The following is a 72,089-nucleotide window of genomic DNA, read 5'->3' as shown; positions in this document are numbered from 1 at the left end:
AAAAAAAATGTATTTAACAAGCTTGTTAGCTCAAGTAGTCTCCCATGCAGTTACGAGGCACGCCCTATTGATCTTAACTTTTGTGACATGTCCATCACATTATCACTCGACTGCTGGGATCATTTGAATTTTATTCGAATTGGCGGCCATTTAATCTTTGGAAGTGTTTCGAATTGCCATTCGTTTCACGTGTGTCTTTCGTAAGTTGACCTCTGACCTATCTATGCTTCGAAAGTCAGAACGTTAGTAAACGGCCATTTACGACATATTAATTCACTTTTCCTAACATTTAACTATGGGTGTCGACAATATAACAACATAGGTCACATTTCCATGTAATTTTGCTAACTTTACAACTACTTTTCACTACTTTGTAATCAGTTTGTTTATCATTTCACGGTTTCATAGTGGTATAATCTGCTAATGTATAAGACTTTTCCAACACCTTTGCTCATTTTTTCTATATTTTTAACCGTGTTGTCGATATTACAATGACTTAGGTAAAATGTATTAGCAAAACCACCTACTTTTCTAATGCTTTTCCTATCGTTTTAGGATGTTTTAGAACATGCTACGGTAAGCTCATATGGCACTATTCTAATATACGAGACGTTCACTTGCATTTTATTCACTTTCCGTACTTTATAATTTTAAGGTTAGATATGACAACTTAGTTCAAACATACACGCTATTCTACCAACTTTGCACTCACTTTGTAAAGCTTTGTACGCAATTTTTGTAGCTGACATCCACTATAGCCGACCGCAAGAGGGAGTTGTGCATTGAAAATACGTGCAAATTTTTAAACATTCTATAAACTTAAATTATCAAAATAACCAGCACGACTTTCTGCTATAAACTAAGGTGTTACATTTCAATAATAAAAATACAAAAAAATACTTTATGTCTTTTCCATGTTTGTTTCGGAGCCAAAAAATGTATTTAACAAGCTTGTTAGCTCAAGTAGTCTCCCATGCAATTACGAGACACGCCCTATTGATCTTAACTTTTGTGACATGTCCATCACATGATCACTCGACTACTGGGATCATTTGAATTTTATCCGAATTGGCGGCCATTTAATCTTTGGAAGTGTTTCGAATTGCCATTCGTTTCACGTGTGCCTTTCGTAAGTTGACCTCTGACCTATCTATGCTTCGAAAGTCAGTACGTTTGTAAACGGCCATTTACGACATATTAATTCACTTTTCCTAACATTTAACTATGGGTGTCGATAATATAACAACATAGGTCACATTTCCATGTAATTTTGCTAACTTTACAACTACTTTTCACTACTTTGTAATCAGTTTGTTTATCATTTCACGGTTTCATAGTGGTATAATCTGCTAATGTATAAGACTTTTCCAACACCTTTGCTCATTTTTTCTATATTTTTAACCGTGTTGTCGATATTACAATGACTTAGGTAAAATGTATTAGCAAAACCACCTACTTTTCTAATGCTTTTCCTATCGTTTTAGGATGTTTTAGAACATGCTACGGTAAGCTCATAGGGCACTATTCTAATATACGAGATGTTCACTTGCATTTTATTCACTTTCCGTACTTTATAATTTTACGGTTAGATATGACAACAACTTAGTTCAAACATACACGCTATTCTACCAACTTTGCACTCACTTTGTACAGCTTTGTACGCAATTTTTGTAGCTGACATCCACTATAGCCGACCGCAAGAAGGAGTTGTGCATTGAAAATACGTGCAAATTTTAAAACATTCTATAAACTTAAATTATCAAAATAACCAGCACAACTTTCTGCTATAAACTAAGGTGTTACATTTCAATAATAAAAATACAAAAAAATACTTTATGTCTTTTCCATGTTTGTTTCGGAGCCAAAAAAATGTATTTAACAAGCTTGTTAGCTCAAGTAGTCTCCCATGCAATTACGAGGCACGCCCTATTGATCTTAACTTTTGTGACATGTCCATCACATGATCACTCGACTACTGGGATCATTTGAATTTTATCCGAATTGGCGGCCATTTAATCTTTGGAAGTGTTTCGAATTGCCATTCGTTTCACGTGTGCCTTTCGTAAGTTGACCTCTGACCTATCTATGCTTCGAAAGTCAGTACGTTTGTAAACGGCCATTTACGACATATTAATTCACTTTTCCTAACATTTAACTATGGGTGTCGATAATATAACAACATAGGTCACATTTCCATGTAATTTTGCTAACTTTACAACTACTTTTCACTACTTTGTAATCAGTTTGTTTATCATTTCACGGTTTCATAGTGGTATAATCTGCTAATGTATAAGACTTTTCCAACACCTTTGCTCATTTTTTCTATATTTTTAACCGTGTTGTCGATATTACAATGACTTAGGTAAAATGTATTAGCAAAACCACCTACTTTTCTAATGCTTTTCCTATCGTTTTAGGATGTTTTAGAACATGCTACGGTAAGCTCATAGGGCACTATTCTAATATACGAGACGTTCACTTGCATTTTATTCACTTTCCGTACTTTATAATTTTACGGTTAGATATGACAACAACTTAGTTCAAACATACACGCTATTCTACCAACTTTGCACTCACTTTGTACAGCTTTGTACGCAATTTTTGTAGCTGACATCCACTATAGCCGACCGCAAGAGGGAGTTGTGCATTAAAAATACGTGCAAATTTTTAAACATTCTATAAACTTAAATTATCAAAATAACCAGCACGACTTTCTGCTATAAAGGTGTTACATTTCAATAATAAAAATACAAAAAAATACTTTATGTCTTTTCCATGTTTGTTTCGGAGCCAAAAAAAAATGTATTTAACAAGCTTGTTAGCTCAAGTAGTCTCCCATGCAATTACGAGGCACGCCCTATTGATCTTAACTTTCGTGACATGTCCATAACATGATCACTCGACTACTGGGATCATTTGAATTTTATTCGAATTGGCGGCCATTTAATCCTTGGAAGTGTTTCGAATTGTCATTCGTTTCACGTGTGTCTTTCGTAAGTTGACCTCTGACCTATCTATGCTTCGAAAGTCAGTACGTTAGTAAACGGCTATTTACGACATATTAATTCACGTTTCCTAACATTTAACTATGGGTATCAATAATATAACAACATAGGTCACATTTCTATGTAATTTTGCTAACTTTGCAACCACTTTTCACTACTTTGTAATCAGTTTGTTTGTCATTTCACGGATTCATAGTGGTATAATCTGCTAATATATGAGGCTTTTCCAGCACATTTGCTCATTTTTTCTATATTTTTAATTGTGGGGTCGATATTACAATGACTTAGGTAATATGTATTAGCAAACCCACCTACTTTTCCAATGCTTTTCCTATCGTTTTAGGATGCTTTAGAACATGCTACGGTAAGCTCATAGGGCACTATTCTAATATACGAGACGTTCACTTGCATTTTATTCACTTTCCGTACTTTATAATTTTACGGTTAGATATGACAACAACTTAGTTCAAACATACACGCTATTCTACTAACTTTGCATTCACTTTGTACAGCTTTGTACGCAATTTTTATAGCTGACATCCACTATAGCCGGCCGCAAGAGGGAGTTGTGCATTGACAATACGAGCAAATTTTTAAACATTCTATAAACTTAAATTATCAAAATAACCAGCACGACTTTCTGCTATAAAGGCGTTACATTTCAATAATAAAAATACAAAAAAATAGTTTATGTCTTTTCCATGTTTGTTTCGGAACCCCCAAAAAATGTATTTAACAACCTTGTTAGCTCAAGTAGTCTCCCATGCAATTACGAGGCACGCCCTATTGATCTTAACTATTGTGACAGGTCCATCACATGATCACTCGACTACTGGGATCATTTGAATTGTATTCGAATTGGCGGCCATTTAATGTTTGAAAGTGTTTTGAATTGTCATTCGTACCACGTGTGTCTTTCATAAGTTGAACTATGACCTATCCATGCTTCGAAAGTCAGTATGTTAATAAACGGCCATTTACGACATATTAATTCACTTTTCCTAACATTTAACTATGGGTGTCGATAATATAACAACATAGGTCACATTTCCATGTAATTTTGCTAACTTTACAACCACTTTTCACTACTTTGTAAGCAGTTTGTTTATCATTTCACGGATTCATAGTGGTATAATCTGCTAATATATAAGACTTTTCCAACACATTTGCTCATTTTTTCTATATTTTTAACAGTTGGGTCGATATTACAATGACTTAGGTAAAATGTATTAGCAAACCCACCTAATTTTCTAATGCTTTTCCTATCGTTTTAGGATGTTTTAGAACATGCTACGGTAAGCTCATAGGGCACTATTCTAATATACGAGACGTTCACTTGCATTTTATTCACTTTCCGTACTTTATAATTTTACGGTTAGATATGACAACAACTTAGTTCAAACATACACGCTCTTCTACCAACTTTGCACTCACTTTGTACAGCTTTGTACGCAATTTTAATAGCTGACATCCACTATAGCCGACCGCAAGAGGGAGTTGTGCATTGAAAATACGTGCAAATTTTTAAACATTCTATAAACTTAAGTTATCAAAATAACCAGCACGACTTTCTGCTATAAAGGTGTTACATTTCAATAATAAAAATACAAAAAAATACTTTATGTCTTTTCCATATTTGTTTCGGAACCCCCAAAAATGTATTTAACAACCTTGTTAGCTCAAGTAGTCTCCCATGCAATTGCGAGGCACGTCCTATTGATCGTAACTTTTGTGACAGGTCCATCACATGATCACACGACTACTGGGATCATTTGATTTCAATTCGAATTGGCGGCCATTTAATGTTTGGAAGTATTTCGAATTGTCATTCGTTTTACGTGTGTCTTTCGTAAGTTGACCAATGACCTATCCATGCTTCGAAAGTCAGTACGTTAGTAAACGGCTATTTACGACATATTAATTCACGTTTCCTAACATTTAACTATGGGTATCAATAATATAACAACATAGGTCACATTTCTATGTAATTTTGCTAACTTTGCAACCACTTTTCACTACTTTGTAATCAGTTTGTTTGTCATTTCACGGATTCATAGTGGTATAATCTGCTAATATATGAGGCTTTTCCAGCACATTTGCTCATTTTTTCTATATTTTTAATTGTGGGGTCGATATTACAATGACTTAGGTAATATGTATTAGCAAACCCACCTACTTTTCCAATGCTTTTCCTATCGTTTTAGGATGCTTTAGAACATGCTACGGTAAGCTCATAGGGCACTATTCTAATATACGAGACGTTCACTTGCATTTTATTCACTTTCCGTACTTTATAATTTTACGGTTAGATATGACAACAACTTAGTTCAAACATACACGCTATTCTACCAACTTTGCACTCACTTTGTACAGCTTTGTACGCAATTTTAATAGCTGACATCCACTATAGCCGACCGCAAGTGGGAGTTGTGCATTGAAACTACGTGCACATTTTTAAACATTCTATAAACTTAAATTATCAAAATAACCAGCACGACTTTCTGCTATAATGGTGTTACATTTCAATAATAAAAATACAAAAAAATACTTTATGTATTCCATGTTTGTTTCGGAACCAAAAAAAATGTATTTAACAAGCTTGTTTGCTCAAGTAGTCTCCCATGCAATTACGAGGCACGCCCTATTGATCTTAACTTTTGTGCCAGGTCCATCACATGATCACACGACTACTGGGATCATTTGAATTTTATTCGAATTGGCGGCCATTTAATGTCTGAAAGTGTTTCGAATTGTCATTCGTATCACGTGTGTCTTTCGTATGTTGACCTATGACCTATCCATGCTTCGAAAGTCAGTACGTTAGTAAACGGCCATTTACGATATATTAATTCACTTTTCCTAACATTTAACTATGGGTCTCAATAATATAACAAAATAGGTCACATTTCCATGTAATTTTGCTAACTTTACAACTACTTGTCACTAGTTTGTAAGCAGTTTGTTTATCATTTCACGGTTTCATAGTGGTATAATCTGCTAATGTATAAGACTTTTCCAACACATTTGCCCATTTTACTATATTTTTAACAGTGTTGTCGATATTACAATGACTTAGGTAAAATGTATTAGCAAACCCACCTACTTTTCCAATGCTTTTCCTATCGTTTTAGGATGCTTTAGAACATGCTACGGTAAGCTTATAGGGCACTATTCTAATATACGAGACGTTCACTTGCATTTTATTCACTTTCCGTACTTTATAATTTTACGGTTAAATATGACAACAACTTAGTTCAAACATACACGCTATTCTACCAACTTTGCACTCACTTTGTACAGCTTTGTACGCAATTTTAATAGCTGACATCAACTATAGCCGACCGCAAGAGGGAGTTGTGTATTGAAACTACGTGCACATTTTTAAACATTCTATAAACTTAAATTATCAAAATAACCAGCACGACTTTCTGCTATAAAGGTGTTACATTTCAATAATAAAAATACAAAAAAATACTTTATGTATTCCATGTTTGTTTCGGAACCAAAAAAAATGTATTTAACAACCTTGTTAGCTCAAGTAGTCTCCCATGCAATTACGAGGCACGCCCTATTGATCTTAACTTTTGTGTCAGGTCCATCACATGATCACTCGACTACTGGGATCATTTGAATTTTATTCGAATTGGCGGCCATTTAATGTTTGAAAGTGTTTCGAATTGTCATTCGTATCAAGTGTGTCTTTCGTAAGTTGACCTATGACCTATCCATGCTTCGAAAGTCAGTATGTTAGTAAGCGGCCATTTACGACATATTAATTCACGTTTCCTAACATTTAACTATGGGCGTCGATAATATAACAACATAGGTCTCATTTCCATGTAATTTTGCTAACTTTGCAACCACTTTTCACTACTTTGTAATCAGTTTGTTAATCATTTCACGGATTCATAGTGGTATAATCTGCTAATATATGAGGCTTTTCCAACACATTTGCTCATTTTTACTATATTTTTAACTGTGGGGTCGATATTACAATGACTTAGGTAAAATGTATTAGCAAACCCACCTACTTTTCCAATGCTTTTCCTATCGTTTTAGGATGCTTTAGAACATGCTACGGTAAGCTCATAGGGCACTATTCTAATATACGAGACGTTCACTTGCATTTTATTCACTTTCCGTACTTTATAATTTTACGGTTAGATATGACAACAACTTAGTTCAAACATACACGCTATTCTACCAACTTTGCACTCACTTTGTACAGCTTTGTACGCAATTTTAATAGCTGACATCAACTATAGCCGACCGCAAGAGGGAGTTGTGTATTGAAACTACGTGCACATTTTTAAACATTCTATAAACTTAAATTATCAAAATAACCAGCACGACTTTCTGCTATAAAGGTGTTACATTTCAATAATAAAAATACAAAAAAATACTTTATGTATTCCATGTTTGTTTCGGAACCAAAAAAAATGTATTTAACAACCTTGTTAGCTCAAGTAGTCTCCCATGCAATTACGAGGCACGCCCTATTGATCTTAACTTTTGTGTCAGGTCCATCACATGATCACTCGACTACTGGGATCATTTGAATTTTATTCGAATTGGCGGCCATTTAATGTTTGAAAGTGTTTCGAATTGTCATTCGTATCAAGTGTGTCTTTCGTAAGTTGACCTATGACCTATCCATGCTTCGAAAGTCAGTATGTTAGTAAGCGGCCATTTACGACATATTAATTCACGTTTCCTAACATTTAACTATGGGCGTCGATAATATAACAACATAGGTCTCATTTCCATGTAATTTTGCTAACTTTGCAACCACTTTTCACTACTTTGTAATCAGTTTGTTAATCATTTCACGGATTCATAGTGGTATAATCTGCTAATATATGAGGCTTTTCCAACACATTTGCTCATTTTTACTATATTTTTAACTGTGGGGTCGATATTACAATGACTTAGGTAAAATGTATTAGCAAACCCACCTACTTTTCCAATGCTTTTCCTATCGTTTTAGGATGCTTTAGAACATGCTACGGTAAGCTCATAGGGCACTATTCTAATATACGAGACGTTCACTTGCATTTAATTCACTTTCCGTACTTTATAATTTTACGGTTAGATATGACAACAACTTAGTCCTAACATACACGCTATTCTACCAACTTTGCACTCACTTTGTACAGCTTTGTACGCAATTTTTATAGGTGACATCCAATATAGCCGACCGCAAGAGGGAGTTGTGCATTGAAACTACGTGCACATTTTTAAACATTCTATAAACTTAAATTATCAAAATAACCAGCACGACTTTCTGCTATAAAGGTGTTACATTTCAATAATAAAAATACAAAAAAATACTTTATGTATTCCATGTTTGTTTCGGAACCAAAAAAAAATGTATTTAACAACCTTGTTAGCTCAAGTTGTCTCCCATGCAATTACGAGGCACGCCCTATTGATCTTAACTTTTGTGTCAGGTCCATCACATGATCACTCGACTACTGGGATCATTTGAATTTTATTCGAATTGGCGGCCATTTAATGTTTGAAAGTGTTTCGAATTGTCATTCGTATCACGTGTGTCTTTCGTAAGTTGACCTATGACCTATCCATGCTTCGAAAGTCAGTATGTTAGTAAGCGGCCATTTACGACATATTAATTCACTTTTCCTAACATTTAACTATGGGCGTCGATAATATAACAACATAGGTCACATTTCCATGTAATTTTGCTAACTTTGCAAACACTTTTCACTACTTTGTAATCAGTTTGTTAATCATTTCACGGATTCATAGTGGTATAATCTGCTAATATATGAGGCTTTTCCAACACATTTGCTCATTTTTTCTATATTTTTAACTGTGGGGTCGATATTACAATGACTTAGGTAAAATGTATTAGCAAACCCACCTAATTTTCTAACGCTTTTCCTATCGTTTTAGGATGTTTTAGAACATGCTACGGTAAGCTCATAGGGCACTATTCTAATATACGAGACGTTCACTTGCATTTTATTCACTTTCCGTACTTTATAATTTTACGGTTAGATATGACAACAACTTAGTTCAAACATACACGCTATTCTACCAACTTTGCACTCACTTTGTACAGCTTTGTACGCAATTTTAATAGCTGGCATTCACTATAGCTGACCGCAAGAGGGAGTTGTGCATTGAAAATACGTGCAAATTTTTAAACATTCTATAAACTTAAATTATCAAAATAACCAGCACGACTTTCTGCTATGAAGGTGTTACATTTCAATAATAAAAATACAAAAAAATACTTTATGTCTTTTCCATGTTTGTTTCGGAACCCCCAAAAAATGTATTTAACAACCTTGTTAGCTCAAGTAGTCTCCCATGCAACTGCGAGGCACGCCCAATTGATCGTAACTTTTGTGACAGGTCCATCACGTGATCACACGACTACTGGGATCATTTGATTTCAATTCGAATTGGAGGCCATTTAATGTTTGAAAGTGTTTCGAATTGTCATTCGTTTAACGTGTGTCTTTCGTAAGTTGACCTATGACCTATCCATGCTTCGAAAGTCAGTACGTTAGTAAACGGCTATTTACGACATATTAATTCACGTTTCCTAACATTTAACTATGGGTATCAATAATATAACAACATAGGTCACATTTCCATGTAATTTTGCTAACTTTGCAACCACTTTTCACTACTTTGTAATTAGTTTGTTTGTCATTTCACGGATTCATAGTGGTATAATCTGCTAATATATGAGGCTTTTCCAGCACATTTGCTCATTTTTTCTATATTTTTAACTGTTGGGTCGATATTACAATGACTTAGGTAAAATGTATTAGCAAACACACCTAATTTTCTAACTCTTTTCCTATCGTTTTAGGATGCTTTAGAACATGCTACGGTAAGCTCATAGGGCACTATTCTAATATACGAGACGTTCACTTGCATTTTATTCACTTTCCGTACTTTATAATTTTACGGTTAGATATGACAACAACTTAGTTCAAACATACACGCTATTCTACCAACTTTGCACTCACTTTGTACAGCTTTGTACGCAATTTTTATAGCTGATATCCACTATAGCCGACCGCAAGAGGGAGTTGTGCATTGAAAATACGTGCAAATTTTTAAACATTCTATAAACTTAAATTATCAAAATAACCAGTACGACTTTCTGCTATAAAGGTGTTACATATCAATAATAAAAATACAAAAAAATACTTCATGTCTTTTCCATGTTTGTTTCGGAACCAAAACAAATGTATTTAACAAGCTTGTTAGCTCAAGTAGTCTCCCATGCAATTACGAGGCACGCCCTATTGATCGTAACTTTTGTGACAGGTCCATCACGTGATCACACGACTACTGGGATCATTTGATTTCAATTCGAATTGGAGGCCATTTAATGTTTGAAAGTGTTTCGAATTGTCATTCGTTTAACGTGTGTCTTTCGTAAGTTGACCTATGACCTATCCATGCTTCGAAAGTCAGTACGTTAGTAAACGGCTATTTACGACATATTAATTCACGTTTCCTAACATTTAACTATGGGTATCAATAATATAACAACATAGGTCACATTTCCATGTAATTTTGCTAACTTTGCAACCACTTTTCACTACTTTGTAATTAGTTTGTTTGTCATTTCACGGATTCATAGTGGTATAATCTGCTAATATATGAGGCTTTTCCAGCACATTTGCTCATTTTTTCTATATTTTTAACTGTTGGGTCGATATTACAATGACTTAGGTAAAATGTATTAGCAAACACACCTAATTTTCTAACTCTTTTCCTATCGTTTTAGGATGCTTTAGAACATGCTACGGTAAGCTCATAGGGCACTATTCTAATATACGAGACGTTCACTTGCATTTTATTCACTTTCCGTACTTTATAATTTTACGGTTAGATATGACAACAACTTAGTTCAAACATACACGCTATTCTACCAACTTTGCACTCACTTTGTACAGCTTTGTACGCAATTTTAATAGCTGACATCCACTATAGCCGACCGCAAGAGGGAGTTGTGCATTGAAACTACGTGCACTTTTTTAAACATTCTATAAACTTAAATTATCAAAATAACCAGCACGACTTTCTGCTATAAAGGTGTTACATATCAATAATAAAAATACAAAAAAATACTTCATGTCTTTTCCATGTTTGTTTCGGAACCAAAACAAATGTATTTAACAAGCTTGTTAGCTCAAGTAGTCTCCCATGCAATTACGAGGCACGCCCTATTGATCGTAACTTTTGTGACAGGTCCATCACGTGATCACACGACTACTGGGATCATTTGATTTCAATTCGAATTGGAGGCCATTTAATGTTTGAAAGTGTTTCGAATTGTCATTCGTTTAACGTGTGTCTTTCGTAAGTTGACCTATGACCTATCCATGCTTCGAAAGTCAGTACGTTAGTAAACGGCTATTTACGACATATTAATTCACGTTTCCTAACATTTAACTATGGTTATCAATAATATAACAACATAGGTCACATTTCCATGTAATTTTGCTAACTTTGCAACCACTTTTCACTACTTTGTAATTAGTTTGTTTGTCATTTCACGGATTCATAGTGGTATAATCTGCTAATATATGAGGCTTTTCCAGCACATTTGCTCATTTTTTCTATATTTTTAACTGTTGGGTCGATATTACAATGACTTAGGTAAAATGTATTAGCAAACACACCTAATTTTCTAACTCTTTTCCTATCGTTTTAGGATGCTTTAGAACATGCTACGGTAAGCTCATAGGGCACTATTCTAATATACGAGACGTTCACTTGCATTTTATTCACTTTCCGTACTTTATAATTTTACGGTTAGATATGACAACAACTTAGTTCAAACATACACGCTATTCTACCAACTTTGCACTCACTTTGTACAGCTTTGTACGCAATTTTTATAGCTGATATCCACTATAGCCGACCGCAAGAGGGAGTTGTGCATTGAAAATACGTGCAAATTTTTAAACATTCTATAAACTTAAATTATCAAAATAACCAGTACGACTTTCTGCTATAAAGGTGTTACATTTCAATAATAAAAATACAAAAAAATACTTCATGTATTTTCCATGTTTGTTTCGGAACCAAAACAAATGTATTTAACAAGCTTGTTAGCTCAAGTAGTCTCCCATGCAATTACGAGGCACGCCCTATTGATCTTAACTTTTGTGCTAGGTCCATCACATGATCACACGACTACTGGGATCATTTGAATTTTATTCGAATTGGCGGCCATTTAATGTTTGAAAGTGTTTCGAATTGTCATTCGTTTCACGTGTGTCTTTCGTAAGTTGACCTATGACCTATCCATGCTTCGAAAGTCAGTACGTTAGTAAACGGCCATTTACGATATATTAATTCACTTTTCCTAACATTTAACTATGGGTATCAATAATATAACAACATAGGTCACATTTCCATGTAATTTTGCTAACTTTGCAACCACTTTTCACTACTTTGTAATTAGTTTGTTTGTCATTTCACGGATTCATAGTGGTATAATCTGCTAATATATGAGGCTTTTCCAGCACATTTGCTCATTTTTACTATATTTTTAACTGTGGGGTCGATATTACAATGACTTAGGTAAAATGTATTAGCAAACCCACCTACTTTTCCAATGCTTTTCCTATCGTTTTAGGATGCTTTAGAACATGCTACGGTAAGCTCATAGGGCACTATTCTAATATACGAGACGTTCACTTGCATTTTATTCACTTTCCGTACTTTATAATTTTACGGTTAGATATGACAACAACTTAGTTCAAACATACACGCTATTCTACCAACTTTGCACTCACTTTGTACAGCTCTGTACGCAATTTTAATAGCTGACATCCACTATAGCCGACCGCAAGAGGGAGTTGTGCATTGAAACTACGTGCACATTTTTAAACATTCTATAAACTTAAATTATCAAAATAACCAGCACGACTTTCTGCTATAAAGGTGTTACATTTCAATAATAAAAATACAAAAAAATACTTTATGTATTCCATGTTTGTTTCGGAACCAAAAAAAATGTATTTAACAAGCTTGTTAGCTCAAGTAGTCTCCCATGCAATTACGCGGCACGCCCTATTGATCTTAACTTTTGTGCCAGGTCCATCACATGATCACTCGACTACTGGGATCATTTGAATTTTATTCGAATTGGCGGCCATTTAATGTCTGAAAGTGTTTCGAATTGTCATTCGTATCACGTGTGTCTTTCGTATGTTGACATATGACCTATCCATGCTTCGAAAGTCAGTACGTTAGTAAACGGCCATTTACGATATATTAATTCACTTTTCCTAACATTTAACTATGGGTCTCAATAATATAACAACATAGGTCACATTTCCATGTAATTTTGCTAACTTTACAACTACTTGTCACTACTTTGTAAGCAGTTTGTTTATCATTTCACGGTTTCATAGTGGTATAATCTGCTAATGTATAAGACTTTTCCAACACATTTGCCCATTTTACTATATTTTTAACCGTGTTGTCGATATTACAATGACTTAGGTAAAATGTATTAGCAAACCCACCTACTTTTCCAATGCTTTTCCTATCGTTTTAGGATGCTTTAGAACATGCTACGGTAAGCTCATAGGGCACTATTCTAATATACGAGACGTTCACTTGCATTTTATTCACTTTCCGTACTTTATAATTTTACGGTTAAATATGACAACAACTTAGTTCAAACATACACGCTATTCTACCAACTTTGCACTCACTTTGTACAGCTTTGTACGCAATTTTAATAGCTGACATCAACTATAGCCGACCGCAAGAGGGAGTTGTGTATTGAAACTACGTGCACATTTTTAAACATTCTATAAACTTAAATTATCAAAATAACCAGCACGACTTTCTGCTATAAAGGTGTTACATTTCAATAATAAAAATACAAAAAAATACTTTATGTATTCCATGTTTGTCTCGGAACCAAAAAAAATGTATTTAACAAGCTTGTTAGCTCAAGTAGTCTCCCATGCAATTACGAGGCACGCCCTATTGAACTTAACTTTTGGGCCAGGTCCATCACATGATCACTCGACTACTGGGATCATTTGAATTTTATTCGAATTGGCGGCCATTTAATGTTTGAAAGTGTTTCGAATTGTCATTCGTATCACGTGTGTCTTTCGTAAGTTGACCTATGACCTCTCCATGCTTCGAAAGTCAGTATGTTAGTAAACGGCCATTTACGATATATTAATTCACTTTTCCTAACATTTAACTATGGGTATCAATAATATAACAACATAGGTCACATTTCCATGTAATTTTGCTAACTTTACAACTACTTGTCACTACTTTGTAAGCAGTTTGTTTATCATTTCACGGTTTCATAGTGGTATAATCTGCTAATGTATAAGACTTTTCCAACACATTTGCCCATTTTACTATATTTTTAACCGTGTTGTCGATATTACAATGACTTAGGTAAAATGTATTAGCAAACCCACCTACTTTTCCAATGCTTTTCCTATCGTTTTAGGATGCTTTAGAACATGCTACGGTAAGCTCATAGGGCACTATTCTAATATACGAGACGTTCACTTGCATTTTATTCACTTTCCGTACTTTATAATTTTACGGTTAGATATGACAACAACTTAGTTCAAACATACACGCTATTCTACCAACTTTGCACTCACTTTGTACAGCTTTGTACGCAATTTTTATAGCTGATATCCACTATAGCCGACCGCAAGAGGGAGTTGTGCATTGAAAATACGTGCAAATTTTTAAACATTCTATAAACTTAAATTATCAAAATAACCAGTACGACTTTCTGCTATAAAGGTGTTACATATCAATAATAAAAATACAAAAAAAAACTTCATGTCTTTTCCATGTTTGTTTCGGAACCAAAACAAATGTATTTAACAAGCTTGTTAGCTCAAGTAGTCTCCCATGCAATTACGAGGCACGCCCTATTGATCGTAACTTTTGTGACAGGTCCATCACGTGATCACACGACTACTGGGATCATTTGATTTCAATTCGAATTGGAGGCCATTTAATGTTTGAAAGTGTTTCGAATTGTCATTCGTTTAACGTGTGTCTTTCGTAAGTTGACCTATGACCTATCCATGCTTCGAAAGTCAGTACGTTAGTAAACGGCTATTTACGACATATTAATTCACGTTTCCTAACATTTAACTATGGGTATCAATAATATAACAACATAGGTCACATTTCCATGTAATTTTGCTAACTTTGCAACCACTTTTCACTACTTTGTAATTAGTTTGTTTGTCATTTCACGGATTCATAGTGGTATAATCTGCTAATATATGAGGCTTTTCCAGCACAATTGCTCATTTTTTCTATATTTTTAACTGTTGGGTCGATATTACAATGACTTAGGTAAAATGTATTAGCAAACACACCTAATTTTCTAACTCTTTTCCTATCGTTTTAGGATGCTTTAGAACATGCTACGGTAAGCTCATAGGGCACTATTCTAATATACGAGACGTTCACTTGCATTTTATTTACTTTCCGTACTTTATAATTTTACGGTTAGATATGACAACAACTTAGTTCAAACATACACGCTATTCTACCAACTTTGCACTCACTTTGTACAGCTTTGTACGCAATTTTAATAGCTGACATCCACTATAGCCGACCGCAAGAGGGAGTTGTGCATTGAAACTACGTGCACATTTTTAAACATTCTATAAACTTAAATTATCAAAATAACCAGCACGACTTTCTGCTATAAAGGTGTTACATATCAATAATAAAAATACAAAAAAATACTTCATGTCTTTTCCATGTTTGTTTCGGAACCAAAACAAATGTATTTAACAAGCTTGTTAGCTCAAGTAGTCTCCCATGCAATTACGAGGCACGCCCTATTGATCGTAACTTTTGTGACAGGTCCATCACGTGATCACACGACTACTGGGATCATTTGATTTCAATTCGAATTGGAGGCCATTTAATGTTTGAAAGTGTTTCGAATTGTCATTCGTTTAACGTGTGTCTTTCGTAAGTTGACCTATGACCTATCCATGCTTCGAAAGTCAGTACGTTAGTAAACGGCCATTTACGATATATTAATTCACTTTTCCTAACATTTAACTATGGGTATCAATAATATAACAACATAGGTCACATTTCCATGTAATTTTGCTAACTTTGCAACCACTTTTCACTACTTTGTAATCAGTTTGTTTATCATTTCACGGATTCATAGTGGTATAATCTGCTAATATATGAGGCTTTTCCAACACATTTGCTCATTTTTTCTATATTTTTAACTGTGGGGTCGATATTACAATGACTTAGGTAAAATGTATTAGCAAACCCACCTAATTTTCTAACGCTTTTCCTATCGTTTTAGGATGTTTTAGAACATGCTACGTTAAGCTCATAGGGCACTATTCTAATATACGAGACGTTCACTTGCATTGTATTCACTTTCCGTACTTTATAATTTTACGGTTAGATATGACAACAACTTAGTTCAAACATACACGCTCTTCTACCAACTTTGCACTCACTTTGTACAGCTTTGTACGCAATTTTAATAGCTGACATCCACTATAGCCGACCGCAAGAGGGAGTTGTGCATTGAAAATACGTGCTAATTTTTAAACATTCTATAAACTTAAATTATCAAAATAACCAGCACGACTTTCTGCTATAAAGATGTTACATTTCAATAATAAAAATACAAAAAAATACTTTATGTCTTTTCCATATTTGTTTCGGAACCCCCAAAAAATGTATTTAACAACCTTGTTAGCTCAAGTAGTCTCCCATGCAATTGCGAGGCACGCCCTATTGATCGTAACTTTTGTGACAGGTCCATCACATGATCACACGACTACCGGGATCATTTGATTTCAATTCGAATTGGCGGCCATTTAATGTTTGAAAGTGTTTCGAATTGTCATTCGTTTCACGTGTGTCTTTCGTAAGTTGACCTATGACCTATCCATGCTTCGAAAGTCAGTACGTTAGTAAACGGCTATTTACGACATATTAATTCACGTTTCCTAACATTTAACTATGGGTATCAATAATATAAACAACATAGGTCACATTTCCATGTAATTATGCTAACTTTGCAACCACTTTTCACTACTTTGTATTAATTAGTTTGTTTGTCATTTCACGGATTCATAGTGGTATAATCTGCTAATATATGAGGCTTTTCCAGCACATTTGCTCATTTTTTCTATATTTTTAACTGTGGGGTCGATATTACAATGACTTAGGTAAAATGTATTAGCAAACCCACCTACTTTTCCAATGCTTTTCCTCTCGTTTTAGGATGCTTTAGAACATGCTACGGTAAGCTCATAGGGCACTATTCTAATATACGAGACGTTCACTTGCATTTTATTCACTTTCCGTACTTTATAATTTTACGGTTAGATATGACAACAACTTAGTTCAAACATACACGCTATTCTACCAACTTTGCACTCACTTTGTACAGCTTTGTACGCAATTTTAATAGCTGACATCCACTATAGCCGACCGCAAGAGGGAGTTGTGCATTGAAACTACGTGCACATTTTTAAACATTCTATAAACTTAAATTATCAAAATAACCAACACGACTTTCTGCTATAAAGGTGTTACATTTCAATAATAAAAATACAAAAAAATACTTTATGTATTCCATGTTTGTCTCGGAACCAAAAAAAATGTATTTAACAAGCTTGTTAGCTCAAGTAGTCTCCCATGCAATTACGAGGCACGCCCTATTGAACTTAACTTTTGGGCCAGGTCCATCACATGATCACTCGACTACTGGGATCATTTGAATTTTATTCGAATTGGCGGCCATTTAATGTTTGAAAGTGTTTCGAATTGTCATTCGTATCACGTGTGTCTTTCGTAAGTTGACCTATGACCTATCCATGCTTCGAAAGTCAGTACGTTAGTAAACGGCTATTTACGACATATTAATTCACGTTTCCTAACATTTAACTATGGGTATCAATAATATAACAACATATGTAGGTCACATTTCCATGTAATTATGCTAACTTTGCAACCACTTTTCACTACTTTGTAATTAGTTTGTTTGTCATTTCACGGATTCATAGTGGTATAATCTGCTAATATATGAGGCTTTTCCAGCATATTTTCTCATTTTTTCTATATTTTTAACTGTGGGGTCGATATTACAATGACTTAGGTAAAATGTATTAGCAAACCCACCTAATTTTCTAACGCTTTTCCTATCGTTTTAGGATGTTTTAGAACATGCTACGGTAAGCTCATAGGGCACTATTCTAATATACGAGACGTTCACTTGCATTGTATTCACTTTCCGTACTTTATAATTTTACGGTTAAATATGACAACAACTTAGTTCAAACATACACGCTATTCTACCAACTTTGCACTCATTTTGTACAGCTTTGTACGCAATTTTAATAGCTGACATCCACTATAGCCGACCGCAAGAGGGAGTTGTGTATTGAAACTACGTGCACATTTTTAAACATTCTATAAACTTAAATTATCAAAATAACCAGCACGACTTTCTGCTATAAAGGTGTTACATTTCAATAATAAAAATACAAAAAAATACTTTATGTATTCCATGTTTGTTTCGGAACCAAAAAAAATGTATTTAACAACCGTGTTAGCTCAAGTAGTCTCTCATGCAATTACGAGGCACGCTCTATTGATCTTAACTTTTGTGACATGTCCATCACATGATCACTCGACTACTGGGATCATTTGAATTTTATTCGAATTGGCGGCCATTTAATCTTTGGAAGTGTTTCGAACTGTCATTCGTTTCACGTGTGTCTTTCGTAAGTTGACCTCTGACCTATCTATGCTTCGAAAGTCAGTATGTTAGTAAACGGCCATTTACGACATATTAATTCACTTTTCCTAACATTTAACTATGGGTGTCGATAATATAACAACATAGGTCACATTTCCATGTAATTTTGCTAACTTTGCAACCACTTTTCACTACTTTGTAATCAGTTTGTTTATCATTTCCCGGATTCATAGTGGTATAATCTGCTAATATATGTGGCTTTTCCAACACATTTGCTCATTTTTCCTATATTTTTAACTGTGGGGTCGATATTACAATGACTTAGGTAAAATGTATTAGCAAACCCACCTAATTTTCTAACGCTTTTCCTATCGTTTTAGGATGTTTTAGAACATGCTACGTTAAGCTCATAGGGCACTATTATAATATACGAGACGTTCACTTGCATTGTATTCACTTTCCGTACTTTATAATTTTACGGTTAGATATGACAACAACTTAGTTCAAACATACACGCTCTTCTACCAACTTTGCACTCACTTTGTACAGCTTTGTACGCAATTTTAATAGCTGACATCCACTATAGCCGACCGCAAGAGGGAGTTGTGCATTGAAAATACGTGCTAATTTTTAAACATTCTATAAACTTAAATTATCAAAATAACCAGCACGACTTTCTGCTATAAAGATGTTACATTTCAATAATAAAAATACAAAAAAATACTTTATGTCTTTTCCATATTTGTTTCGGAACCCCCAAAAAATGTATTTAACAACCTTGTTAGCTCAAGTAGTCTCCCATGCAATTGCGAGACACGCCCTATTGATCGTAACTTTTGTGACAGGTCCATCACATGATCACACGACTACTGGGATCATTTGATTTCAATTCGAATTGGCGGCCATTTAATGTTTGAAAGTGTTTCGAATTGTCATTCGTTTCACGTGTGTCTTTCGTAAGTTGGCCTATGACCTATCCATGCTTCGAAAGTCAGTACGTTAGTAAACGGCTATTTACGACATATTAATTCACGTTTCCTAACATTTAACTATGGGTATCAATAATATAACAACATAGGTCACATTTCCATGTAATTATGCTAACTTTGCAACCACTTTTCACTACTTTGTATTAATTAGTTTGTTTGTCATTTCACGGATTCATAGTGGTATAATCTGCTAATATATGAGGCTTTTCCAGCACATTTGCTCATTTTTTCTATATTTTTAACTGTGGGGTCGATATTACAATGACTTAGGTAAAATGTATTAGCAAACCCACCTACTTTTCCAATGCTTTTCCTCTCGTTTTAGGATGCTTTAGAACATGCTACGGTAAGCTCATAGGGCACTATTCTAATATACGAGATGTTCACTTGCATTTTATTCACTTTCCGTACTTTATAATTTTACGGTTAGATATGACAACAACTTAGTTCAAACATACACGCTATTCTACCAACTTTGCACTCACTTTGTACAGCTTTGTACGCAATTTTAATAGCTGACATCCACTATAGCCGACCGCAAGAGGGAGTTGTGCATTGAAACTACGTGCACATTTTTAAACATTCTATAAACTTAAATTATCAAAATAACCAGCACGACTTTCTGCTATAAAGGTGTTACATTTCAATAATAAAAATACAAAAAAATACTTTATGTATTCCATGTTTGTCTCGGAACCAAAAAAAATGTATTTAACAAGCTTGTTAGCTCAAGTAGTCTCCCATGCAATTACGAGGCACGCCCTATTGAACTTAACTTTTGGGCCAGGTCCATCACATGATCACTCGACTACTGGGATCATTTGAATTTTATTCGAATTGGCGTCCATTTAATGTTTGAAAGTGTTTCGAATTGTCATTCGTATCACGTGTGTCTTTCGTAAGTTGACCTATGACCTATCCATGCTTCGAAAGTCAGTACGTTAGTAAACGGCTATTTACGACATATTAATTCACGTTTCCTAACATTTAACTATGGGTATCAATAATATAACAACATATGTAGGTCACATTTCCATGTAATTATGCTAACTTTGCAACCACTTTTCACTACTTTGTAATTAGTTTGTTTGTCATTTCACGGATTCATAGTGGTATAATCTGCTAATATATGAGGCTTTTCCAGCATATTTTCTCATTTTTTCTATATTTTTAACTGTGGGGTCGATATTACAATGACTTAGGTAAAATGTATTAGCAAACCCACCTAATTTTCTAACGCTTTTCCTATCGTTTTAGGATGTTTTAGAACATGCTACGGTAAGCTCATAGGGCACTATTCTAATATACGAGACGTTCACTTGCATTGTATTCACTTTCCGTACTTTATAATTTTACGGTTAAATATGACAACAACTTAGTTCAAACATACACGCTATTCTACCAACTTTGCACTCATTTTGTACAGCTTTGTACGCAATTTTAATAGCTGACATCCACTATAGCCGACCGCAAGAGGGAGTTGTGTATTGAAACTACGTGCACATTTTTAAACATTCTATAAACTTAAATTATCAAAATAACCAGCACGACTTTCTGCTATAAAGGTGTTACATTTCAATAATAAAAATACAAAAAAATACTTTATGTATTCCATGTTTGTTTCGGAACCAAAAAAAATGTATTTAACAACCGTGTTAGCTCAAGTAGTCTCTCATGCAATTACGAGGCACGCTCTATTGATCTTAACTTTTGTGACATGTCCATCACATGATCACTCGACTACTGGGATCATTTGAATTTTATTCGAATTGGCGGCCATTTAATCTTTGGAAGTGTTTCGAACTGTCATTCGTTTCACGTGTGTCTTTCGTAAGTTGACCTCTGACCTATCTATGCTTCGAAAGTCAGTATGTTAGTAAACGGCCATTTACGACATATTAATTCACTTTTCCTAACATTTAACTATGGGTGTCGATAATATAACAACATAGGTCACATTTCCATGTAATTTTGCTAACTTTGCAACCACTTTTCACTACTTTGTAATCAGTTTGTTTATCATTTCCCGGATTCATAGTGGTATAATCTGCTAATATATGTGGCTTTTCCAACACATTTGCTCATTTTTCCTATATTTTTAACTGTGGGGTCGATATTACAATGACTTAGGTAAAATGTATTAGCAAACCCACCTAATTTTCTAACGCTTTTCCTATCGTTTTAGGATGTTTTAGAACATGCTACGTTAAGCTCATAGGGCACTATTATAATATACGAGACGTTCACTTGCATTGTATTCACTTTCCGTACTTTATAATTTTACGGTTAGATATGACAACAACTTAGTTCAAACATACACGCTCTTCTACCAACTTTGCACTCACTTTGTACAGCTTTGTACGCAATTTTAATAGCTGACATCCACTATAGCCGACCGCAAGAGGGAGTTGTGCATTGAAAATACGTGCTAATGTTTAAACATTCTATAAACTTAAATTATCAAAATAACCAGCACGACTTTCTGCTATAAAGATGTTACATTTCAATAATAAAAATACAAAAAAATACTTTATGTCTTTTCCATATTTGTTTCGGAACCCCCAAAAAATGTATTTAACAACCTTGTTAGCTCAAGTAGTCTCCCATGCAATTGCGAGACACGCCCTATTGATCGTAACTTTTGTGACAGGTCCATCACATGATCACACGACTACTGGGATCATTTGATTTCAATTCGAATTGGCGGCCATTTAATGTTTGAAAGTGTTTCGAATTGTCATTCGTTTCACGTGTGTCTTTCGTAAGTTGGCCTATGACCTATCCATGCTTCGAAAGTCAGTACGTTAGTAAACGGCTATTTACGACATATTAATTCACGTTTCCTAACATTTAACTATGGGTATCAATAATATAACAACATAGGTCACATTTCCATGTAATTATGCTAACTTTGCAACCACTTTTCACTACTTTGTATTAATTAGTTTGTTTGTCATTTCACGGATTCATAGTGGTATAATCTGCTAATATATGAGGCTTTTCCAGCACATTTGCTCATTTTTTCTATATTTTTAACTGTGGGGTCGATATTACAATGACTTAGGTAAAATGTATTAGCAAACCCACCTACTTTTCCAATGCTTTTCCTCTCGTTTTAGGATGTTTTAGAACATGCTACGGTAAGCTCATAGGGCACTATTCTAATATGCGAGACGTTCACTTGCATTTTATTCACTTTCCGTACTTTATAATTTTACGGTTAGATATGACAACAACTTAGTTCAAACATACACGCTATTCTACCAACTTTGCACTCACTTTGTACAGCTTTGTACGCAATTTTAATAGCTGACATCCACTATAGCCGACCGCAAGAGGGAGTTGTGCATTGAAACTACGTGCACATTTTTAAACATTCTATAAACTTAAATTATCAAAATAACCAGCACGACTTTCTGCTATAAAGGTGTTACATTTCAATAATAAAAATACAAAAAAATACTTTATGTATTCCATGTTTGTCTCGGAACCAAAAAAAATGTATTTAACAAGCTTGTTAGCTCAAGTAGTCTCCCATGCAATTACGAGGCACGCCCTATTGAACTTAACTTTTGGGCCAGGTCCATCACATGATCACTCGACTACTGGGATCATTTGAATTTTATTCGAATTGGCGGCCATTTAATGTTTGAAAGTGTTTCGAATTGTCATTCGTATCACGTGTGTCTTTCGTAAGTTGACCTATGACCTATCCATGCTTCGAAAGTCAGTACGTTAGTAAACGGCTATTTACGACATATTAATTCACGTTTCCTAACATTTAACTATGGGTATCAATAATATAACAACATATATAGGTCACATTTCCATGTAATTATGCTAACTTTGCAACCACTTTTCACTACTTTGTAATTAGTTTGTTTGTCATTTCACGGATTCATAGTGGTATAATCTGCTAATATATGAGGCTTTTCCAGCATATTTTCTCATTTTTTCTATATTTTTAACTGTGGGGTCGATATTACAATGACTTAGGTAAAATGTATTAGCAAACCCACCTACTTTTCCAATGCTTTTCCTCTCGTTTTAGGATGCTTTAGAACATGCTACGGTAAGCTCATAGGGCACTATTCTAATATACGAGACGTTCACTTGCATTTTATTCACTTTCCGTACTTTATAATTTTATGGTTAGATATGACAACAACTTAGTTCAAACATACACGCTATTCTACCAACTTTGCACTCACTTTGTGCAGCTTTGTACGCAATTTTAATAGCTGACATCCACTATAGCCGACCGCAAGAGGGAGTTGTGCATTGAAACAACGTGCACATTTTTAAACATTCTATAAACTTAAATTATCAAAATAACCAGCACGACTTTCTGCTATAAAGGTGTTACATTTCAATAATAAAAATACAAAAAAAATACTTTATGTATTCCATGTTTGTCTCGGAACCAAAAAAATGTATTTAACAAGCTTGTTAGCTCAAGTAGTCTCCCATGCTTTTACGAGGCACGCCCTATTGATCTTAACTTTTGGGCCAGGTCCATCACATGATCACTCGACTACTGGGATCATTTGAATTTTATTCGAATTGGCGGCCATTTAATGTTTGAAAGTGTTTCGAATTGTCATTCGTATCACGTGTGTCTTTCGTAAGTTGACCTATGACCTATCCATGCTTCGAAAGTCAGTACGTTAGTAAACGGCTATTTACGACATATTAATTCACGTTTCCTAACATTTAACTATGGGTATCGATAATATAACAACATAGGTCACATTTCCATGTAATTTTGCTAACTTTGCAACCACTTTTCACTACTTTGTAATTAGTTTGTTTGTCATTTCACGGATTCATAGTGGTATAATCTGCTAATATATGAGGCTTTTCCAGCACATTTGCTCATTTTTTCTATATTTTTAACTGTGGGGTCGATATTACAATGACTTAGGTAAAATGTATTAGCAAACCCACCTACTTTTCCAATGCTTTTCCTATCGTTTTAGGATGCTTTAGAACATGCTACGGTAAGCTCATAGGGCACTATTCTAATATACGAGACGTTCACTTGAATTTTATTCACTTTCCGTACTTCATAATTTTACGGTTAAATATGACAACAACTTAGTTCAAACATACACGCTATTCTACCAACTTTGCACTTACTTTGTACAGCTTTGTACGCAATTTTAATAGCTGACATCCACTATAGCCGACCGCAAGAGGGAGTTGTGTATTGAAACTACGTGCACATTTTTAAACATTCCATAAACTTAAATTATCAAAATAACCAGAACGACTTTCTGCTATATAGGTGTTACATTTTAATAATAAAAATACAAAAAAATACTTTATGTATTCCATGTTTGTTTCGGAACCAAAAAAATTGTATTTAACAACCTTGTTAGCTCAAGTAGTCTCCCATACAATTACGAGGCACGCCCTATTGATCTTAACTTTTGTGCCAGGTCCATCACATGATCACTCGACTACTGGGATCAATTGAATTTTATTCGAATTGGCGGCCATTTAATGTTTGAAAGTGTTTCGAATTGTCATTCGTATCACGTGTGTCTTTCGTAAGTTGACCTATGACCTATCCATGCTTCGAAAGTCAGTACGTTAGTGAATGGCTATTTACGACATATTAATTCACGTTTCCTAACATTTAACTATGGGTATCAATAATATTACAACATAGGTCACATTTCCATGTAATTTTGCTAACTTTGCAACCACTTTTCACTACTTTGTAATTAGTTTGTTTGTCATTTCACGGATTCATAGTGGTATAATCTGCTAATATATGAGGCTTTTCCAGCACATTTGCTCATTTTTTCTATATTTTTAACTGTGGGGTCGATATTACAATGACTTAGGTAAAATGTATTAGCAAACCCACCTACTTTTCCAATGCTTTTCCTATCGTTTTAGGATGCTTTAGAACATGCTACGGTAAGCTCATAGGGCACTATTCTAATATACGAGACGTTCACTTGAATTTTATTCACTTTCCGTACTTTATAATTTTACGGTTAGATATGACAACAACTTAGTTCAAACAACCTTGTTAGCTCAAGTAGTCTCCCATGCAATTACGAGGCATGCCCTATTGATCTTAACTTTTGTGTCAGGTCCATCACATGATCACTCGACTACTGTGATCATTTGAATTTTATTCGAATTGGCGGCCATTTAATGTTTGAAAGTGTTTCGAATTGTCATTCGTATCACGTGTGTCTTTCGTATGTTGACCTATGACCTATCCATGCTTGGAAAGTCAGTACGTTAGTAAACGGCCATTTACGATATATTAATTCACTTTTCCTAACATTTAACTATGGGTGTCGATAATATAACAACATAGGTCACATTTCCATGTAATCTTGCTAACTTTGCAACCACTTTTCACTACTTTGTAATCAGTTTGTTTATCATTTCACGGATTCATAGTGGTATAATCTGCTAATATATGAGGCTTTTCCAACACATTTGCTCATATTTTCTATATTTTTAACTGTGGGGTCGATATTACAATGACTTAGGTAAAATGTATTAGCAAACCCACCTAATTTTCTAACGCTTTTCCTATCTTTTTAGGATGTTTTAGAACATGCTACGGTAAGCTCATAGGGCACTATTCTAATATACGAGAGGTTCACTTGCATTTTATTCACTGTCCGTACTTTATAATTTTACGGTTAGATATGACAACAACTTAGTTCAAACATACACGCTATTCTACCAACTTTGCACTCACTTTGTACAGCTTTGTACGCAATTTTAATAGCTGACCTCCACTATAGCCGACCGCAAAAGGGAGTTGTGCATTGAAAATACGTGCAAATTTTTAAACATTCTATAAACTTAAATTATCAAAATAACCAGCACGACTTTCTGCTATAAAGGTGTTACATTTCAATAATAAAAATACAAAAAAATAATTTATGTCTTTTCCATGTTTGTTTCGGAACCCCCAAAAAATTTATTTAACAACCTTGTTAGCTCAAGTAGTCTCCCATGCAATTACGAGGCACGCCCTATTGATCTTAACTTTTGTGTCAGGTCCATCACATGATCACTCGACTACTGGGATCATTTGAATTTTATTCGAATTGGCGGCCATTTAATGTTTGAAAGTGTTTCGAATTGTCATTCGTATCACGTGTGTCTTTCGTATGTTGACCTATGACCTATCCATGCTTCGAAAGTCAGTACGTTAGTAAACGGCCATTTACGATATATTAATTCACTTTTCCTAACATTTAACTATGGGTATCGATAATATAACAACATAGGTCACATTTCCATGTAATTTTGCTAACTTTACAACTACTTTTCACTACTTTGTAATCAGTTTGTTTATCATTTCACGGTTTCATAGTAGTATAATCTGCTAATGTATAAGACTTTTCCAACACATTTGCTCATTTTACTATATTTTTAACCGTGTTGTCGATATTACAATGACTTAGGTAAAATGTATTAGCAAACCCACCTACTTTTCCAATGCTTTTCCTATCGTTTTAGGATGCTTTAGAACATGCTACGGTAAGCTCATAGGGCACTATTCTAATATACGAGACGTTCACTTGCATTTTATTCACTTTCCGTACTTTATAATTTTACGGTTAGATATGACAACAACTTAGTTCAAACATACACGCTATTCTACCAACTTTGCACTCACCGTTTGTACAGCTTTGTACCTAATTTTAATAGCTGACCTCCACTATAGCCGACCGCAAAAGGGAGTTGTGCATTGAAAATACGTGAAAATTTTTAAACATTCTATAAACTTAAATTATCAAAATAACCAGCACGACTTTCTGCTATAAAGGTGTTACATTTCAATAATAAAAATACAAAAAAATACTTTATGTCTTTTCCATGTTTGTTTCGGAACCCCAAAAAAATGTATTTAACAACCTTGTTAGCTCAAGTAGTCTCCCATGCAATTACGAGGCACGCCCTATTGATCTTAACTTTTGTGTCAGGTCCATCACATGATCACTCGACTACTGGGATCATTTGAATTTTATTCGAATTGGCGGCCATTTAATGTTTGAAAGTGTTTCGAATTGTCATTCGTATCACGTGTGTCTTTCGTATGTTGACCTATGACCTATCCATGCTTCGAAAGTCAGTACGTTAGTAAACGGCCAATTACGATATATCAATTCACTTTTCCTAACATTTAACTATGGGTGTCGATAATATAACAACATAGGTCACATTTCCATGTAATTTTCCTAACTTTGCAACCACTTTTCACTACTTTGTAATCAGTTTGTTTATCATTTCACGGATTCATAGTGGTATAATCTGCTAATGTATAAGACTTTTCCAACACATTTGCCCATTTTACTATATTTTTAACCGTGTTGTCGATATTACAATGACTTAGGTAAAATGTATTAGCAAACCCACCTAATTTTCTAACGCTTTTCCTATCGTTTTAGGATGTTTTAGAACATGCTACGGTAAGCTCATAGGGCACTATTCTAATATACGAGACGTTCACTTGCATTTTATTCACTGTCCGTACTTTATAATTTTACGGTTAGATATGACAACAACTTAGTTCAAACATACACGCTATTCTACCAAATTGCACTCACTTTGTACAGCTTTGTACGCAATTTTAATAGCTGACCTCCACTATAGCCGACCGCAAAAGGGAGTTGTGCATTGAAAATACGTGCAAATTTTTAAACATTCTATAAACTTAAATTATCAAAATAACCAGCACGACTTTCTGCTATAAAGGTGTTACATTTCAATAATAAAAATACAAAAAAATACTTTATGTCTTTTCCATGTTTGTTTCGGAACCCCAAAAAAATGTATTTAACAAACTTGTTAGCTCAAGTAGTCTCCCATGCAATTACGAGGCACGCCCTATTGATCTTAACTTTTGTGACATGTCCATCACATGATCACACGACTACTGGGATCATTTGATTTCAATTCGAATTGGCGGCCATTTAATGTTTGAAAGTGTTTCGAATTGTCATTCGTTTCACGTGTGTCTTTCGTAAGTTGACCTATGACCTATCCATGCTTCGAAAGTCAGTACGTTAGTAAACGGCCATTTACGACATATTAATTCACGTTTCCTAACATTTAACTATGGGTATCAATAATATAACAACATAGGTCTCATTTCCATGTAATTTTGCTAACTTTACAACTACTTTTCACTACTTTGTAAGCAGTTTGTTTATCATTTCACGGTTTCATAGTGGTATAATCTGCTAATGTATAAGACTTTTCCAACACATTTGCCCATTTTACTATATTTTTAACCGTGTTGTCGATATTACAATGACTTAGGTAAAATGTATTAGCAAACCCACCTACTTTTCCAATGCTTTTCCTATCGTTTTAGGATGCTTTAGAACATGCTACGGTAAGCTCTTAGGGCACTATTCTAATATACGAGACGTTCACTTGCATTTCATTCACTTTCCGTACTTTATAATTTTACGGTTAGATATGACAACAACTTAGTTCAAACATACACGCTATTCTACCAACTTTGCACTCACTTTGTGCAGCTTTGTACGCAATTTTAATAGCTGACATCCACTATAGCCGACCGCAAGAGGGAGTTGTGCATTGAAACTACGTGCACATTTTTAAACATTCTATAAACTTAAATTATCAAAATAACCAGCACGACTTTCTGCTATAAAGGTGTTACATTTCAATAATAAAAATACAAAAAAATACTTTATGTATTCCATGTTTGTTTCAGAACCAAAAAAAATGTATTTAACAAGCTTGTTAGCTCAAGTAGTCTCACATGAAATTACGAGGCACGCCCTATTGATCTTAACTTTTGTGACAGGTCCATCGCATGATCACTCGACTACTGGGATCATTTGAATTTTATTCGAATTGGCGGCCATTTAATGTTTGAAAGTGTTTCGGATTGTCATTCGTATCACGTGTGTCTTTCGTAAATTGACCTATGACCTATCCATGCTTCGAAAGTCAGTACGTTAGTAAACGGCCATTTACGACATATTAATTCACGTTTCCTGACATTTAACTATGGGTATCAATAATATAACAACAGAGGTCACATTTCCATGTAATTTTGCTAACTTTACAACTACTTTTCACTACTTTGTAAGCAGTTTGTTTATCATTTCACGGTTTCATAGTGGTATAATCTGCTAATGTATAAGACTTTTCCAACACATTTGCCCATTTTACTATATTTTTAACCGTGTTGTCGATATTACAATGACTTAGGTAAAATGTATTAGCAAACCCACCTACTGTTCCAATGCTTTTCCTATCGTTTTAGGATGTTTTAGAACATGCTACGGTAAGCTCATAGGACACTATTCTAATATACGAGACGTTCACTTGCATTTTATTCACTTTCCGTACTTTATAATTTTACGGTTAGATATGACAACAACTTAGTTCAAACATACACGCTATTCTACCAACTTTGCACTCACTTTGTACAGCTTTGTACGTAATTTTAATAGCTGACATCCACTATAGCCGACCGCAAGAGGGAGTTGTGCATTGAAAATACGTGCAAATTTTTAAACATTCTATAAACTTAAATTATCAAAATAACCAGCACGACTTTCTGCTATAAAGGTGTTACATTTCAATAATAAAAATACAAAAAAGTACTTTAGGTCTTTTCTATGTTTGTTTTGGAACCAAAAAAAAATGTATTAAACAAGCTTGTTAGCTCAAGTAGTCTCCCATGCAATTACGAGGCACGCCCTATTGATCTTAACTTTTGTGACAGGTCCATCACATGATCACTCGACTACTGGTATCATTTGAATTTTATTCGAATTGGCGGCCATTTAATGTTTGAAAGTGTTTCGAATTGTCATTCGTTTCACGTGTGTCTTTCGTATGTTGACCTATGACCTGTCCATGCTTCGAAAGTCAGTACGTTAGTAAACGGCCATTTACGACATATTAATTCACTTTTCCTAACATTTAACTATGGGTGTCGATAATATAACAACATAGGTCACATTTCCATGTAATTTTGCTAACTTTACAATCACTTTTCACTACTTTGTAATCAGTTTGTTTATCATTTAACGGATTCATAGTGTCATAATCTGCTAATATATGAGGCTTTTCCAACACATTTGCTCATTTTTTCTATATTTTTAACTGTGGGGTCGATATTACAATGACTTAGGTAAAATATATTAGCAAACCCACTTAATTTTCTAACGCTTTTCCCATCGTTTTAGGATGTTTTAGAACATGCTACTGTAAGCTCATAGGACACTATTCAAATATACGAGACGTTCACTTGCATTTTATTCACTTTCCGTACTTTATAATTGTACGGTTAGACATGACAACAACTTAGTTCAAACATACACGCTATTCTACCAACTTTGCACTCACTTTGTACAGCTTAGTACGCAATTTTAATAGCTGACATCCACTATAGCCGACCGCAAGAGGGAGTTGTGCATTGAAAATACGTGCAATTTTTTAAACATTCTAAAAACTTAAATTATCAAAATAACCAGCACGACTTTCTGCTATAAAGGTTTTACATTTCAATAATAAAAATACAAAAAATATTTTATGTCTTTTCCATGTTTGTTTCGGAACCAAAAATAAATGTATTTGACAAGCTTGTTAGCTCAAGTAGTCTCCCATGCAATTACGAGGCACGCGCTATTGATCGTAACTTTTGTGACAGGTCCATCACATGATCACGCTACTACTGGGTTCATTTGAATTTTATTCGAATTGGCGGCCATTTAATGTTTGAAAGTGTTTCGAATTGTCATTTGTTTCACGTGTGTCTTTCGTAAGTTGACCTATGACATATACATGCTTCGAAAGTCAGTTCGTTAGTAGACGGCCATTTACGACATATTAATTCACTTTTCCTAACATTTAACTATGCGTCTCAATAATATAACATAGGTCACATTTCCATGTAATTTTGCTAACTTTACAACTACTTTTCACTACTTTGTAATCAGTTTGTTTATCATTTCACGGTTTCATAGTGGTATAATCTGCTAATGTATAAGACTTTTTCAACACATTTGCCCATTTTACTATATTTTTAACTGTGTTGTCGATATTACAATGACTTAGGTAAAATGTATTAGCAAACCCACCTACTTTTCCAATGCTTTTCCTATCGTTTTAGGATGCTTTAGAACATGCTACGGTAAGCTCATTGGGCACTATTCTAATATACGAGACGTTCACTTGCATTTTATTCACTTTCCGTACTTTATAATTTTACAGTTAGATATGACAACAACTTAGTTCAAACATACACGCTATTCTACCAACTTTGCACTCACTTTGTACAGCTTTGTACGCAATTTTAATAGCTGACATCCACTATAGCCGACGGCAAGAGGGAGTTGTGCATTGAAACTACGTGCACATTTTTAAACATTCTATAAACTTAAATTATCAAAATAACCAGCACGACTTTCTGCTATAAAGGTGTTACATTTCAATAATAAAAATACAAAAAAACACTTTATGTATTCCTTGTTTGTTTCGGAACCAAAAAAAAATGTATTTAACAAGATTGTTAGCTCAAGTAGTCTCCCATGCAATTACGAGGCACGCCCTATTGATCTTAACTTTTGTGACAGGTCCATCACATGATCACTCGACTACTGGGATCATTTGAATTTTATTCGAATTGGCGGCCATTTAATGTATGAAAGTGTTTCGAATTGTCATTCGTATCACGTGTGTCTTTCGTAAGTTGACCTATGACCTTTCCATGCTTCGAAAGTCAGTACGTTAGTAAACGGCCATTTACGACATATTAATTCACTTTTTCTAACATTTAACTATGGGTGTCGATAATATAACAACATAGGTCACATTTCCATGTAATTTTGCTAACTTAGCAACCACCTTTCACTGCTTTGTAATCAGTTTGTTTATCATTTCACGGATTCATAGTGGTATAATCTGCTAATATATAAGGCTTTTCCAACACATTTGCTAATTTTTTCTATATTTTTAACAGTGGGGTCGATATTACAATGACTTAGGTAAAATGTATTAGAAAACCCACTTAATTTTCTAACGCTTTTCCTATCGTTTTAGGATGTTTAAGAACATGCTACTGTAAGCTCATAGGACACTATTCAAAAATACGAGACGTTCACTTGCATTTTATTCACTTTCCGTACTTTATAATTTTACGGTTAGATATGACAACAACTTAGTTCAAACATACACGCTATTCTACCAACTTTCCACTCACTTTGTACAGCTTTGTACGCAATTTTAATAGCTGACATCCACTATAGCCGACCGCAAGAGGGAGTTGTGCACTGAAAATACGTGCAAATTTTTAAACATTCTATAAACTTAAATTATCAAAATAACCAGCCCGACTTTCTGCTATAAAGGTGTTAAATTTCAATAACAAAAATACAAAAAAATGAGTTATGTCTTTTCCATGTTTGTTTCGGAACCAAAAAAATGTATTTAACAAGCTTGTTAGCTCAAGTAGTCTCCCATGCAATTACGCGACACGCCCTATTGATCTTAACTTTTGTGACAGGTCCATCACATGATCACACGACTACTGGGATAATTTGATCTCTATTCGAATTGGCGGCCATTTAATGTTTGAAAGTGTTTCGAATTGTCATTCGTTTCACGTGTGTCTTTCGTAAGTTGACCTATGACTTATCCATGTTTCGAAAGTCAGTACGTTAGTAAACGGCCATTTACGACATATTAATTCACTTTTCCTATCATTTAACTATGGGTGTCGATAATATAACAACATAGGTCACATTTCCATGTAATTTTACTAACTTTGCAACCACTTTTCACTACTTTGTAAGCAGTTTGTTTATCATTTCACGGATTCATAGTGGTATAATCAGCTAATTAATGAGGCTTTTCCAACACATTTGCTCATCTTTTCTATATTTTTAACTGTGGGGTCGATATTACAAAGACTTAGGTAAAATGTATTGGCAAACCCACCTACTTTTCTAATGCTTTTCCTATCGTTTTAGTATGTTTTAGAACATGCTACGGTAAGCTCATAGGGCACAATTCTAATATACGAGACGTTCACTTGCATTTTATTCACTTTCCGTACTTTATAATTGTACGGTTAGATGTGACAACAACTTAGTTCAAACATACACGCTATTCTACCAACTTTGCACTCACTTTGTACAGCTTTGTATGCAATTTTAATAGCTGACATCCACTATAGCCGACCGCAAGAGGGAGTTGTGCATTGAAAATACGTGCAAATTTTTAAACATTCTATAAACTTAAATTATCAAAATAACCAGCACGACTTTCTGCTATAAAGGTGTTACATTTCAATAATAAAAATACAAAAAAATACTTTATGTCTTTTCCATGTTTGTTTCGGAACCAAAAAAAATGTATTTAACAAGCTTGTTAGCTCAAGTAGTCTCCCATGCAATAACGAGACACGCGCTACTGATCTTAACTTTTGTGACAGGTCCATCACATGATCACACGACTACTGGGATCATTTGATCTCTATTCGAATTGGCGGCCATTTAATGTTTGAAAGTGTTTCGAATTGTCATTCGTTTCACGTGTGTCTTTCGTAAGTTGACCTATGACCTATCCATGCTTCGAAAGTCACTACGTTAGTAAACGGCCATTTACGACATATTAATTCAATTTTCCTAACATTTAACTATGCGTCTCAATAATATAACAACATAGGGCACATTTCCATGTAATTTTGCTAACTTTACAACTACTTTTCACTACTTTGTAATCAGTTTGTTTATCATTTCTCGGTTTCATAGTGGTATAATCTGCTAATGTATAAGACTTTTTCAACACATTTGCCCATTTTACTATATTTTTATCTGTGTTGTCGATATTACAATGACTTAGGTAAAATGTATTAGCAAAGCCACCTACTTTTCTAATGCTTTTCCTATCGTTTTAGGATGTTTTTGAACTTGCTACGGTAAGCTCATAGGGCACTATTCTAATATACGAGACGTTCACTTGCATTTTATTCACTTTCCGTACTTTATAATTTTACAGTTAGATATGACAACAACTTAGTTCAAACATACACGCTATTCTACCAACTTTGCACTCACTTTGTACAGCTTTGTACGCAATTTTAATAGCTGACATCCACTACAGCCGACCGCAAGAGGGAGTTGCTACGGTAAGCTCATAGGGCACAATTCTAATATACGAGACGTTCCCTTGCATTTTATTCACTTTCCGTACTTTATAATTTTACGGTTAGATGTGACAACAACTTAGTTCAAACATACACGCTATTCTACCAACTTTGCACTCACTTTGTACAGCTTTGTACGCAATTTTAATAGCTGACATCCACTATAGCCGACCGCAAGAGGGAGTTGTGCATTGAAAATACGTGCAAATTTTTAAACATTCTATAAACTTAAATTATCAAAATAACCAGCACGACTTTCTGCTATAAAGGTGTTACATTTCAATAATAAAAATACAAAAAAATACTTTATGTCTTTTCCATGTTTGTTTCGGAACCAAAAAAAATGTATTTAACAAGCTTGTTAGCTCAAGTAGTCTCCCATGCAATAACGAGACACGCGCTACTGATCTTAACTTTTGTGACAGGTCCATCACATGTTCACACGACTACTGGGATCATTTGATCTCTATTCGAATTGGCGGCCATTTAATGTTTGAAAGTGTTTCGAATTGTCATTCGTTTCACGTGTGTCTTTCGTAAGTTGACCTATGACCTATCCATGCTTCGAAAGTCACTACGTTAGTAAACGGCCATTTACGACATATTAATTCAATTTTCCTAACATTTAACTATGCGTCTCAATAATATAACAACATAGGGCACATTTCCATGTAATTTTGCTAACTTTACAACTACTTTTCACTACTTTGTAATCAGTTTGTTTATCATTTCTCGGTTTCATAGTGGTATAATCTGCTAATGTATAAGACTTTTTCAACACATTTGCCCATTTTACTATATTTTTATCTGTGTTGTCGATATTACAATGACTTAGGTAAAATGTATTAGCAAAGCCACCTACTTTTCTAATGCTTTTCCTATCGTTTTAGGATGTTTTTGAACTTGCTACGGTAAGCTCATAGGGCACTATTCTAATATACGAGACGTTCACTTGCATTTTATTCACTTTCCGTACTTTATAATTTTACGGTTAGATATGACAACAACTTAGTTCAAACATACACGCTATTCTACCAACTTTGCACTCACTTTGTACAGCTTTGTACGCAATTTTAATAGCTGACATCCACTACAGCCGACCGCAAGAGGGAGTTGTGCATTGAAAATACGTGCAAAGTTTTAAACATTCTATAAACTTAAATTATCAAAATAACCAGCCCAACTTTCTGCTATCAAGGTGTTAAATTTCAATAACAAAAATACAAAAAAATGAGTTATGTCGTTTCCATGTTTGTTTCGGAACCAAAAAAAATGTATTTAACAAGCTTGTTAGCTCAAGTAGTCTCCCATGCAATTACGAGACACGCCCTATTGATCTTAACTTTTGTGACAGGTCCATCACATGATCACACGACTACTGGGATCATTTGATCTCTATTCGAATTGGCGGCCATTTAATGTTTGAAAGTGTTTCGAATTGTCATTCGTTTCACGTGTGTCTTTCGTAAGTTGACCTATGACCTATCCATGCTTCGAAAGTCACTACGTTAGTTAACGGCCATTTACGACATATTAATTCAATTTTACTAACATTTAACTATGCGTCTCAATAATATAACTACATAGGTCATATTTCCATGTAATTTTGCTAACTTTACAACTACTTTTCACTACTTTGTAAGCAGTTTGTTTATCATTTCACGGATTCATAGTGGTATAATCTGCTAATTAATGAGGCTTTTCCAACACATTTGCTCATTTTTTCTATTTTTTTAACTGTGGGGTCGATATTACAAAGACTTAGGTAAAATGTATTGGCAAACCCACCTACTTTTCTAATGCTTTTCCTATCGTTTTAGTATGTTTTAGAACATAGGTCACTATTCTAATATACGAGACGTTCACTTGCATTTTATTCACTTTCCGTGTGCAAAGAATGAGCTCAATGCCGCCATCAAGGAACTTAACCAGAGGCAGATACAGAAGTTCCTTACATACCACAAATGTGAATGGATTCTGAACCCACCCCATGCTTCACATTTTGGAGGCATCTGGGAGCGGCAGATCGGCACAGTAAGACGTATTCTAGAATCTATGCACGTACAGCTTGGAAAACCACAGTTCACACATGACACTCTCACGACTCTCATGGCGGAAGTATGTGCTGTGGTCAATGCAAAGCCTACAACCACCATACCGTCTGACGCCAATGATCCTCAAGCACTTAGTCCAGATATGATCCTGACCATGAAACCACACTCGCTGCCCCTACCCCTAGAATATTTTGTACAACAAGACCTCTACAGTAGAAAGCAGTGGCGACGTACACAATATCTAGCCGATCAGTTTTGGATTCGATGGCGGAAAGAATTTCTACAGATCCGTCAAACAAGGCGCAAATGGAATGAAACAACCCCAAACATCAAGGAAGGTGACATTATTCTGCTACGTGACAAAGAGCACTCTCGAAATGACTGGCCACTAGCTCGCATAATCAAGGTGTACCCCAGTGACGACAATCTAGTGAGGAAAGCTGATGTGATGGTCTGTCGTGATAACACCAGACGTGTTTACCAAAGGCCGATTAGTGAACTTGTTTTAATTCAGAGAAACAACAAGATGGACATTTAAGACTTGTTAGTAGTTAGTAAATATGTTAGTTAGTAAAATCACGCTCTACCGTGCATTTTAGACGGAGAGTGTGCTGTACACAAGTTTATTTAGAATTTCAATTGTTATCTTTATTTCGTGATTCGTCAAAACAGAAAGGCCGCTAATAGCACCACCTACGCATGTAGAGTGCGCCATCACAGGTCATGTTCGAATCGCGCTAAAACGCTTGTTTATAATAGGCAGCCATGATGAAAAGCTACGAGCACATTTCTACGCAGCGTCTACCGAACATTTCAACCGAAATACTGCTTTAGAGACCCAACGATGTAAGTCTACAATCTTTTGAACGTTTATTTAAGACCTGTTTGTTACATTGTGTTACTGGAAATGTGTGACATTTCTAAAGTCATTCATGAAGTGAGATCGTTACCTCATGGTTACAAATAGTTTCACAGTTACTTTCACAGCGTCTGTATTGCTTTTATGTTATAGAATTCACCGTGTTTTAAATAAATCTGACCTAAACCGACGCACTGGAGGGATGATTATTTGAGCATGGTTGACACTAGTATGGGTATAATAGACGCAGTTTGACCCCAGAACAGTGAATTATCGGAATCCATACTGCAGTAAATCTATTGATGTCTTCAGTGTACAGCGGCAGTAAGCACAACGGATACTGATGTTTAGCGTGACCTCTACATGATACGCTAGGCTGAACATTTGTACTGTATAAGTACACCAGTGTGAACAGAAACAATCTGTATGTAATACCATACATACATTATCAGGCAGGTTAGTGGTAAACTCAGATGTCACTTGTGTATACCGTTATTAACCCATAGAACATTGTTAATGAACTCCTGTGAATAGAAATGGCAGAAAATAGTAAAATCCAACTTGATGCAATAGATATGACAGAATATGGTGACAATAAAACACCAGTGTATTCTGAACAGTATGATGAACAACATAACAAAAATGAGCAGAAAGTTGAATCTGTCAGTGAACACGGAGATGAGGTGCGCCCTCAACGCCAAAGAAAGCTAACACCTAAAGCACTAGAAAATGCCATCAGTGATGCAGAAAAAGGCATGTTAGCAATCTGGAACCGAATAAATAAGCTCATGTTGAGTATTCCAACCACACGAAGTGAGCCCACGTTAATTACGAATGAACTAGGTACCCTTACCCACCAGTATGAATGTACATACGTAGATGTGATGAATCTTTATGACCAAGACCATTCAGAAGAAACGCGCAATGACGCAGTATATACAGAATCACGTTTCCGTAGAAATAAACAACTTGTTGAAATGGAAATAACAGACTTACTGGCAAGGCAGAGAACTCCAAGAATTAAACCTGAACCACAACACGCACTCTCAGTATCAGGTTCAGTCATGTCAAGGGCATCGTCAAGGTTAAGCACCGCCCACGCACAAGCAATTGCCGATGCAGCGGCAGCAGCAGAAGAGGGTGAGTATGAAATAACCATAGCCAAACAGCAAGCAGAGCAAACAGCAATGGAAGCCAGTTTCAAAGCCAATTTGAAAATACTAGAAGCAAAGAAAAAGGCAGCAGTCACAGAGGCAAGTGCAGAAGCATTTCAGAAAGTAGTGGAAGAAGGTGCAACACAACAGATGTTCACATTACCTCAGGTAACGTCTAATCATCACGCCTTACGTTTTTGTACGCGTAACGAACATAACCTCAAACCACAAGCTTCACCCTATTTCCTAGAACAACCAAGACCTCCACCACCAACTACACTTACTGGGTATGATACAATTTCCCCACTCCAAACTACAAAACAGCCAGGGGATGCAAGTATGGTACAGAATAACACATTACAACAGCAATTCAGACCAGCAGGCGAAAATGCAGAATCCTCACATCTTCCCAGCGAATACATCAAAATATTGGCTCGTCAACGCCTACCAGTTCAAGAACCTGAGGTATATGGTGGTGATCCTATCATGTTTCTGCCATGGCACAGAACCTTTGAATCTATGGTCCAGACAGCGTGTGTGCCAACAACTGAGAAATTGTCTTTTCTCAGTAAATACACCAAAGGAGAACCTAAGATCTTAGTTGACAGATTTAGACTGCAGTTCGTAAAGAATGTCGAAACTGCCTACCAGGAGGCATGGAAAGAATTAGAAAACAGGTTTGGAAACCCAGCAGTGATCACAGCTGTTATCATAAAGAAGCTGATTTCATTTCCACAATTCCGTCCAGATGACAACCAGAAGCTCCTAGAGTTGGCTGATCTGTGTACCGACACACTGGCACACATGGAAGAACTTGCTGATCTCAGCACATTGAACACACCACATGTTCTGAATCCCATAGTTGAAAAACTACCAGCATTCATCCTGAACAAATGGAGAGAGAAGGTATCCTGTTACAAGCAAAGCAATGGAAAATTCCCACCATTCTGTTTTTTTGCAGAATTTCTTAGAAATACAGCTAGGACACAGAATGACCCAGATATACCGAGGTTTGCTAACTCAATCGCTACATCTGACAAGGCTAGATCGAACCAACAAGCCAAAAGCAGTGCTAGAGTCCGCGCTACGAAAATGCTGGACACCGAGAAGCAGTGTGATTACCATGAGACATCTAAGCATGACCTGACAGAATGTAAGGCATTTACAAAGCTTCCAATAGCAGACAGAATAGAACTTTGTAAGAATAAAGGGCTGTGCTTCAAATGCACACGCAAACACCTGACCAGAGACTGCGACACTGATGTAAAGTGCTCAGTCTGCAACAGTACTAAACATGTCTCATGTCTACACACCACACCTGGTGTGACAACCAGACCAAAAGAACAGAAAACAGAAACACCAAAGAATGAAACAAGTCAGGAGGCCACATCAAAGTGTACTAAGCTCAACAACTGTCCAGGTGCGCGCTCATGTGGTAAGATAGTCCCTGCAAAAGTCTACATGCAACACAATCCAGTGAACATCATAGAAACGTATGTTGTCTTGGATGACCAGTCCAATGCCTGCATGGGAGACACATACCTGTTCGATGCACTAAAAATACAAGGTCCAGAACTGGAATACGAACTCACCACATGCAGCAGCCAAGGGGAAAATAGAAGAGGTAGGCGAGGAAATCACATTATCATCGAGGCTACTGATGGTAAGAGGAAATTCACCCTCCCAGTTGTACTAGAGAACAACAGTATACCCTGCGACAAGAACGAAATACCAACACCTGAAATATGCAGATCATTTACTCATCTCAGACCAATAGCAGACAAAATCCCAAAGATACAGGATGACATTGGGATACATCTCCTGATAGGGAGAAACTGCCCGGAGCCCCTAAAAATTAGAGAATGCAGGAATGGACCAGTCAGTGCACCTTGGGCTCAACGTACCGACCTAGGGTGGACAGTATCTGGCGACCTGTGCTTTGAAACAGTTAGAGGTACAGTTAGAGCATCTGTTCGTCGCACAAAAATAAGTCTCAACAACCATAACCCAGTAGGCTGGACAACTATACAGAACCCACTTAAATGTGACAATCACATTCGTATCAGTGAAAATATAGCACCTGACACAGCCAGTGGAGAAGATGTATTTCGAGAAACACCAGATGATGAGAAGAAAGCCCACTCTATAGAAGACAAGCGCTTCTTGCACATCATGCAAAATGGTACCCACATCAACAGGAAGGGAAATTTAGAACTACCCCTACCATTTAGATACGACCCAAGCCGACTACCAAACAACTACCAGACAACAATGAGTCACTTCAAAAATCTTTTGAAGCAGCTAGAACGAAAACCAGAGATGATGGAACAATACCTACAATTCATGGAGAAGGCAATAGAACGTCAATACGCCAGTCCTGTTCCTGATTCAGAATTAGCTTCTGACAACGCTTGGTATTTACCTCACTTGGGGTATACCACCCAAGGAAAGCACAGATCAGAGTAGTGTTTGACTCCAGTGCAAGGTGTAATGGAACTTCCCTGAACGATGCATTGCTTCAAGGGCCAGACCAGATGAACAGTCTCATTGGTGTCTTGCTGAGGTTTAGATGTTACCCTATAGCAGTTATGGGTGATATAGAACAGATGTTTCATAGTTTCCATGTGAATGAGGAACACAGTAACTATCTACGCTTCTTTTGGTTCCAAGAAAACAACCCAGAGAAACCTGTGATTCAGTACCGGATGAATGTTCATCTGTTTGGGAATGTTTCGTCACCAGCCATCGCAACATACGGTCTAAGAATGATAGCAGAAGAGAATTATACAACATATTAAGAAGATGTTCGAGAATTTGTATATTCAGACTTCTATGTAGATGACGGACTTACCTCCCAGCCAGATGCAGAAGCAGCTGTCAGTCTCATCAGGAGAACACGAGAGATGTTGTCTACTAGGAATATAAACTTCCACAAAATTGTCTCTAACAACAAAGAAGTCATGAACCTTGTACCCAGTGATATACACGCCAAAGATATGCAATGCCTGGATCTTAACCAAGACACACTACCCACACAGAGATCCTTAGGTATCCAGTGCTCCCTACACACAGACACTTTCACGTATAAAGTAAACTTACAAGAGAAGCCATTTTCACGGCGGGGAGTTCTAGCTATCGTGAACTCCATTTACGATCCCTCAGGCATCTTGGCTCCAGTCACAATAGAGGGTAAGCGGATTTTACGTGGTCTAATAGCAGAAACTTCTAAAGTAAAGGAAGACACGCATGTAGGATGGGATGACCCACTACCAGAAGAATACCTACCACGGTGGAAATGCTGGCGAGACAGTCTGGTTCACCTTGAGAATGTTCATATACTTCGCTGTTACACCCCTCCTGCATTTTGACCAGTAAAGAGAAGGGAATATCACATCTTTTGTGATGCCAGTGATGTAGCTATTGGAGCAGTTGCATACTTGAGACAGATAAATGATAAAGATGAGGTAAACATAGCATTCCTCCTAGGAAAGGCAAAAGTGAATCCAACCAACGCAGTATCGATACATCGTCTAGAATTGTGTGCAGCTGTACTAGCCACTCAGTTAGAAAGCAAGATCAAAGCAGAAATCAGAAGTCCCACAGACTGTACAGTCTACTACACAGACAGTACAATAGTCCTGGGATACCTGAATAATGAAGCTAAGCGATTCCATGTATATGTGGCTAACCGCATCCAGAAAATCCACAACTTCTCCTCACCAGACCAATGGTGTCATATACCCACAAGCCAGAACCCGGCTGACCTAGCGACACGCTCAGTCCCAGCCCATCAACTTAGTAACACCATGTGGCTCAAAGGCCCACAACTTCTCTGGCAGCCAGATCACACACCTGAAACAAACACCGGTCAACAGACTTATGACATCAGTGATGAAGATCCTGAAGTGCGCAAAAAATCTTGCGTGTTTGCAACAGACATCAAAAAACGCAAACCAAGCCCAGATAACCCGTCTGGCCACCTAGGCTCTAAAAGGTTTCTAAGGTTCTCATCATGGACCTCCCTCAGACGAGCTGTAGCAAACCTCATACTAAAGATACAGACCTACAAGACTAAATGTAAAGAAGTTACCAATGAAGGACTTACACCCAAGATCCTGGAACGTGCAGAGAATCATATACTTCGCACAGTACAAAAAGACGTTTTCCCAAGGAACTCAAAAAATTATCGCCAACAGACACTGGTGGTAATGAGTTGAGAAAAGATAGCCCTCTCTATCGACTGAATACATTTATGGATGAAGATCAACTACTCCGTGTTGGTGGAAGAATTCGCAGAGCAGATCTCGAACTATCCAGTTGCCATCCAATAGTACTGCCGAAGAACAATCACATCTCACAACTCATCGTAGAACAAGTGCACCAAGAAACACAACACCAAGGCCGACATCTCACACTGGCTGCAGTAAGAGCCAAAGGCTACTGGATACTTGGTTTGCACAACCTAGTACGCAGCATATTACATAAATGCACAACATGTAGAAGATTACGAGCAAAACCATTGACTCAAGTAATGGCAGACCTACCTGCAGACAGAATGGCTAACACCCCACCTTTCACTAACGTCGGTATGGACGTCTTTGGTCCATGGAACATAGTATCTAGGAGGACCAGAGGCGGAGCATCAGGAGTTAAACGATGGGCAGTTAACTTTGTCTGTCTATACACGACAGCAATACACATAGAAATAATTGATTCAATGGACACTTCTGCATTCATAAATGCTCTTCGTCGTTTCATGGCCATCCGTGGTCCGTGTTAAGAGGCTGCATTGTGATCAAGGCACGAATTTCATAGGTGCAAAGAATGAGCTCAATGCCGCCATCAGGGAACTTAACCAGAAGCAGATACAGAAGTTCCTTACATATCACAAATGTGAATGGATTCTGAACCCACCCCATGCTTCACATTTTGGAGGCATCTGGGAGCGGCAGATCGGCACAGTGAGACGTATTCTAGAATCCATGCACGTACAGCTTGGAAGACCACAGTTCACACATGACACTCTCACGACCCTCATGGCGGAAGTATGTGCTGTGGTCAATGCAAAGCCTATAACCACCATACCGTCTGACGCCAATGATCCACAAGCACTTAGTCCAGATATGATCCTGACCATGAAACCACACTCGCTGCCCCCACCCCCAGGATATTTTGTACAACAAGACCTCTACAGTAGAAAGCAGTGGCGACGTACACAATATCTAGCCGATCAGTTTTGGATTCGATGGCGGAAAGAATTTCTACAGATCCGTCAAACAAAGCGCAAATGGAATGAAACAACCCCAAACATCAAGGAAGGTGACATTATTCTGCTACGTGACAAAGAGCACTGTCGAAATGACTGGCCACTAGCTCGCATAATCAAGGTGTACCCCAGTGACGACAATCTAGTGAGGAAAGCTGATGTGATGGTCTGTCGTGATAACACCAGACGTGTTTACCAATGGCCGATTAGTGAACTTGTTTTAATTCAGAGAAACAACAAGATGGACATTTAAGACTTGTTAGTAGTTAGTAAATATGTTAGTTAGTAAAATCACGCTCTACCGTGCATTTTAGACGGAGAGTGTGCTGTACACAAGTTTATTTAGAATTTCAATTGTTATCTTTATTTCGTGATTCGTCAAAACAGAAAGGCCGCTAATAGCACCACCTACGCATGTAGAGTGCGCCATCACAGGTCATGTTCGAATCGCGCTAAAACGCTTGTTTATAATAGGCAGCCATGATGAAAAGCTACGAGCACATTTCTACGCAGCGTCTACCGAACATTTCAACCGAAATACTGCTTTAGAGACCCAACGATGTAAGTCTACAATCTTTTGAACGTTTATTTAAGACCTGTTTGTTACATTGTGTTACTGGAAATGTGTGACATTTCTAAAGTCATTCATGAAGTGAGATCGTTACCTCATGGTTACAAATAGTTTCACAGTTACTTTCACAGCGTCTGTATTGCTTTTATGTTATAGAATTCACCGTGTTTTAAATAAATCTGACCTAAACCGACGCACTGGAGGGATGATTATTTGAGCATGGTTAACACTATTATGGGTATAATAGACGCAGTTTGACACCAGAACATTCCTTACTTTATAATTTTACGGTTAGATATGACAACAACTTAGTTAAAACATACATGCTATTCTACCAACTTTGCACTCACTTTGTACAGCTTTGTACGCAATTTTAATAGCTGACATCCACTATAGCCGACCGCAAGAGGGAGTTGTACATTGAAAATACGTGCAAATTTTTAAACATTCTATAAACTTAAATTATCAAAATAACCAGCACGACTTTCTGCTATAAAGGTGTTACATTTCAATAATAAAAATACAAAAAAATACTTTATGTCTTTTCCATGTTTGTTTCGGAACCCCAAAAAAATGTATTTAGCAACCTTGTTAGCTCAAGTAGTCTCCCATGCAATTACGAGGCACGCCCTATTGATCGTAACTTTTGTGACAGGTCCATCACATGATCACATGACTACTGGGATTATTTGATGTCAATTCGAATTGGCGGCCTTTTAATGTTTGAAAGTGTTTCGAATTGTCATTCGTATCACGTGTGTCTTTCGTAAGTTGACCTATGACCTATCCATGCTTCAAAAGTTAGTACGTTAGTAAACGGCCATTTACGACATATTAATTCACTTTTCCTAACATTTAACTATGGGTGTCGATAATATAACAACATAGGTCACATTTCAATGTAATTTTGCTAACTTTACAACTACTTTTCTCTACTTTGTATTCAGTTTGTTTATCATTTCACGGTTTCATAGTGGTATAATCTGCTAATGTATAGGACTTTTCCAACACCTTTGCTCATTTTTTCTATATTTTTAGCCGTGTTGTCGATATTACAATGACTTAGGTAAAATGTATTAGCAAAACCACCTACTTTGCTAATGCTTTTCCTATCGTTTTAGGATGTTTTAGAACATGCTACGGTAAGCTCATAGGGCACTATTCTAATATACGAGACGTTCACTTGCATTTTATTCACTTTCCGTACTTTATAATTTTACGGTTAGATATGACAACAACTTAGTTCAAACATACACGCTATTCTACCAACTTTGCACTCACTTTGTACAGCTTTGTACGCAATTTTAATAGCTGACATCCACTACAGCCGACCGCAAGAGGGAGCTGTGCATTGAAAATACGTGCAAATTTTTAAACATTCTATAAACTTAAATTATCAAAATAATGAGAACGACTTTCTGCTATAAAGGTGATAAATTACAATAATAAAAATAGAAAAAATACTTCATGTCTTTTCCATGTTTGTTTCGGAACCAAAAAAATGCATTTCACCAGCTTGTTAGCTCAAGTAGTCTCCCGTGCAATTACTAGCCACGCCCGATAGATCTTAACTTTTCTAACAGACCCATGACATGATCACTCGACTACTGGGATCATTTGAATTTTTTCGAATTGGCGGCCATTTAATCTTTGGAAGTGTTTCGAATTGTCATTCGTTTCACGTGTGTCTTTCGTAAGTTGACCTAGGACCTATCCATGCTTCGAAAGTCAGTACGTTAGTAAACGGCCATTTACGACATATTAATTCACTTTTCCTAACATTTAACTATGGGTCTCAATAATATAACAACATATGTCACATTTCAATGTAATTTTGCTAACTTTACAACCACTTTTCACTACTTTGTAATCAGTTTGTTTATCATTTCACGGATTCATAGTGGTATAATCTGCTAATATATGAGGCTTTTCCAACACATTTGCTCATTTTTTCTATATTTTTAACTGTGGGGTCGATATTACAATGACTTAGGTAAAATGTAATAGCAAACCCACCTACTTTTCTAATGCTTTTCCTATCGTTTTAGGATGTTTTAGAACATGCTACGGTAAGCTCATAAGGCACTTTTCTAATATACGAGACGTTCACTTGCATTTTATTCACTTTCCGTACTTTATAATTTTACGGTTAGATATGACAACAACTTAGTTCAAACATACACGCTATTCTACCAACTTTGCACTCACTTTGTACAGCTTTGTACGCATTTTTTATAGCTGACATCCACTATAGCCGACCGCAAGAGGGAGTTGTGCATTGAAAATACGTGCAAATTTTTAAACGTTCTATAAACTTAAATTATCAAAATAACCAGCACGACTTTCTGCTAAAAAGGTGTTACATTTCAAAAATAAAAATACAAAAAAATACGTTATGTCTTTTCCATGTTTGTTTCGGAACCAAACAAAAATGTAATTAACAAGCTTGTTAGCTCAAGTAGTCTCCCATGCAATTACGAGGCACGCCCTATTGATCTTAACTTTTGTGACAGGTCCATCACATGATCACACGACTACTGGGATCATTTGAATTTTATTCGAATTGGCGGCCATTTAATGTTTGAAAGTGTTTCGAATTGTCATTCGTTTCACGTGTGTCTTTCGTAAGTTGACCTATGACCTACCCATGCTTCGAAAGTCAGTACGTTAGTAAACGGCCATTTACGACATATTAATTCACTTTTCCTAAAATTTAACTATGGGTCTCAATAATATAACAACATAGGTCACATTTCCATGTAATTTTGCTAACTTTACAACCACTTTTCACTACTTTGTAATCAGTTTGTTTATCATTTCACGGATTCATAGTGGTATAATCTGCTAATATATGAGGCTTTTCCAACACATTTGCTCTTTTTTTCTATATTTTTAACTGTGGGGTCGATATTACAATGACTTAGGTAAAATGTATTAGCAAACCCACCTACTTTTCTAATGCTTTTCTTATCGTTTTAGGATGTTTTAGAACATGCTACGGTAAGATCATAGGGCACTATTCTAATATACGAGACGTTCACTTGCATTGTATTCACATTCCGTACTTTATAATTCTACGGTTAGATATGACAACAACTTAGTTCAAACATACACGCTATTCTACCAATTTTTCACTCACTTTGTACAGCTTTGTACGCAATTTTAATAGCTGACATCCACTATAGCCGACCGCAAGAGGGAGTTGTGCATTGAAAATACGTGCAAATTTTTAAACATTCTATAAACTTAAATTATCAAAATAACCAGCACGAGTTTCTGCTATAAAGGTGTTACATTTCAATAATACAAATACAAAAAAATACTTTATGTCTTTTCCATGTTTGTTTCGGAACCAAAAAAAAATATATTTAACAAGCTTGTTAGCTCAAGTAGTCTCCCATGCAATTAAGAGGCACGCCCTATTGATCTTAACTTTTGTGACAGGTCCATGACATGATCACTCGACTACTGGGATCATTTGAATTTTTTCGAATTGGCGGCCATTTAATCTTTGGAAGTGTTTCGAATTGTCATTCGTTTCACGTGTGTCTTTCGTAAGTTGACCTAGGACCTATCCATGCTTCGAAAGTCAGTACGTTAGTAAACGGCCATTTACGACATATTAATTCACTTTTCCTAACATTTAACTATGGGTCTCAATAATATAACAACATATGTCACATTTCAATGTAATTTTGCTAACTTTACAACCACTTTTCACTACTTTGTAATCAGTTTGTTTATCATTTCACGGATTCATAGTGGTATAATCTGCTAATATATGAGGCTTTTCCAACACATTTGCTCATTTTTTCTATATTTTTAGCCGTGTTGTCGATATTACAATGACTTAGGTAAAATGTATTAGCAAAACCACCTACTTTGCTAATGCTTTTCCTATCGTTTTAGGATGTTTTAGAACATGCTACGGTAAGCTCATAGGGCACTATTCTAATATACGAGGCGTTCACTTGCATTTTATTCACTTTCCGTACTTTATAATTTTACGGTTAGATATGACAACAACTTAGTTCAAACATACACGCTATTCTACCAACTTTGCACTCACTTTGTACAGCTTTGTACGCAATTTTAATAGCTGACATCCACTACAGCCGACCGCAAGAGGGAGCTGTGCATTGAAAATACGTGCAAATTTTTAAACATTCTATAAACTTAAATTATCAAAATAATGAGAACGACTTTCTGCTATAAAGGTGATAAATTACAATAATAAAAATAGAAAAAATACTTCATGTCTTTTCCATGTTTGTTTCGGAACCAAAAAAATGCATTTCACCAGCTTGTTAGCTCAAGTAGTCTCCCGTGCAATTACTAGCCACGCCCGATAGATCTTAACTTTTCTAACAGACCCATGACATGATCACTCGACTACTGGGATCATTTGATTTTTTTCGAATTGGCGGCCATTTAATCTTTGGAAGTGTTTCGAATTGTCATTCGTTTCACGTGTGTCTTTCGTAAGTTGACCTAGGACCTATCCATGCTTCGAAAGTCAGTACGTTAGTAAACGGCCATTTACGACATATTAATTCACTTTTCCTAACATTTAACTATGGGTCTCAATAATATAACAACATATGTCACATTTCAATGTAATTTTGCTAACTTTACAACCACTTTTCACTACTTTGTAATCAGTTTGTTTATCATTTCACGGATTCATAGTGGTATAATCTGCTAATATATGAGGCTTTTCCAACACATTTGCTCATTTTTTCTATATTTTTAACTGTGGGGTCGATATTACAATGACTTAGGTAAAATGTAATAGCAAACCCACCTACTTTTCTAATGCTTTTCCTATCGTTTTAGGATGTTTTAGAACATGCTACGGTAAGCTCATAAGGCACTTTTCTAATATACGAGACGTTCACTTGCATTTTATTCACTTTCCGTACTTTATAATTTTACGGTTAGATATGACAACAACTTAGTTCAAACATACACGCTATTCTACCAACTTTGCACTCACTTTGTACAGCTTTGTACGCATTTTTTATAGCTGACATCCACTATAGCCGACCGCAAGAGGGAGTTGTGCATTGAAAATACGTGCAAATTTTTAAACGTTCTATAAACTTAAATTATCAAAATAACCAGCACGACTTTCTGCTAAAAAGGTGTTACATTTCAAAAATAAAAATACAAAAAAATACGTTATGTCTTTTCCATGTTTGTTTCGGAACCAAACAAAAATGTAATTAACAAGCTTGTTAGCTCAAGTAGTCTCCCATGCAATTACGAGGCACGCCCTATTGATCTTAACTTTTGTGACAGGTCCATCACATGATCACACGACTACTGGGATCATTTGAATTTTATTCGAATTGGCGGCCATTTAATGTTTGAAAGTGTTTCGAATTGTCATTCGTTTCACGTGTGTCTTTCGTAAGTTGACCTATGACCTACCCATGCTTCGAAAGTCAGTACGTTAGTAAACGGCCATTTACGACATATTAATTCACTTTTCCTAAAATTTAACTATGGGTCTCAATAATATAACAACATAGGTCACATTTCCATGTAATTTTGCTAACTTTACAACCACTTTTCACTACTTTGTAATCAGTTTGTTTATCATTTCACGGATTCATAGTGGTATAATCTGCTAATATATGAGGCTTTTCCAACACATTTGCTCTTTTTTTCTATATTTTTAACTGTGGGGTCGATATTACAATGACTTAGGTAAAATGTATTAGCAAACCCACCTACTTTTCTAATGCTTTTCTTATCGTTTTAGGATGTTTTAGAACATGCTACGGTAAGATCATAGGGCACTATTCTAATATACGAGACGTTCACTTGCATTGTATTCACATTCCGTACTTTATAATTCTACGGTTAGATATGACAACAACTTAGTTCAAACATACACGCTATTCTACCAATTTTTCACTCACTTTGTACAGCTTTGTACGCAATTTTAATAGCTGACATCCACTATAGCCGACCGCAAGAGGGAGTTGTGCATTGAAAATACGTGCAAATTTTTAAACATTCTATAAACTTAAATTATCAAAATAACCAGCACGAGTTTCTGCTATAAAGGTGTTACATTTCAATAATACAAATACAAAAAAATACTTTATGTCTTTTCCATGTTTGTTTCGGAACCAAAAAAAAATATATTTAACAAGCTTGTTAGCTCAAGTAGTCTCCCATGCAATTAAGAGGCACGCCCTATTGATCTTAACTTTTGTGACAGGTCCATGACATGATCACTCGACTACTGGGATCATTTGAATTTTTTCGAATTGGCGGCCATTTAATCTTTGGAAGTGTTTCGAATTGTCATTCGTTTCACGTGTGTCTTTCGTAAGTTGACCTAGGACCTATCCATGCTTCGAAAGTCAGTACGTTAGTAAACGGCCATTTACGACATATTAATTCACTTTTCCTAACATTTAACTATGGGTCTCAATAATATAACAACATATGTCACATTTCAATGTAATTTTGCTAACTTTACAACCACTTTTCACTACTTTGTAATCAGTTTGTTTATCATTTCACGGATTCATAGTGGTATAATCTGCTAATATATGAGGCTTTTCCAACACATTTGCTCATTTTTTCTATATTTTTAGCCGTGTTGTCGATATTACAATGACTTAGGTAAAATGTATTAGCAAAACCACCTACTTTGCTAATGCTTTTCCTATCGTTTTAGGATGTTTTAGAACATGCTACGGTAAGCTCATAGGGCACTATTCTAATATACGAGGCGTTCACTTGCATTTTATTCACTTTCCGTACTTTATAATTTTACGGTTAGATATGACAACAACTTAGTTCAAACATACACGCTATTCTACCAACTTTGCACTCACTTTGTACAGCTTTGTACGCAATTTTAATAGCTGACATCCACTACAGCCGACCGCAAGAGGGAGCTGTGCATTGAAAATACGTGCAAATTTTTAAACATTCTATAAACTTAAATTATCAAAATAATGAGAACGACTTTCTGCTATAAAGGTGATAAATTACAATAATAAAAATAGAAAAAATACTTCATGTCTTTTCCATGTTTGTTTCGGAACCAAAAAAATGCATTTCACCAGCTTGTTAGCTCAAGTAGTCTCCCGTGCAATTACTAGCCACGCCCGATAGATCTTAACTTTTCTAACAGACCCATGACATGATCACTCGACTACTGGGATCATTTGATTTTTTTCGAATTGGCGGCCATTTAATCTTTGGAAGTGTTTCGAATTGTCATTCGTTTCACGTGTGTCTTTCGTAAGTTGACCTAGGACCTATCCATGCTTCGAAAGTCAGTACGTTAGTAAACGGCCATTTACGACATATTAATTCACTTTTCCTAACATTTAACTATGGGTCTCAATAATATAACAACATATGTCACATTTCAATGTAATTTTGCTAACTTTACAACCACTTTTCACTACTTTGTAATCAGTTTGTTTATCATTTCACGGATTCATAGTGGTATAATCTGCTAATATATGAGGCTTTTCCAACACATTTGCTCATTTTTTCTATATTTTTAACTGTGGGGTCGATATTACAATGACTTAGGTAAAATGTAATAGCAAACCCACCTACTTTTCTAATGCTTTTCCTATCGTTTTAGGATGTTTTAGAACATGCTACGGTAAGCTCATAAGGCACTTTTCTAATATACGAGACGTTCACTTGCATTTTATTCACTTTCCGTACTTTATAATTTTACGGTTAGATATGACAACAACTTAGTTCAAACATACACGCTATTCTACCAACTTTGCACTCACTTTGTACAGCTTTGTACGCATTTTTTATAGCTGACATCCACTATAGCCGACCGCAAGAGGGAGTTGTGCATTGAAAATACGTGCAAATTTTTAAACGTTCTATAAACTTAAATTATCAAAATAACCAGCACGACTTTCTGCTAAAAAGGTGTTACATTTCAAAAATAAAAATACAAAAAAATACGTTATGTCTTTTCCATGTTTGTTTCGGAACCAAACAAAAATGTAATTAACAAGCTTGTTAGCTCAAGTAGTCTCCCATGCAATTACGAGGCACGCCCTATTGATCTTAACTTTTGTGACAGGTCCATCACATGATCACACGACTACTGGGATCATTTGAATTTTATTCGAATTGGCGGCCATTTAATGTTTGAAAGTGTTTCGAATTGTCATTCGTTTCACGTGTGTCTTTCGTAAGTTGACCTATGACCTACGCATGCTTCGAAAGTCAGTACGTTAGTAAACGGCCATTTACGACATATTAATTCACTTTTCCTAAAATTTAACTATGGGTCTCAATAATATAACAACATAGGTCACATTTCCATGTAATTTTGCTAACTTTACAACCACTTTTCACTACTTTGTAATCAGTTTGTTTATCATTTCACGGATTCATAGTGGTATAATCTGCTAATATATGAGGCTTTTCCAACACATTTGCTCTTTTTTTCTATATTTTTAACTGTGGGGTCGATATTACAATGACTTAGGTAAAATGTATTAGCAAACCCACCTACTTTTCTAATGCTTTTCTTATCGTTTTAGGATGTTTTAGAACATGCTACGGTAAGCTCATAGGGCACTATTCTAATATACGAGACGTTCACTTGCATTGTATTCACATTCCGTACTTTATAATTCTACGGTTAGATATGACAACAACTTAGTTCAAACATACACGCTATTCTACCAATTTTTCACTCACTTTGTACAGCTTTGTACGCAATTTTAATAGCTGACATCCACTATAGCCGACCGCAAGAGGGAGTTGTGCATTGAAAATACGTGCAAATTTTTAAACATTCTATAAACTTAAATTATCAAAATAACCAGCACGAGTTTCTGCTATAAAGGTGTTACATTTCAATAATACAAATACAAAAAAATACTTTATGTCTTTTCCATGTTTGTTTCGGAACCAAAAAAAAATATATTTAACAAGCTTGTTAGCTCAAGTAGTCTCCCATGCAATTAAGAGGCACGCCCTATTGATCTTAACTTTTGTGACAGGTCCATGACATGATCACTCGACTACTGGGATCATTAGAATTTTTTCGAATTGGCGGCCATTTAATCTTTGGAAGTGTTTCGAATTGTCATTCGTTTCACGTGTGTCTTTCGTAAGTTGACCTAGGACCTATCCATGCTTCGAAAGTCAGTACGTTAGTAAACGGCCATTTACGACATATTAATTCACTTTTCCTAACATTTAACTATGGGTCTCAATAATATAACAACATATGTCACATTTCAATGTAATTTTGCTAACTTTACAACCACTTTTCACTACTTTGTAATCAGTTTGTTTATCATTTCACGGATTCATAGTGGTATAATCTGCTAATATATGAGGCTTTTCCAACACATTTGCTCATTTTTTCTATATTTTTAACTGTGGGGTCGATATTACAATGACTTAGGTAAAATGTAATAGCAAACCCACCTACTTTTCTAATGCTTTTCCTATCGTTTTAGGATGTTTTAGAACATGCTACGGTAAGCTCATAAGGCACTTTTCTAATATACGAGACGTTCACTTGCATTTTATTCACTTTCCGTACTTTATAATTTTACGGTTAGATATGACAACAACTTAGTTCAAACATACACGCTATTCTACCAACTTTGCACTCACTTTGTACAGCTTTGTACGCATTTTTTATAGCTGACATCCACTATAGCCGACCGCAAGAGGGAGTTGTGCATTGAAAATACGTGCAAATTTTTAAACGTTCTATAAACTTAAATTATCAAAATAACCAGCACGACTTTCTTCTAAAAAGGTGTTACATTTCAAAAATAAAAATACAAAAAAATACGTTATGTCATTTCCATGTTTGTTTCGGAACCAAACAAAAATGTAATTAACAAGCTTGTTAGCTCAAGTAGTCTCCCATGCAATTACGAGGCACGCCCTATTGATCTTAACTTTTGTGACAGGTCCATCACATGATCACACGACTACTGGGATCATTTGAATTTTATTCGAATTGGCGGCCATTTAATGTTTGAAAGTGTTTCGAATTGTCATTCGTTTCACGTGTGTCTTTCGTAAGTTGACCTATGACCTACCCATGCTTCGAAAGTCAGTACGTTAGTAAACGGCCATTTACGACATATTAATTCACTTTTCCTAAAATTTAACTATGGGTCTCAATAATATAACAACATAGGTCACATTTCCATGTAATTTTGCTAACTTTACAACCACTTTTCACTACTTTGTAATCAGTTTGTTTATCATTTCACGGATTCATAGTGGTATAATCTGCTAATATATGATGCTTTTCCAACACATTTGCTCTTTTTTTCTATATTTTTAACTGTGGGGTCGATATTACAATGACTTAGGTAAAATGTATTAGCAAACCCACCTACTTTTCTAATGCTTTTCTTATCGTTTTAGGATGTTTTAGAACATGCTACGGTAAGCTCATAGGGCACTATTCTAATATACGAGACGTTCACTTGCATTGTATTCACATTCCGTACTTTATAATTCTACGGTTAGATATGACAACAACTTAGTTCAAACATACACGCTATTCTACCAATTTTTCACTCACTTTGTACAGCTTTGTACGCAATTTTAATAGCTGACATCCACTATAGCCGACCGCAAGAGGGAGTTGTGCATTGAAAATACGTGCAAATTTTTAAACATTCTATAAACTTAAATTATCAAAATAACCAGCACGAGTTTCTGCTATAAAGGTGTTACATTTCAATAATACAAATACAAAAAAATACTTTATGTCTTTTCCATGTTTGTTTCGGAACCAAAAAAAAATATATTTAACAAGCTTGTTAGCTCAAGTAGTCTCCCATGCAATTAAGAGGCACGCCCTATTGATCTTAACTTTTGTGACAGGTCCATCACATGATCACTCGACTACTGGGATCATTTGAATTTTATTCGAATTGGCGGCCATTTAATGTTTGAAAGTGTTTCGAATTGTAATTCGTATCACGTGTGTCTTTCGTAAGTTGACCTATGACCTATCCATGCTTCGAAAGTCAGTACGTTAGTAAACGGCCATTTACGACATATTACTTCACTTTTCCTAACATTTAACTATGGGTCTCAATAATATAACAACATAGGTCACATTTCCATGTAATTTTGCTAACTTTACAACTACTTTTCACTACTTTGTAATCAGTTAGTTTATCATTTCACAGTTTCATAGTGGTATAATCTGCTAATGTATAAGACTTTTCCAACACATTTGCCCATTTTACTATATTTTTAACCGTGTTGTCGATATTACAATGACTTAGGTAAAATGTATTAGCAAACCCACCTACTTTTCTAATGCTTTTCCTATCGTTTAGGATGTTTTAGAACATGCTACGGTAAGCTCATAGGGCACTATTCTAATATACGAGACGTTCACTTGCATTTTATTCACTTTCCGTACTTTATAATTTTACAGTTAGATATGACAACAACTTAGTTCAAACATACACGCTATTCTACCAACTTTGCACTCACTTTGTACAGCTTTGTACGCAATTTTAATAGCTGACATCCACTATAGCCGACCGCAAGAGGGAATTGTGCATTGAAAATACGTGCAAATTTATAAACATTCTATAAACTTAAATTATCAAAATAACCAGCACGACTTTCTGCTATAAAGGTGTTACATTTCAATAATAAAAATACAAAAAAATACTTTATGTCTTTTCCATGTTTGTTTCGGAACCCCCAAAAAAATGTATTTAACAAGCTTGTTAGTTCAAGTGGTCTCCGATGCAATTACGAGGCACGCCCTATTGATCTTAACTTTTGTGACAGGTCCATCACATGATCACTCGACTACTGGGATCATTTGAATTTTATTCGAATTGGCGGCCATTTAATGTTTGAAAGTGTTTCGAATTGTCATTCGTATCACGTGTTTCTTTCGTAAGTTGACCTATGACCTATCCATGCTTCGAAAGTCAGTACGTTACTAAACGGCCATTTACGACATATTAATTCACTTTTCCTAACATTTAACTATGGGTGTCGATAATATAACAACATAGGTCACATTTCCATGTAATTTTGCTAACTTTACAACCACTTTTCACTACTTTGTAATCAGTTTGTTTATCATTTCACGGTTTCATAGTGATATAATCTGCTAATGTATAAGACTTTTTCAACACATTTGCCCATTTTACTATATTTTTAACTGAGGGGTCGATATTACAATGACTTAGGTAAAATGTATTAGCAAACCCACCTAATTTTCAAATGCTTTTCCTATCGTTTTAGGATGTTTTAGAACATGCTACGGTAAGCTCATGTGGCGCTATTCTAATATACGAGACGTTCACTTGCATTTTATTCACTTTCCATACTTTATAATTTTACGGTTAGATATGACAACAACTTAGTTTAAACATACACGCTATTCTACCAATTTTGCACTCACTTTGTACAGCTTTGTACGCAATTTTAATAGCTGACATCCACTATAGCCGACCGCAAGCGGGAGTTGTGCATTGAAAATACGTGCAAATTTTTAAACATTCTATAAACTTAAATTATCAAAATAACCAGCACGACTTTCTGCTATAAAGGTGTTACATTTCAATAATTAAAATGCAAAAAAATAATTTATGTCTTTTCCATGTTTGTTTCGGAACCAAAAAAATGTATTTAACAAGCTTGTTAGCTCAAGTGGTCTCCCATGCAATTACGAGGCACGCCCTATTGATCTTAACTTCTGTGACAGGTCCATCACATGATCACGCGACTACTGGGATCTTTTGAATTTTATTCGAATTGGCGGCCATTTAATGTTTGAAAGTGTTTCGAATTGTCATTCGTATTACGTGTGTCTTTCGTAATTTGACCTATGACCTATCCATGCTTCGAAAGTCAGTACATTAGTAAACGGCCATTTACGACATGTTAATTCACTTTTCCTAACATTTAACTATGGGTGTCGATAATATAACAACATAGGTCACATTTCCATGTAATTTTGCTAACTTTACAACCACTTTTTACTACTTTGTAATCAGTTTGTTTATCAGTTCACGGATTCATAGTGGTATAATCTGCTAATATATGAGGCTTTTCCAACACATTTGCTCATTTTTTCTATATTTTTAACTGTGGGGTCGATATTACAGTGTCTTACGTAAAATGTATTAGCAAACCCACCTAATTTTCTAATGCTTTTCCTATCGTTTTAGGATGTTTTAGAACATGCTACGGTAAGCTCATAGGGCGCTATTCTAATATACGAGACGTTCACTTGCATTTTATTCACTTTCCACACTTTATAATTTTACGGTTAGATATGACAACAACTTAGTTCAAACATACACGCTATTCTACCAATTTTGCACTCATTTTGTACAGCTTTGTACGCAATTTTAATAGCTGTATGGTCGTCCAAGTGTTTCAAAAATGGCTAGATTAAATCGAAGACGCTAATTTTTATTTCGTGCACGATAAAACTCATTTGGGTATGCTGAATTTGTATTCGACAACGCTAAATTTTCATTGGTGCACGCTAAATTTTCATTGGTATGAGTTAAAATTATCGAACATGCTAAGTTCCATTGGTAACGTTAAAATTATGGCTCCAGCTAAACTTGGATTCGATAGTGCTGAAAAAAATCGAGAGCGCTAACAAAAATCGATAGCGCTAACAAAAAATCGATAGCGATAGAAATTTTCTAGGGAGCTAAATATTGCACACAAAGTTAAGGTGTCTCAATCTTTAACCCGGAAGTATAATGAAGAGATCGGGGAAAACTACTTTTTATCAAAACGATCGATTTCAATATCATGGCAGATGAAAGACTGCTTGACGAAATGTTGTCCACTGTCGCCGAAACATTGAGGTTAATGAACTCGCATGAAGGAGAAGTAGGTGCAATTGTGGTTGAAAACCATATTTCAAGGTAGAGAAGATGTTCATGTAATAATAACAGTATATTATCGTACCCTCACTTGGATACAGTACCGTGCAGAACTCGTACACTAATATCATTTATGTGTGTACGATGTAAAGTATGACTAATCCAGTTATTGGAAGAAACAGACAGATCTATTTTCCAGATGGTGACTAAAGATGACAATGATTCACAAAGGTTTATAAAACAACTTAGCCATGAACTTGCAGACTCAATTTAGATAATAGATGCCTATTATATAATAAAAGCTGTTTATATCTAAACTAAAGGTCCAGTGAATAATTATTGGATGACTTTTGTTATCACATGCATCTTGCAGTGACATTTAATCATCATATTTTCCATATTACATCATTGATCTGCAAATCTGATTGGTCCTTGTTGAGAATTTTGACTTTTCCATCTAGTCACCTCCTAAAATTCCAACACATAGGCTGGTTTAAAGAACAAATAAATTATTTTTGAAAAAAAACTTTTTTTTGAATATTTTCGCTGATGGTTTCATGCATTATCATTATGCGTTTTCATTACAAATCACATTTCAATGATTTCAGTGTTTTTAATTAGCTAATTGTTATTCTCTATATATGATCCATTAAAGTGGAACTACAGTCGCTTTGTTTCTGCTGATCACAACAAACTAAATATCATCAGATTTGACCAAAGGTCAAAGGTCAGTGTTCCCAGTAGGAGATATGCATTGTTGTATGTGCTTAATGAAGCAAATCATTTATCTTGTAATAATATCATTGGTAATGTATCTCCCAAATCTCATGGAATACTAGACTAGGTTTCAATGCCATAGTGATACACATTTGCAAATCTACCAGTAAAATTTTAACAGAAACAAGATGTCAGATAATCGATATAACCACTCCTATGAATTGGATGCCAAACTTTTGATCAAGATCTGAAGCCACCGGAAAATCTGTTTAGTCCAAAGTTATCAAAACAAAAACAATACATAAAAACACATAAAAAGCAGAACGTTGCATCCACATCTTGAAAAGAAAATTGTACTCAAAAATATATATATTCTGTTACAGTTCATTCGACAAAACATATTTTTGTATATAAATATAGTATATAAATTTTGAAAATCAAAATTCACAGGAATTTGTTTCAGCTATTAGAACAGAATGATAGAGCTTTTATAATACTGATTTAAGAACGCACTTCAAAAACAAAGATTGCAGTGTTTGAAGATATAGATTCTCAGGAGGCGACAGTACTGTTGACTTTTCTCTCCACTGGACACCAACTAACTATTCCATTCCTTGGCAATTCAACATCTGTCCATTGTCATATACTATGTCAACTCTGATTAACCATATACTGTCTATGTACTAGTAATCCAATCACTACAACTATTATAGTTGATTTGCATACAAAGCAGAACTTGCAACATGATAGTTATTATTGTAGGTTTTTTTTTACTTTTCAAATAATGCAGTAGTCACATAATAAATATAATAAGGCAGTTCATATTTGTCTCAGTGAATTTTTGACAGACGCTTATACAAAATACTTGAGCGAAAGCCAGCTAAGATTTTCTGTTATCTTGCATGTTTTACGAATCTATTCATGTCTAAATGCAGCACTTTTTTTCTGAGACTCAGATGAGGCATTTGAATTACTTTGAATAAAGCTAGAAATGATGTCTCTTAAAATAATTAGACACCAATGTTTTTTGTAAGATATTTACATCAATCAACATGATTTTGTAGACTGTTTCCCACTGCTGTTTCAATCCTAAAACTTGTTTGTATTCAAAATTAATTATGACAATGCATATTCATATTGAAACAAACTATGATAAAGGGCAAGATCACCAGAGTTCAATTATATTTTTGAAAAGTGTGTCATAGGAACCACAATGTTTTTTTGTTTTTTTGTTGTATCAACTAACCAAAATAATTATGTCAGAACTATTTCCTACATGTTTGGTTTGTATGTCAAACTGATATCAATCTTGGTACAGTGAGTTGTATTGTAAACACAGTAGATTTGCTTCAATTCCTATGATCTCAGTAGATCTTTAGAGCACAGATCCTTATATCACATAATTTATATTAAATAATACACTAATTATCACTGGATTACATACATGTATGTTATGCATTTATAAGCAGATCAATTGTCAATGAAATATTGTGTTTTCTATTTTTTATTCTAAATAGGTTGTATTGCATGCTGGAGACTTGTGATCTAATAATTGAACGACTACCCATTGAATCTAGTCCTGATATATTACCATCATGGGAAACCTTATCTAGAAGCTTGCTGTATTTTGTAGAATTCTGGGAAAATAGTTTTCAGAAGATGACACGTGCCAATCAAAATGCAATTGGTCCAGTTAATGTAGTTTTGGATGAAAGTTCAAACCAAAGAGACAGGGGAAGACCAAGGCTAGATATTGATAAAGCCCAGATAGAAAGCTTGTTTGGAATTGGTTTTTCTCTGAGTACAATTTCAAAAATGTTGCTTTGTAGTCGTACCACGCTGTGGCGAAGATGTCAAGAGTTTGGCATATGTCAGTTGAAATACAGTAACATCACAGATGCTGAGTTAGAGGATGTAATGGAAGAACTGGTGCACGAGTATCCAAACTCTGGACTGGTTATGCTGAAAGGTGTTCTCAAAAGCAGAGGGCTACATATACAGAGGGAAAGGATCAGACATGCCATGGTTACAGTCAGTCCAGTTAATGTTGCACTTAGACGAATGACTGTAATTCGTAGAAGACAATATTCTGTGCCTGGGCCTAATGCGCTGTGGCATATTGATGGCCACCATGCACTTATTCGATGGAGGTTAGTCATTCATGGTGGCATTGATGGGTATTCAAGAATGATAACCTATTTAAGCTGTGCTTCCAACAATAGAGCAGAAACTGTTGCTAATCTTTTCAGAGAATCTATTGACAAGTATGGAATGCCATCACGTGTTCGATCAGACAAAGGTCTGGAAAATGTTGAAGTTGCACGAATGATGGTAAGAGAGAGAGGTGTTGGTAGAGGTAGCCACATTGCTGGCCGTAGTGTACACAACCAAAGAATTGAGAGATTATGGCGGGACGTATTTACCCATGTTGTACACACATTTTATTGGTTATTTTATGATATGGAAGGAACCCATGACTTGGATCCAGCTTCCCAGATTGATGTCTATGCTCTACACTATGTTTATTTACCCAGAATTAACAACATGTTGAGTGAATGGGCAGCTGGTTGTAACTGTCATGCTTTACGTACTGAACATAATCTTTCTCCAAATCAGATGTGGTCTGCAGGTATGGTGTCGTCAGCTAACTCTCAGCAGACGGGCGTTTCTTCATTTTGGAATATTGATCACGATGCTGATGGATGCATGTATGGAGTAGATCGAAACGGACCAGGGCCAAATACATTTGATGAGGGAGATATTGCAATACCGGAAATAGACCTGCCACTTACAGAAGAACAAATTAATGATCTAACTGACAATTTTGATCCAACTGATGTCAGTGACTGTTATGGAAAAGATATATATTTGAGAGTGAAGAACCATTTAATCACCATTCTGTATTTTCAACCTTAGGGTTTCTATACTTTGCATTTGGTGCTTCTCATGTGCATATAAAATCAAAGGTAGCTTTGAAGGTATTTGGAGGCATGAATAAAGATTACTGTATTTATTACTATATTAGTAACACATTTTCATAACACATAAAGCATTGTGTTTATTGCATGAAATCATTGAAATATATTTATTTTTACCAAAAATTTGTCTTTGCCCATTATTTATGTGCTTCTCATATTACCATGGTTTAACAATTATGAATATTTAATGAAAAAATGACCATATATGATGACTTAATATTTTGGTTATATATCTTGTCAGAATTATAGCACTGTTTGCATGTCCCTATCTACAACAGTACTTAGTACATTACAGTTATACATATTAAGAAACAAACAGGAAACTAATAACAGGTAATTAATATCCATGGTTTCAATCAGATCTGTGGATTAACTAAAAGCACCTATGTACCTAGTTTTAATAAAATTTGATGAAAGGTACTCGAAATATTTGGAGCACCACTAAATTGGTTAATTTATGCAAATTAGGTAATCAGTAAGGACAAAATTTAACCCTAAACTGAACATTTATATGGCTTATCCTTACGCTTCTACATGTATCAAGTTTCATTGAATCTGATGAGTGGTTGAGCTGTTGGTTAAAATATTAATTTTACTACTGGCTAATTTATATGCCAATTAGGTTTATATTCATGTATTTCAACCCAAAACTAATCAGGTCTGTGCATTATCCCATTAAATCCATGTACCAAGCACCATTGAAATCTATTTAATAGTATATTAAAAAAATGGTCATTATTATACATGGGTTTTAAACAAAAACTAATTAACACTGTATTATCCCAAAACATCTATATACCAAGTTTCATTGAAATCTGTGAAAAGTGAAGATAATTAAAATCAGTTAATTTATATGCAAATAAGGTAATTTATATGCATTGAATTCAACCAGAAACTAATCAAGTTTATTCGGATTTAGCCCCACTTGACAATACATCGTCATAATAATGACCTCTTCAACACATTTGCATGTGGTCTTTGTATTGTAATTAGGTGTGTCAGCAGTCTTTCTTTTCTCGTGACCAGTGGCCATTAGTGGAACAGTATTTCCCAAATAGTACTGGTATTGTATTTCTTCATTTTTGGAGCTTCATGCATTTTATATTTATATACTAGTATGGTAGTTTTAAAGTTTGTATTTGTTTTTTTTTTAACAAATGTTTTATTATAAACAGAATCACTAGTACTGTTATTTTCTGTATTACATAACTTTTAATTTCTTTCTGTGAAAGGAGTCTCATAGCTTCAGGCATGCTTGTATGTATACACACAGTCAAACAAAAACAAAGACATGTGAAATATATTTATCTCAATTTTATTTAACACAACTTTTAACATGGTAACTAATCAGCCATATTATTTATTCAAGTCAAAAAAAATGATGTGTAAATGAAATTGTTGTTAGCTTTTTGTGACTAAGACACATCTGCAAGATAGTAACTGACAGAAAACAATTGAATATCCCGAATAATTTTGCAACACTAAGTTAAATTAAACCAAAATTGGTCTCTCTTATGGCCAACAACATAATCGATTTGAATTGCTCATAATCTGATGTAACTGGCAATGTCAGTGTATTTAGACATGTTGCTGACTTTGGAAATCGTTCTTTATGGAAGTTGACATATAATGAATCATCCAATGGTAGCATGGACCAGCCTGTCCAAAATCGTACAAGTTGCTTCAAATCGCAATTCTTGTCTGCAACAACAAACAAGGATACACACAATGTCAGTAAATTACAACATTAATAAACATGGGGTTGTGAACAGTTCGACAAAAAGACTATTACATGCAAGTTACATGACAAATCTATTTTTCAATCATTTGAATCTGTATGGCCATCCCAACCAATATGAAAGTCATGGTTTGAACCATGTTTGGCTCACTTTATCATAGAATTGTCTATCAGCTCCAAAATTTCAAACCATCAAGTTTGGGATATATTTTTGATATATATTATTTGGCTTTTATTTGGCCCAAACTGCATGATGACGTACATGAAATCAAAGAAATCTTTGAAAAAACTCACATGCTGAGAGCATTAGAGGCACATTAAAAATGAATTTGAAATTACTTGTACTTGAGATGTTGATGGGAAAGCTGAAAAACTAATTATGCACATCAGAAAATTAATATGAAATGATTTGAGTGTAAAACTAACAAGGTCTGCACAATGTAACCAAGTTTTATTGAAATGTGATTAGAACCAAAAAATTATGAATTATTATGCTAATTGGAGAATTAATATGAACAGATTTGAGCCCAAAACTAATCAGGTTTCTATATAGAGCATCTTTGTACCAAGTGGCATTGGGATGGAATAATTAGTATGAAAGTTGAAAATTGGTTAATTATGCAAATTAAATGATTATTATGCATAAATATTTACCAAAAACTAATTGGTGTCTGCATAGATTCATTGAAATGTGATGATCAGTACTCAAAATATCAGTGGAACAGTCATGTGAGAGCTAAAAATTAGTTAATTATCATGCAAATTATGTAATTAATATGCAGGGATTTTCACCCCAAAGTAATAAAATCTGTGCATAATTTCAGGGCATTTATATACCAAGTTTCATCAAAAACCGGTGTATGGTTCTTGAGTTATTAGTAGAACAGCAGACACACATACATACAGACACACACACACACACACATGGGAGTAAAAAATTCAACAATTGAAGAACAAACCTCTTAAAAACTTCTCAAAGATCCCCTTCATTTCTAGTTCTTCTTCTTCATACTTTATCAAGGCCAAAATATCATCTGTATTTACAGCTTTACAAGAAATTGATGGAAATACCAGTTTTAAGGCTGATGAATTGTTTTTTAAAAATGTAATCAACCTTACTTCTTGCATTCCATCTTTTAGTTGATTTATGGAAACCATCTGCTGTCAATTACCTTAAAAATATAACGTATTGCTGATTAGATAAGGAATATTATGTAGCATTTTTTTTATTTCTTCACCAATGTTTGTATACAGAACTTGGTAGAAAGAATGTCAGGTCTGCTTATTAGTCCATGTATATTTGGGTTCTGTCCATCATCATACTCGCTTAATGCATGACTTGCACTGTTTACTCACCAAAAGTAACAACTACCCTGAGGCACTATAACACTTGAATCCATACTTTACACACACAACTGATCAATGATTCATCGTTGATTTACTGACAAACCAACTAACAACTGGCAACATACATACCTGGTGAACAAGCAATCTGTGAATAATCCATGCTATATTATTTTTACACATAAACGGTAAAGATGCCTGATCAAGCAGTGGTTGACATCTCACTCTTAATTCATCAGGTATAACTTTAGTTGGCATGTCAGCCTCATCAATCATCTAATAAGGGTAACAACAAGATATTTTTTCATAATAATATCAATATAAACTTTTCACAAAAACTAGCAAACTGTCGGCTGAGATAGCTCCGCTGTTATCAATGAACATTTCAATTTCAGAACCGAAGATATCATTAGAAAATGAACAATATGTATAGTAAAGCAGTCTGACTTGCTGTTTTCAACAAAAATTCGAAAAATATAACTTTTTATCAAAACCAGATAACTGAAGAACGATATCTTCACAAAATGAACAAATCTGAGAGAGGTCTACCTGAGGTACCTATATATATATATATTATCAAAACAATCAGACTTGCGGTTTTTAACAAGTAGATGAAAATATCACTTTTTACCAAAAATAACAAAAATATTCACCAAAAATTGAGAATTTAAGATTTTGACATGATATGAACAAATCTGAGAGAGAACCACCCAAGGAACCTTCCTAGAAACTTTCACAGCTATATATTTTGTTTTTAAGAAGTTGAAAATGTAAAGTTGACGACGACGTCGCCGCCAACTGGCAATCAGTAATACTACAAGCTCCGCTCAACTTCGTTCAGAGCGGAGCTGAAAAAAGGAATTCATCTTGTCTTACAAAAAAGAATAAGTTGCATACCGCAATTATGATTTCACGAACATCCAAGTCTGGTACATCATCGATGCATATATTTGTACCACAATCACCATTAATCATATAGCTAGTTATCGCTGGTGATATACCATATACAATGGGCAAACCATTTAAAATTCCGTGGCCAATCATCCTGCCAGTGACTTTCATAATTTCATTCTCAAGAACTGCTGAGTTAGTCGTTGGAACCAGATGGTTGTCCTGACCATCAAAAAGGCGTGTTTTACTAACACCTAAAAGAGAATGAAATCACCATACAGATAGTGATATTATTGCACACACAAAACAGCTCTGGAATTTGACAACACCCATGGAAAACTCCATACCAGTTTTTATTGAATGTGAACAGCAGAGCCACAAACTTGCCATGTTTAATTGAATTAGGGAGGTACCCTCTTACAATACAGGGTATAAAACAATTGATCAAATATTGGATGAGAGTTCAAGAAATGCCTGAAAATACATTAGTATACGAAGCATACAAGCTAGGTACATGTATAAAGATGCATGACTCTGGCACTCAAAACTGGGTATCTGGTGTGAAAAGTAATATCTGGAAAGATTGACAAATTAAATACAGAAATGATGTTATTGAAAACATTACAGAAAAACTTAAAATGCAATTCCAGAAAAAAAGTAAAGAATGCATGTTTGATGATGATAAGGGCGTGCATCACAAAAACAAATTGAGAACATACAGAGAAATAAAAACTGATTTTTCTTTTGAGAAATACCTCCAAATAATTAAAAATCCACTATATCGTGCTGCAATGACTAAACTTAGAGTAAGTGCCCACCGTTTACAGATCGAATCAGGCAGATACAAAAACATCTCCATCTCTGATAGAAAATGCCCTGTTTGTGATCATGGAGAAATTGAAGATGAGAAACATTTCCTGTTTACATGCCAGCTATATGACAAAGAAAGAACCAGCCTTTTTACTAAACATAAAATGCATGGAGAGACATTAATAAACATCTTAAATAATAAAAACGATCACATAATTAAAGACATCTCAAAACATATTACTTGCTTTATGCTTAGAGAGCAGAAAATCAAACAATAACTTCAGTACCAGCTGCCTCAAAAACACACAAATTTAAATTTATTTACATTATGCATTGTATTACAATTATTCATTTACTATTTCTTATTTTGAGATATGTATTTACTTAATTTATTTACAGTATTTTTAGTATTTCCTTTTATTTGTTTTTGTCTTTCTTTTTTATTACATGTATCTGACTTTATTGTATTTTATGTCAAGATCTCAAATGGGATACGATAGCAATAAAGATTTACTTACTTACACTTACAGACATTGTGCTATGTTATAATCAGTACTTTTAGAAACACCATAAACTAATTGCAGATTAATCTACATATTACAACATGTACATGTACAACTGTCAATCTATAATCTCAAAGAAAGCTTTAAAAAGGCTTTTCAGAAAACTTCAGAAAAATATCTGGCCATGTAAACACTATGTCTAATTTTTTTGGGATTCTGAGACATGTAAAAGTAGGTCAAAGTTCAATTCCAATTTTGAGAAAAATTGGTACCATAGTGTCCCTTCCAGCAAGAATCAGAGTCACAATTCTTAGATTAAAACCAGCTTTTTGCTATCTGTGTTGAAATGTTGAACTAATTTTTTCACTTTATCTATCAGTCAGGTCCTCAGTACCAAATTGACCAGTTGTATCGGTATCGTATGTTGTATGCTAGTGCATTGTGAGTTTCTTATAAAGACCCAGTCTCAAAATTTACCCAAACAAGCCTTAAAAATGAATTAAAACATTTGAAAAAAATAACTAATTGAGCATGGAATTGAACCAAAACCTTTTTCAATATAAATAATGGCCAAAACATTTTCAAGATTTTGTATTTGTATTGCGATTACGAACTTTGTTTGTACCTGTCTGTAAATTACTTAGAATTAACTTTCTGTTCCATTCACGTATCATTAATTAGCAGTGTGCCTATACTGTGGAACTAACCTGTCAATAAATCAGGCAAATGAAACCCATGTGATAATCGATCACTCAGAATGTCAAACAATTCTCTCAAAGGGCCAAGTCCAACTCCCAATTCACCTATTAAAAACATTGATACAAGACAAAAAATGTAGTGAATATCAAATACGAATGAAATGAAATGAAAACAATCAACACAATTTGCAATACCTTTTGAAACTGAATAATGGGATATCTTAACTTACCTACAAACCGAACCTTCAATGGGGATGACATATTTATGGATCCTTTGTATAGGCTTATTAGGTTTATATCAATATCCTCATCATCTCTTTCAATCAAAAATTTGGTTGATTTAGCTTTGTCATCTTTCTGAATTCGCCTGTAAAATGATAATGCCTGTATTGGGTCATCTGAAATAAATAAAACAATGTACCAATACTGTTAAAATACTGTTAAATGTTACTGTACAGTGACATAGTGCTAGTATATTTGCAGGAACATATTATGTGTAATAACACTATGCTGGGCAATTCATAAGAGAGTGTTTTCATCTTCATTTTTGTTTTGTGTACATTGATCACATATTCTAGAATTAACTACAATCTGTTTATGTCTGTTTCAATTTTAAAACAATGATTACTAACTCTGGTTAAAGTCATATGGAGTTGAACATCATGCACTCAATCTATCAAAACTTAGATAGTGACCATTACAATGTGTGTTACACTAACATGGCCATCAACAAGGCTGATACAATATTTTGATATAAATATTGGAAATTAGATTTTAAAGAAAGCTCAAATATGTTTTAAATGTATTGGAAATAAATGAATTACTAGTATCATGATATTGACATTTCTGCTTGCTCTAAATTTGACATGTTCACTTATCCTCCCTACCGAGTTTTGAGCTATCAATTCATTGCAAATTATTTTTAGAATGTTTAGAGAACACTCTAATGAAGAATCTTAGCACAGACTTTCAATAAAATTCAATTACATTCAGGTTACATTCATGAGTACACTCATTGACACCAGAGGCACAATCCATGATATACATATTATGTGTATTCCAACCAGATGTTGCACTGTTACATTCATAAATCCCAACAGTTGAAAGGGTTTAGATAAAATCAACACCTAGTAATCATGTTTCAACAAACAAATACTAGTATTGATGAATCATGCAAATAAAACACTGCATTTAATAGGTGTGTCAAAAAAACATACCTGCAAGTTTCATATTCACTGTCCCATAGTGATCAATATCATCATCACTATCATCAGAAACTACAATATCAGGAACTTCACCAGAGGCTACAAAATAGAAGTACATGATACAACAACCACAAACAAAACTAAAGCATGTTGGCAGATGCAACTTCACTTGTTTAGATCGAAAGTACTTGACTCTCAACAGGAGTTTATAATAGAAATAATCTGTCAAATTTACAGCAGACACAGCCAAAATTTGTGACTCACTTCCACTGGCACATACTATGGCTAGGTTGCTAAACTCAAAATAAACATGGTCTATAGGCCTTCTCATGAACAAACATGTTGTTTGATTTATTATTTCCAAACTGACCACAGAGAAAATACAACCTAAGTTATAACCTGACTGACAATATGTTGTTTGCCAGGTTACGGTATCCTGAATTTTTTTTATGGGTTATCCACTTACTTGTCACATCTAACAAGAAATTTGCCACTCTGTCCATGTCTCCCCGTTGATCCTCAAGTAATTTCCTGATCTTCATTATTGGCATATCTGGAAATGCACTATTTAATGTCAACAATTTTTCCTAAGATAGAAGAGATGGATATTTACCTTCTGACTTCCAGTTATCAAGCAAATAATGTACTAGTAGCCAGAAACAACCACTGGCTTTAACCAAAATTGACTCACAAACTACAGCTTTAAAACAGGCTTAATTTCTGAATTTTCTTAGCAGAAATGAACACACATTGTATCACAATATATGCTACGTTCACATAACAGCATTTATCGAGCCAGCAAAAATGGCCGTGTGAACATAGCAATAAAGAGCTATGTGATTATTGGTTAGTCAAGCCCAACAATAGTTCTTCTAAAAGTTGTAGACAGCTGGCTCTCATGTGATAATTGTAAGTGGACAAGGAAGCAATTTCTATCGCCAAGGCTACTAAAATGGACAACATGATCAGACACTTAGTTTTATACATGCATACTTTCATGTACTAGTTTTTATATGTACTTAAATACTGGCTAACAATAAATAAATTATGTACTATATCAATATAGTATAGATAAATACCTGCGATATAAATGGATCAGGCATATCAGAAGTACCAGGTATGGCAGTTGTACCAGGTATGGCAGATGTACCAGGTATAGCAGATGTACCAGGTGGAGCAGATGTACCAGGTATGGCAGATGTACCAGGTATGGCAGTTGTACCAGGTATGGCAGATGTACCAGGTATGGCAGATGTACCAGGTATAGCAGATGTACCAGGTGGAGCAGATGTACAATGTATGGCAGTTGTACCAGGTATGACAGATGTACCAAACATGGCAGATGTACCAGGTATGACAGATGTACCAGTTAGAGCAGATGTACCAGTTAGAGCAGATGTACCAGGTATGGCAGATAGGGCAGATTTACCAGGTAGAGCAGATGTACCAGGTAGAGCAGATGTACCAGTTAGAGCAGATGTACCAGGTATGGCAGATGTACAAGTTAGAGCAGATGTACCAGGTATGGCAGATGTACCAAGTAGGGAAGATGTACCAGGTAGAGCAGATGAACCAGTTAGAGCAGATGTACCAGGTATGGCAGATGTACCAGGTAGAGCAGATGTACCAGGTGGAGCAGATGTACAAGGTATGGCAGATGTACCAGGTATGGCAGATGTACCAGGTAGAGCAGATGTACCAGGTAGAGCAGATGTACCAGGTAGAGCAGATGTACTAAGTAAAGCGGATGTACCAGGTAGAGCAGATGTACCAGGTATGGCAGATGTACCAGGTATGACAGGTATAGCAGATGCATCAGGTACAGCAGGTGTACCAGGCATAGCAGATGGACCAGGAATGACAGATGGACCAGGGATGGCAGAAGCACAAGAGATAACAGATGTACCAGAAGTATCAGTAGATGTAGATGGGTCGATAGTAGATGTTTCAGACTGACTATGTGGCTTCTACCGGTACAAACATAAACATGTATGATGAAATCCAATAAACATGAACAAAAGTAATTAGTGACTTTAGAATTCTTACATCTTAGATGCTATTAACTTATAATAGCATACATATTAATTAACTATGTCAAACCAATATAACACACTAACCACTATCTCATTTATCTGCTCGTCATTCATCTTTTTGTTCCCATCAGGTTGTTCTTCCTCATCACTGTTTATCTGAAAAAACACATGCACAGAAAAAAATCAGTGGCAATACAAATTGTCATTATGACATTGTATTTGTTATTATAATTGGTACATAACAATCTACACTGCATGAAATTAATCTATACAGAGATATATTTTAAAAACTACTGGTATATTTCCTTACACTGAAAACCCTGAAATCCTTCTTTAGTTGCACATACACACTGCCAGTGGGATATACTTTGGTGATACCTTTACCATCTAGCTTTGGGTGTCCATCAATAGTACGTATTTTGCGGTTAATTACACGTGTGAAGG

At 35.2% G+C, this 72,089-nt stretch overlaps 3 protein-coding genes, 2 long non-coding RNA genes and 1 pseudogene across 5 annotated transcripts; 5 read left to right on the top strand and 1 right to left on the bottom strand.

The window, feature by feature from the left end:
• The first annotated feature begins 37,053 nt into the window (after window positions 1–37,053).
• On the top strand, window positions 37,054–37,536 carry LOC146748984 (uncharacterized). Its single transcript, XM_085505812.1, has one exon. The coding sequence runs from the start codon at window positions 37,054–37,056 to the stop codon at window positions 37,534–37,536; it is 483 nt and encodes a 160-aa protein (XP_085361938.1).
• A 196-nt stretch (window positions 37,537–37,732) lies between these two features.
• On the top strand, window positions 37,733–38,047 carry LOC146748983 (uncharacterized). The gene is made up of 2 exons (XR_014931451.1): window positions 37,733–37,844; window positions 38,011–38,047. It is a non-coding gene; the product is annotated as an uncharacterized LOC146748983 (long non-coding RNA).
• A 3,498-nt stretch (window positions 38,048–41,545) lies between these two features.
• Window positions 41,546–43,228, top strand: LOC146748982 (uncharacterized). Its single transcript, XM_085505811.1, has 3 exons — window positions 41,546–41,651; window positions 41,838–42,200; window positions 42,384–43,228. The coding sequence occupies exons 1-3, from the start codon at window positions 41,546–41,548 to the stop codon at window positions 43,226–43,228; spliced, it is 1,314 nt and encodes a 437-aa protein (XP_085361937.1).
• Window positions 43,229–43,728: 500 nt separating this feature from the next.
• Window positions 43,729–44,530, top strand: LOC146748981 (uncharacterized; annotated as a pseudogene).
• A 196-nt stretch (window positions 44,531–44,726) lies between these two features.
• Window positions 44,727–45,041, top strand: LOC146748980 (uncharacterized). The gene is made up of 2 exons (XR_014931450.1): window positions 44,727–44,838; window positions 45,005–45,041. It is a non-coding gene; the product is annotated as an uncharacterized LOC146748980 (long non-coding RNA).
• An 18,868-nt stretch (window positions 45,042–63,909) lies between these two features.
• On the bottom strand, window positions 63,910–65,763 carry LOC146748979 (uncharacterized). Its single transcript, XM_085505810.1, has 3 exons — window positions 65,638–65,763; window positions 65,121–65,322; window positions 63,910–64,124 (listed from the first exon to the last, which is right to left on the bottom strand). The coding sequence occupies exons 1-3, from the start codon at window positions 65,761–65,763 to the stop codon at window positions 63,910–63,912; spliced, it is 543 nt and encodes a 180-aa protein (XP_085361936.1).
• Between the last annotated feature and the right edge of the window lie 6,326 nt (window positions 65,764–72,089).

Source organism: Saccoglossus kowalevskii, chromosome 2 (assembly GCF_978046115.1).
Source record: "Saccoglossus kowalevskii chromosome 2, keSacKowa6.1, whole genome shotgun sequence".
Classification (NCBI taxonomy): Eukaryota; Metazoa; Hemichordata; class Enteropneusta; family Harrimaniidae; genus Saccoglossus; species Saccoglossus kowalevskii.
This window is presented reverse-complemented; position numbering and strand designations above follow the sequence as displayed.

Excerpts from the sequence above, each read along its gene's own strand:
- LOC146748984 (XM_085505812.1), top strand. The coding sequence starts at position 37,054 with ATGGCGGAAGTATGTGCTGTGGTCAATGCAAAGCCTACAACCACCATA.
- LOC146748982 (XM_085505811.1), top strand. The coding sequence starts at position 41,546 with ATGAACAGTCTCATTGGTGTCTTGCTGAGGTTTAGATGTTACCCTATA. Across the intron at positions 41,652-41,837 it reads CCATGTGAATGAGGAACACA|ACTTCTATGTAGATGACGGA; the intron begins GTAACTATCTAC and ends TTGTATATTCAG. Across the intron at positions 42,201-42,383 it reads GGCTCCAGTCACAATAGAGG|TAAAGAGAAGGGAATATCAC; the intron begins GTAAGCGGATTT and ends CATTTTGACCAG.
- LOC146748979 (XM_085505810.1), bottom strand. The coding sequence starts at position 65,763 with ATGCCAACTAAAGTTATACCTGATGAATTAAGAGTGAGATGTCAACCA. Across the intron at positions 65,323-65,637 it reads ACAGATTGCTTGTTCACCAG|CAGATGGTTTCCATAAATCA; the intron begins GTATGTATGTTG and ends GGTAATTGACAG. Across the intron at positions 64,125-65,120 it reads CTTTGAGAAGTTTTTAAGAG|ACAAGAATTGCGATTTGAAG; the intron begins GTTTGTTCTTCA and ends TTGTTGTTGCAG.